At 38.7% G+C, this 52,080-nt stretch overlaps 5 protein-coding genes and 2 long non-coding RNA genes across 7 annotated transcripts; 3 read left to right on the top strand and 4 right to left on the bottom strand.

The window, feature by feature from the left end:
• Positions 1 to 3,610: 3,610 nt before the first annotated feature.
• On the bottom strand, positions 3,611 to 6,223 carry LOC110883624. The gene is made up of 2 exons (XM_022131344.1): positions 4,399 to 6,223; positions 3,611 to 4,131 (listed from the first exon to the last, which is right to left on the bottom strand). The coding sequence occupies exons 1-2, from the start codon at positions 6,221 to 6,223 to the stop codon at positions 3,611 to 3,613; spliced, it is 2,346 nt and encodes a 781-aa protein (XP_021987036.1).
• An 835-nt stretch (positions 6,224 to 7,058) lies between these two features.
• LOC110883741 lies at positions 7,059 to 7,895 on the bottom strand. Its single transcript, XR_002560604.2, has 2 exons — positions 7,763 to 7,895; positions 7,059 to 7,271 (listed from the first exon to the last, which is right to left on the bottom strand). It is a non-coding gene; the product is annotated as an uncharacterized LOC110883741 (long non-coding RNA).
• A 1,523-nt stretch (positions 7,896 to 9,418) lies between these two features.
• On the top strand, positions 9,419 to 10,248 carry LOC110887006. Its single transcript, XM_022134902.2, has one exon. The coding sequence runs from the start codon at positions 9,628 to 9,630 to the stop codon at positions 10,102 to 10,104; it is 477 nt and encodes a 158-aa protein (XP_021990594.1). The 5' UTR covers positions 9,419 to 9,627; the 3' UTR covers positions 10,105 to 10,248.
• Positions 10,249 to 14,216: 3,968 nt separating this feature from the next.
• On the top strand, positions 14,217 to 14,958 carry LOC110887005 (ethylene-responsive transcription factor ERF017). Its single transcript, XM_022134901.2, has one exon. The coding sequence runs from the start codon at positions 14,262 to 14,264 to the stop codon at positions 14,802 to 14,804; it is 543 nt and encodes a 180-aa protein (XP_021990593.1). The 5' UTR covers positions 14,217 to 14,261; the 3' UTR covers positions 14,805 to 14,958.
• Positions 14,959 to 17,938: 2,980 nt separating this feature from the next.
• LOC110883740 lies at positions 17,939 to 19,990 on the top strand. Its single transcript, XR_002560603.2, has 3 exons — positions 17,939 to 17,971; positions 18,454 to 18,519; positions 19,868 to 19,990. It is a non-coding gene; the product is annotated as an uncharacterized LOC110883740 (long non-coding RNA).
• An 8,933-nt stretch (positions 19,991 to 28,923) lies between these two features.
• Positions 28,924 to 30,744, bottom strand: LOC110883739. Its single transcript, XM_022131387.2, has 5 exons — positions 30,605 to 30,744; positions 30,462 to 30,528; positions 29,470 to 29,894; positions 29,223 to 29,373; positions 28,924 to 29,112 (listed from the first exon to the last, which is right to left on the bottom strand). The coding sequence occupies exons 1-5, from the start codon at positions 30,608 to 30,610 to the stop codon at positions 29,093 to 29,095; spliced, it is 669 nt and encodes a 222-aa protein (XP_021987079.1). The 5' UTR covers positions 30,611 to 30,744; the 3' UTR covers positions 28,924 to 29,092.
• Positions 30,745 to 50,457: 19,713 nt separating this feature from the next.
• Positions 50,458 to 51,409, bottom strand: LOC110887004 (protein LURP-one-related 6). Its single transcript, XM_022134900.2, has 2 exons — positions 50,878 to 51,409; positions 50,458 to 50,813 (listed from the first exon to the last, which is right to left on the bottom strand). Exons 1-2 carry the CDS (start codon positions 51,343 to 51,345, stop codon positions 50,679 to 50,681), a joined length of 603 nt encoding a protein of 200 aa, XP_021990592.1. The 5' UTR covers positions 51,346 to 51,409; the 3' UTR covers positions 50,458 to 50,678.
• Between the last annotated feature and the right edge of the window lie 671 nt (positions 51,410 to 52,080).

Raw genomic sequence — 52,080 nt, 5'->3', positions numbered from 1 at the left:
GACCGAAACGGGTCAAACGATATCATTTTTATTTCAAAATCCAGAATGTATTTAGTATACCCATATTATACAAGTATTCAAACTTGTCGGGTCTAAATCACATTCTATCCGGTCTTTCGTTTAATCGTGCGTAAACCGTATCATTCTTAAGACTAACCGGTCAAAGCTTAGGCTTAAATAAAAGACCCGTTAGGAATCTAATAGGTTAATTATAAACCTTTGTTCCAGATTAGGAGGCCCGGTAAAAGCTACCAACACTTATCAATTGTGACTTATACTTGCTCAGGTAAATACATTTTGACTTATTTTCCCTATACGGGCTTGGGGTACGGTATTTAAAATACCGCTTGATCGGGCGCACAAGTCCTGCGCCTTATAGGTGTACAGTCTTGAATAGCTTGTGCGACTTCGTTTAAACAGTTTTGTCTTACTTAAAGGCTTTGGGGGGTTATTGACCATGTCCCGGATATCCTTGGCATTATCTTACGAGATGGCCACGACCAGAGCACGGGGTGTAGGCGTACACTCGTCGTGTATAACTCTTTAATGTGGTGTGTCATTTAATTCTTAGCCCGGACAGCAGATCCCGGGCCACCAAAGATACGAGTGCATGTACATCGTTCACAAGTTTATATTATATAATTATCCCAAGTTAATAAAAATATTTATGCCTTGTGCATTTAAATCAATTTTCAATCATTTTCAAAATGAGTCAGTCGATTTGTATTTACCAGTGTAAACTGACGTATTTTCCAAAAGGTTAAGTGACAGGTACTATGCGTAATTGGCTGGGAGCTCGGGGCGTCACTAGGGAATCTTGCACGTCCTAGATGCCTAAAGTCTAATGAACAGCTTTCTATTATTGATCCGCCTGTGGATCCTTTACCTTCCGTTGTAATACTTTGACATTACTTATATTCGGAATGTAATATATTTATCTTTTGCTTCCGCTGTGCATTATTATATTGTGTTGTTTGTCTATGATGACGCCAACTACGTCACTATACTCCCCACCGGGCCCACCGGTGACACGTGGAAAATTTGGGGTGTGACAAATGTACAACATTTAAAGTATAATTCACTAATTCATCCTATGTGCCATCAATAATCACTCTAGTTCTAACAATTCCTTTAGCCTACATAAACTTAACTAGCATTCATGTATTGCAAACCAAATTTCATATCAAAACCACACATAATTATAATCTCCATAATCCTCCTACTCATAGCATAATTTCACAAGATGGGTTTTATAAGATTTCTTTCAATTAAACTAGAACCAAGCATGATTTCTGTTCTAGGGAGCAACCCTAACATCTAATTAACACAAATCATACCACGAAATTTTCATTGGGTTAAAACCCTTCTTTCTACAACTCACCAAAATCAGAAATTCGACTTACCGGTTTACTAGGGATGCTTATATGATCGAAACTTTATGACATGCAGTTAACTAACATTGATTTTTCCTTGTCAATTGGTGAGTTTTTACAAGAACAAAGGGGTAAACCCTTGTTCTCTGCTTCCTGCTCGATCCCAAACACGCACAGGGTGTGTGTTTTGTGGTTTGAACATAATTAAACCCTCCTTAATTATAATTTACACATTACCCCTTCAAGACTTATTACATTTTTAATTTGTAAACCTCCCATGATTTAATTTATCCATTTTTCATTTATTCTAGTATTAAAAATAAATTTTGGGGTGTTACAAGTCTACCCCCCTTAAGGAGGTTTCGTCCCCGAAACCTGGCACAAACATATTTTTAAGTGTGTACGTACCAAAAAGGAACGGGTAGTGCTTTTTCATCTCGTCTTCCGCTTCCCATGTAAGTTCCGACCCCTGTCGGTGCTGCCATTGCACCAACACTTGCCGAACTGCTTTATTGCGGAGCTTCTTCACCTTGACATCTTTAATGGCCATTGGTCTTTCGACATAATTCAACCCCTCGTCCAACTCGATGTCATCGAGTGGTACTAACGCGGTTTCATCCGCAAGACACTTTCTCAATTGCGACACGTGGAAGGTATTGTGAATCCCGTCTAGAGCAGGCGGTAATTCTAATCGATATGCAACCCTTCCAACACGAGCCAAGATTTTAAACGGCCCAATATAACGAGGACCCAACTTACCACGTTTGCGAAAGCGGATTATACCCTTCCATGGGGACACTTTCAGCAGAACCAAGTCTCCGACTTGAAATTCAATGGGACGTCTTCTTTTATCTGAATAAGCCTTTTGTCGATCCTGGGCTGCTTTCAGTCGAGCTCTAACCAACTTAATCTTTTCATTCGTTACTGCTATTATATCATTTGGCGCAAGCTCTCTTTGCCCTATTTCTCCCCAGCATACGGGAGTTCTACATTTCCTCCCGTACAGTAATTCATACGGAGCCATTTGGATACCACTATGGTAACTATTATTATAGGAAAATTCCACTAGTGGTAAATGGTCATCCCAACTTCCCCCAAAATCTAGGGCACACGCCCTCAGCATATCAACAAGTGTTTGAATGGTTCTTTCTGACTGGCCGTCAGTTTGAGGGTGGTAGGCGGTACTTATGTGTAATTTCGTACCCACACTCTCGTGAAACTTTTGCCAGTAACGAGAAGTAAATCTAGTGTCCCGATCCGAGACAATTGACACGGGCACGCCGTGTCGAGATATAATCTCGTTCATGTAAATCTCCGCCATTTTCTCGGAAGAGTAGGTTTCTTTAATAGGTAGAAAATGAGCGCTTTTCGTAAGTCGGTCCACGATTACCCATATCGCAGCATGCCCCTTTTTCGTTCTAGGAAGCTTGGTTACCAAATCCATCGTTAATTCCTCCCACTTCCATTGCGGTATCTCCAAGGGTTGTAATTCCCCGTATGGCTTTTGATGCTCGGTTTTCACTTGGGAACATGTTAAGCATTTCGCGACATATTTGACTATGTCGCGTTTCATGCCCGGCCACCAATAATTGGCCTTCAAGTCCCGATACATCTTTGTAGCCCCAGGGTGGACCGAATATCGTGACTTATGTGCCTCGTCGAGTAGAGCAGCCTTGACTTCACAGAATCGGGGTATCCAAATTCGGCCGAATCGCGTCTTGAGTCCGGTCGAATTTTCTTCTAATTTATCGATTACACCTTTTAGTCTTTCCTTCTTTAAGTCTTCCGCTCCAAGCGACTTTATTTGAGATTCACGTATCATTTCAAGTAATCGTGGCGTAACAATCATCTTCATGGACTTTACACGAAGAGGAGACGAATATTCTCTTCGGCTTAACGCATCGGCTACCACGTTTGCTTTTCCCGGGTGATAAAGGATATCACAATCATAATCTTTGATAAGTTCCAGCCATCTCCGTTGCCTCATATTTAAATCCTTCTGCTCGAAAAGATACTTGAGGCTTTTATGATCTGAGTAAATAGTGCATCTCGTGCCGTACAAATAATGTCTCCAAATCTTTAAGGCGAACACTACCGCTGCCAATTCTAGATCGTGAGTCGGGTAGTTTACTTCATGCAGCTTCAATTGTCTTGAAGCATAAGCGATGACTCTTCCCCTTTGCATCAAGACGCAGCCTAATCCCTGGTGTGAAGCGTCTGAATAGACCACCAGGTCTTCAGTTCCATCCGGTAATGTTAGAACCGAAGGACGGGATAGTTTTTTCCTTTAACATTTGAAAAGCCTCCTCCTGATCTTTACCCCACACAAACTTCTCGTTCTTTCTTGTCAGTTTTGTTAAGGGTAAGGCTATCTTCGAAAAATCCTGTATGAACCTTCTATAGTACCCGGCAAGGCCCAGAAAACTTCTTATCTCTGTTGGGTTCTTCGGAGAAACCCACTTCATTACAGCATCAATCTTTGAAGGATCAACTAAAACACCTTCCGCATTGATCACGTGACCCAGGAATTGCACCTCTCTGAGCCAAAAGGCACATTTTGAAAATTTTGCGTAAAGTTTCTCCTTGCGGAGAATTTCGAGTACTTCACGCAAGTGCCTTGCATGTTCAGCTTTGCTTCGCGAATAGACTAAGATATCATCTATGAACACGATTACCGATTTGTCTAACATGGGTCGGCACACCCGGTTCATAAGATCCATAAACGCAGCCGGCGCGTTCGTCAATCCAAAAGACATGACTAAAAATTCATAGTGCCCGTAACGGGTTCTAAACGCAGTCTTTGGAATATCTTCTTCCCGTACTCTAACTTGATGGTACCCCGAACGCAGGTCTATCTTGGAGAACCAACTCGCCCCTTGTAATTGATCAAAAAGGTCGTCAATTCTAGGTAAAGGGTAGCGGTTCTTTATGGTCAGCTTGTTTAATTCCCTATAGTCGATGCACATACGCATCGACCCGTCTTTCTTTTTAACAAATAGAACAGGTGCTCCCCAAGGCGACACACTTGGGCGTATGAAGCCCTTATCTAGAAGATCTTGTAATTGTGTCATTAACTCCCGCATCTCGGTGGGAGCAAGTCTATAGGGAGCCTTCGCAACTGGCTTTGCACCCGGGTTTAATTCGATGCGAAATTCTATTTCTCTTTCGGGAGGGAGTCCCGACAATTCTTCCGGGAACACATCCGGAAATTCATTCACGACTTCAACGTCTTCAAGCTTCGGGAGAATTTGCTGAGCGTCTACCACATAAGCCAGGTATGCTCTATTTCCATTGCGTATGTATTTAAAGGCTTGGATAAGGTTACACAATTTGGTTTCTACGTTTCTTTCCCCTTGAATACTCAATTGCCTTCCACTTGAGGCTTGAATAGACATTATCTTATTTTCACAATTAATTTCTACCCGGTGTCGTGCCAACCAATCCATTCCCACTATCATTTTAAATTCCCCTAGGACCATAGGTATAAGATCAATTTCGAATTCCTCATCTTCCATTATGAATTTACATTTCCTACAAATCTCATGTAGCATATAGATCTTACTATCAGCTATTTCTACTTCTAGAGGCATTGGCATTCGTTCGATCTTAAAGGACGGATGTTGTATAATTTCATTCGAAATAAATGACATGGTAGCTCCAGTATCGAATAGAACATAAACCGGTATGGAGTTTAGTAAAAAGATACCTGAAATCACATTCGGGTGAGACTTGGCTTCTTCGGATGTAATTTGGAACACCCTCCCTTTCGCTCTAGAACCCTCTTGCTTCTTATCTTCTTTCTTTGACTCTTGCTGAAGTTTTGGGCATTCCGATTTAACATGCCCTTTTTCAAAACAATGAAAGCAAGTCTTCGGGTTGTTTGGACACTGATAAGACGAATGCCCTTCCTTACCACATTTATAACACCCTTTCTTGCCTAACAAGCATTCCCCCGTATGAAGCTTTCCACAAGTCTTGCATGGCGTGATACCACTCTTCGACTTATCTTTTCTTCCTTGCTCTTGATACTTCCCCTTTTTGGCCGGGGTCGAACTTCCACCTTTTTCATTTGGTCTCTTTTCTCCACGTTCTTCTTGCCTCTTGATTTCGATTTCTCTATCCCGCGCTAGATTGATTAGCTCATCAAGAGTCTCACACTTCGAGGGAGTGATGAACTCCCTAAATTCTGCCTTTAACACCCCATAAAAGCGATTAATCTTCATCCTTTCAGTTTGCACAAACTCTCCACAAAACTTCATCTTATCCAAGAAAATGTTCGATATCTCATTTATCGTTTCGTTTTTCTGTCGGAGGCGTAAGAAATCCTCTTGAATCTTATCAATGGCTGACTGAGGGCAGTGATATTTCATAAAAGGATCCTTAAACTCTTGCCAGGTCATTGTTTGGAGCCTTTCTTCGCCTATCTCTTTACTGTGTGCATCCCACCAATCTTTTGCCTGAAAAGTGAGTTGGCCGGTAGCGAACATCACCTTATCTTCGTTATCACAACGACTTCGAATAAACACCGCTTCTATATTTGAAATCCATCTTTGGCATGCAATCGGGTCAATTTTACCATCATACGTTGCGGGTTGGCATGCCATGAAGTCTTTATACGTGCACCTTCGTTCCTTGCTTTTGTTTCTAGATCCCTCTAATAGTTCTTTCAGTTCTTCAATCTTGCTAGTCATCATGGCATCCACAACTCCCAACACCCGACTTTCCACCTCTTGAGCTAATCGCGGAAGATGGGCTTGCATAACCCCTTCCGCCACTTCCGTAACCCTACTGTTAAACGCTTCTTGCCGAGTTGCGTCATCATCCTCATTGACATTTCTTGCATCAGCCATCTACACAATATCATGCTTCTCGTTTAATACAAATTCAAACTTTCCGTATATCATTACTCATTAATCATCATTCACTTAATCCATTTCATGTCATTTGCTTCATTTCTTTTGATTCTTACGAATCCATTCTCGTTGTAATCGCTAATTGTGATTACATACACTTGTTAAACCTTATATGGACACTACGTAGCCATGAAATAAGCTTTCGGACAAACCGGTAACACAAAGCATGAAAAACAAAACAATTTCAGCGTTTTGGCATTATGTAAGCCGTCGGCGACGGCTATGTGCCCGTCGGCGACGGGCTCGTATAATGGCCGTCGGACGGTTTTTCCCGTCGGCAGTTAGTTTAGGCGTCGGACAAGAGGATGCCGTCGGCGACGGGGGTTAACCCGTCGGCGACGGGCTTCCGTTTTGCAGAAACGCTGCAGTTCCATTTTTAAGCATTCTCATTCGATTCTTTCCATTCCGTTTAGGTTCTACAGCTCCTGAACTTATCATTTGACCTTCTCATAAATCTTTTTAATTATTTCCATCAAACTCATAAAAAGAACACACTTGCAACTTATTTATAACTTTAAAGTTACCTCTTGGGCGATCTTGGAGCGAGCACTCTTTCGAACGAGCCATCGGTTTGAGTTCAAGCACCGCGTTTAACGCTCGAATCCCTCAAACCTTGGCTCTGATACCAACTTGTAAGACCCGCTTATTTGTTTCTTATAAAACCACTTACGATGATAATTTTAAGACTTGAAATAACAAGTTAAATTCATATTTTTGACAAAAATCGGGCATGACCCATTCGTACGATGAGCATACCCTTGTTTCATACAACTTTCATACAAAATATACCATGACCCTTACGACTAGACGCAAAGAAAGTCCAAGAAAGCATAAATTTTGACCAACACATCTACTAACAAGTTTAGACAAACTTTCACAATTATTTGACCCAAAACATTTAAGCAACTAGCGGAAGCGCTTGATATGTTAAGTGGTGATCACGTGCTCGCTTCAACTCGCCATATAGTCTAAGATGAGGATTTACCTACATAAACAAGAAATTTTAAAGGTTAGTTATCACGCTCGCTAAATCATAATTCCTTCATTTTAGTTCTATCCGTATATGGACTTTTAACCATTTTACGCATTCGACTACCCAATTGCTTGGGTATAGCATAAACACTCTCAATGAGAGTTAAGCATACACGTTCAACCCGTTTGATTGGGTTATTTGCTTTCAACATAAGTTCTTCTTTCCATCCGTATAACGGATTAAGCTTCTAGCATTCGTTATAGCATTCAAAACCACCGTTCAAGACGAATGGTATCATATCATTACTCGACCTAGTTACTTGAACTAGTCGATTTGCTTATCATGGCTTAACCTTCATTAGCTTAGCCAAATCCGCAAGGGATTTGCTATTTATTTACTAATCAACGTATCCATTATAACAAGAAATAATCATTATAACACAATTTGCTCGACACAATTACTAACAAAAATCTAAGTAAAGTTTTGTACGTCACGAAACATACCTTTGTCTTGTGAGCTTTCCGACTTCTTAGAACCTGAGCCCTCTTCCTTTACGCCTATATTAACACATCCGTTCATTTGTTTAGTACCCGGAATTTCATTCCATTACATTCAATATTTCACATAGTTGTTCATTCAAGCATTTCATCGAACACCTAGTGTGCGTCACATTAATAAGGCATAATGTACAACATTTAAAGCATAATTCACTAATTCATCCTATGTGCCATCAATAATCACTCTAGTTCTAACAATTCCTTTAGCCTACATAAACTTAACTAGCATTCATGTATTGCAAACCAAATTTCATATCAAAACCACACATAATTATAATCTCCATAATCCTCCTACTCATAGCATAATTTCACAAGATGGGTTTTATAAGATTTCTTTCAATTAAACTAGAACCAAGCATGATTTCTGTTCTAGGGAGCAACCCTAACATCTAATTAACACAAATCATACCACGAAATTTTCATTGGGTTAAAACCCTTCTTTCTACAACTCACCAAAATCAGAAATTCGACTTACCGGTTTACTAGGGATGCTTATATGATCGAAACTTTATGACATGCAGTTAACTAACATTGATTTTTCCTTATCAATTGGTGAGTTTTTACAAGAACAAAGGGGTAAACCCTTGTTCTCTGCTTCCTGCTCGATCCCAAACACGCACAGGGTGTGTGTTTTGTGGTTTGAACATAATTAAACCCTCCTTAATTATAATTTACACATTACCCCTTCAAGACTTATTACATTTTTAATTTGTAAACCTCCCATGATTTAATTTAACCATTTTTCATTTATTCTAGTATTAAAAATAAATTTTGGGGTGTTACAATGTTATACTTAGAATTTTGTAAAACAACTAGTGTTTGCCCCGCCCGCGTTGCGGGGCACTAAGCCAATTTTTTTCTCTCTCATAACGTATATGTCTGTGTTTTTATTATTTGCACATACTACTCATAGCACGATCTCAAAAAAATTACATCGAGTTAACCATTATCATATTTTTGCTAAAAAAAGATGGAAAAACTAAATTTGAAACTGGGGGAAAATTATAATTTTTCCGGACAAATGAGCGTGTGTCAGACAGCCGCGTGACACGAATAAAAATTACACCGAGTCAACCAATTAAAACAAAACACTATCACAGTTTAAAAAAAAACTAAAACAATGAGATGACATGACTGTAATTTTATACTGGGGGCAAAATTGTAATTTAACCAGGAAAACAAACAAATACGATGGAGAAAATGTAAATTTAAGTTTAGGGCAAAATCGTAACTTCGCTGCGAGAAAAAAACTAATGGCAAAACTGTAAATTTAAACGGGGCAAAATCGTAATTTTCAACCAAGGGCGAAAATGGAGTTTTTAGCTTGGAGCAAAAGCATAAATTTATTTTTAAGTAGGGGTAAATATATAAATTTGAACTGATGGCAAAATCTTAATTTTAAAACGAGATAAAATCGTAAATTTGTTAGGCCAATAAAGGAGTGACAGACAGACGTTGACACCATATCCTTTGCCACCCATGTAAGCCAGTAATTTAAAAAAACAAAAAAAAAGGGAAAAAGGCCAACCGTCTTTTTCCACCATTCTCATCCAACAACTATTGCCCTAATAGTTTTTGTAGTAGGTGAGGGACATCAAACGAAGGGTGTAATATTAAAAAAAAAAAAAAAAAAGAAAAAGAAAAACATAAAATGGAACAATGGCATCGGGGAGGGATCTACCAATGGCATCTAAATATGGATTCCTGGCATCTCGATCTAATCCCACGGCTCTCCTCCTCTATTTGTTGATAAATATATACATATATATGTATATCCCACCAATCAAATACTATAACCACCATTCACCCACATGAGTATGAGTATGAGTATGGCTTTGGAGGCGCTTGCAATCAATTACCTAACTCATACTGTCTGGGCCTGGATAGCCTTTCTAACCGCAGCTCTTAGCTTCTGGAAGATCAAGCCTTCGCCTTCGCCTTTGCCACCTCCTGCTCATCCCATCTCAACGTCAACCTCGCCACCACCGCCACTCTCCGATGATGAGCCTGACCCTGATGATCAACAGGAGGTACCTTCTTCCTCAACCACAATATTTTGTTCGTTGGAGAATAGAAGAAGCGGCAAATTCAGGGTTTACTACGATGGTATAGCCGTAGCAGCTAGGACTAGGAGACCAATCAAGGGTTCCGTGCATAATCCTCAAAGACTAGTACTGGGTGATCATGGATGGGAAGCCTTATTAAAGTTGAAGACAGCCGAGATGGGGTGGTACCGCTACCAGGATTTGACGATGTTAGACGGTAGTGTTGTTCAGTTGTGGAACTAATTCATCTACTTATAGAGAGAGTATTATTAGTTAATATCTAGTTGTGTGTGTATGTTTCATGTCCCTTAAATTGTACATACATGAAATTGAAATAATAACAATAATAATAATATGGAAATGCTTAATTAAGCAATTAATTTTGTACATAGTATGTTATTAACCACCTACCCTGGATTAATAATGTATCTGACTGAGAATGGCAGGACATCACCATCCCGTCGTTGGACCGATCGATGGGTTTACCCACACCACACCACACCTCTACCTTTGGGTGGTGTCCCTGCCAGTGCCACCGCTCCCTCTCCGGTCCTAACATAACCTTTATGGAAGGATAGACTTTAATTTCTATCAAATATTAATACAACACACCGTTATCATTTTTTAAATTTTCATTACATGCACCATATATTTCTAAAACTTGTTTACAAAGTTGCGATAATTGAAAGAAGAATTCACAATACACATCTATACCCTCTTTTGCCCAACAAGAAATTGGTGCCGAATTAACAAGAAGAAGCTAATATTAAAGAATTGTGTAATTGAGATACGTATAGCAAGTAGCAACCTCTCCTTAGATTTGGTGGAACATATTTACACAAAGCGACTACTTGACAATCTAGATATTTAAGTTTTTATTGTTCTTTTTTAGTTTTACACTTATTTTTTGAAGGACCAATAACATGCCAAACTACATATGAATCTATGTACATATTCATCCATTGTCTTTTCTTATTAATTTCTTATGTAATGTTTTGATTTTTTTTAATTAATATTAATCTTATCTTTGTATTTTATTTTCGTTTAGCAAGTAACTCATATAAAATTAACAACATTGTTTGTATAAAAATGTTCAAAGATAGAAAGATGAATATAACATACTTTGAAAGATGGGGTGAAAGATGAAGGATGGTGTGAAAGATGAATATAACATACTTTGAAAGATGAGGTGAAGGATGAAGGATGGTGATGATGTGACATTGAAATATCACGATATGGTAATTAATAATGATCATCATCACCATTGAAATATCACGATATGGTAATTAATAATGATCTTATGATATAGTTTCCAGGATTAATACTAGAAATATATGAACAAACACATGTTGCTCGAGGTGACCCAAGCATATGTGTCAAGTAGTGGAGGTGAGAGTCATTGGAAGGTGTGTTTGGTGGTGGTGGTGGGGGGGGGGGGGGGTGGCGTGCTTTGTGAGAGGGTAAAGACCACTAGTGCTATCGCGTTGTAAGTTTGTTGTTGTGGTTTTCATTACCTTAGAGAAAACTGCATGTGTCAAATTCAAGAGCTACCTTTGGGGAATTAGCTAGCAGAAGTTATATTTAGGGATGGCAAAAAAGCCCAAGCCCGACGGGTATACCCGAAACATATGGGCCGGGTATACCCGAAGCCCGATGGGTATGGGCCGGGTATGGGCTTAAAAATGGAAAAAAATCGGGTACGGGTACGGGTATGGGATTTTAGCGATACCCGGCCCATTTACCCGAATAATACCCGAAATAAATATATTATAAATTTCCATACATATAACTATATTAGTATCCAGAAAATTATATTTTTTCTTTTCATCTTACCCTATTCTACTCATAAAGCAAGAACACAAAAAGTCAAGTAGCAACAACACCATTATCCTTGTATATGTGTTGTATATGTTTTGAGTTATTGTTTTCAAGTGTTGGAATTGAAGATGATAAACATGTCTTTTATTGATCCTTGTAATGCTACACAAAGTATGTGAGAACAGAGAACAATACACCCAGTGGAATAAGTCCATATGTATTTGGCACCTGCTTAGTGACCAAATAACTTATTTTTGAGCATGTATATTCGAAATGGAAGTATTTAATCGTTTTGATTAATTTGGTATATGTGGTATGAATATGATATGGAAGTATTTAATCATATTTTCATTTCTTATAGTTATTAAAATTGTAAACTATATAAAAATCAAAGTAAAAAAATTGCACATTTGTCCCAACGGGTATTTTTAAGAAATTAGCGGGTATACCCGATACCCGCGGGTATGCCCGATACCCGACGGGTAATTACCCGACAAATACCCGACGGGTAACGGGCCGGGTAACGGACAAAAAATTACAACCGGGTACGGGCCTGGGATTACCAATACCCGGCCCAAAACCGGCCCATTGCCATTCCTAGTTATATTTTTGTTAAAGAACGAGTTGACACCAGCCCACGTGTTGTGGCAGGATTATATAATAGTGGGCTACACTTGCGCTTTGCGATGGAGGTGGGACGATTTTTAATATAATTTAGAGTTAATTACGTTTTTAGTTCCCGTGGTTTGTTGAAAATAACTATTATAGTCCATTAGTTTAAAAATTACGAAAACAATACTTTTGTAACAATTGGACCCACCTTACTTAACACCATCTAACACATTCGTTAGTCAGCCCACATGCTTGTCACGTTCAGGGGCCTTTTCATCCATTCCGTTAAAAAACCCTTGTAATATAAAAATACCAACCCTTTTCGTTTTCATCCTAAAATTCACAAAACCCATTTCTTCAGTTCAGTTCTTGTTGTTGGCTTTGGAATCTTTGCCAAATCGGCCCTCCTCGGACATGAGGCACTCCCAGTTGGCATAGATGAAGGCCACACCCGTCTCAATAAGGAAACCTACTGCGCCATGGGTGTGGAGGCTACTGCGTAGAAGTCCCCGAGGGCATCTCTACTTAGGAGGATATCGTGCTTGGAAGTGGAGGGTAGAACTAGGAAGTCTACCATCTCCGTTCTTGAGTGTTACTCGTCACTGCGGGTGATTGGGAAGGAAATTTTACCAAGCGACAACATGACTTCGTTGAAGAAGCCTGATAGGGGGTGCATCAACATGCTCTAGATGAGCTTTGTCGTCTTCATCGAGTTGGTTGAAGCATTGCTCGCATATGATATCTGAGGTGCTTTCATCATTGAGAAAAACATATTGTGACATGCTGTGCCAATTAGGGTTGTGATAACTAATGGCCGATTGTAAGATGGACCACCCCGCACAACTGGAAAAATGACCAGTTGCTCCAGCCAGTTTGCGGATTACGGGTGTTGTATGTTGTTATTGTTGCGGGTGGTTTTCCCCACCTTCCCTAAATCATGTGTGTATTTAGGTCTTGGACCTTTTTTCTTTGAAGGTTCGTCATCCTGATGTGTGTCCAGGTTGCGGGTGCCCGTTTGGACATTCTTGAGGAGGTGGGTGAGTTTACGAGAACTGTGACGTAGCTTTTCGTAAAGGTATCAATATTATCGAAACCAGTACTGGGTTTGTTATATATGCTTTAACACTATTTAATTTTTATTTAATCTACTTTTTCTAATAATTTGTGTTTGTTAATTTTATTACGAAAACTAAATACAAAATTTTGTTTATTTTTTTCATCGACACTCTGGTATAAAATTGTATTAAAAATATAGTATTTTTAATATCCTAGGCTATACGAGTGCCAACACTGTCAGGAACATATGCGGTTCTTACCGAACAATATCGATGCGGTACCTTTATTTATTTTAAGGTTTTCATGCAATGTAAAACACGTGTTAGTATCATTTGGGTATATCACAACCTTTTTTAGGTTTTCTCTCTGATCAAGTGACCCACGTAGTGCGGGTTCATTTCACTAGTTATTTCTATATATGATGGTAGCAAATGTTTGTTGACTACGTTAGAATGAATTATTGCCAACCTCTAACGAGTGGACTCATCAGTTTGACAATTAAACGCAATGAAACAAGATGGTTATAGTTATAATTAACATACAAACTTGCTCATGCAGATTTCTTATTTGCAATTAAGGTTTAGAAGCAAGTGGCCGGATAGTTTTGGTTCATGCCCTTGGAGGCTTGGACTATTTATTTATTAAAAAATAAGTAGTTTTGTATATAAAATTATACCGTAATAAATAAATAAGTAGTTTCTTTTGTATATAAAAAAAGTTATAAAGCACATGGGAGTAAAGATATAAAGCACGTGAAGCACTCTTGTCTGACTCAGGCACCGCGTAAGCAAGCACCCATTTGTAGATAACATAGTCAACGCGGCATGTTGACCTCCCGTATGGTATGGTATATATATGAGCCGCCAATTCCAATCACCCCACAAACTAATCTAATCCAATACAATAATCCAAGAATGGTTAAAGCCTCTACTACTACTAGTGCTTCTACTTGTGGTGCAGCAAAGTACACAGGTGTTAGAAAAAGGAAATGGGGGAAATGGGTGTCGGAAATCAGGCTACCGAAGAGCCGAGAGAGGATCTGGTTAGGGTCGTACGACACCCCTGAAAAGGCCGCTAGAGCCTTTGACGCCGCCCTCTTCTGCCTCCGTGGCAACACCGCCAACTTCAACTTCCCTCACCAACCTCCTCACATCCCCGGAGGCAGATCGCTCCCTCCCTCCCAGATACAGGCTGCTGCTGCCAACTATGCCAACCACCCTCACCAAGATTCATCCTCCTCCTCCTCCTGCTGCCATTCGCCTGTCGTCTCAACGGATCAGGGTGACACTTGTACTTCCCCTGACTTCACTGGCTATATGAATTTACTTGATTTCGGGATATATCCGGGATTTGATGATTACTTCTTCACAACAACACCGCCTACCACCGAGGAGGAGGACCAAGACATTAGTGATGGAATCTACTCTCAAGACCCATCCTTCCTCTGGAACTTTTAGTTCCATCATTCTTCTTTCTTGTAGCTAGCTCCGGAAAAGTTTTAGTTGCCGGAGTTGCTAATAGTTTTATTTTCGGGCTGGAGATGGACCAGTTTTTGTTCATGGGACTAATCTCAAGTTTTGGCCTTAATTCACCATCATCTTTTATGCATTACAAATTTAAATATTTATATATCTTGTGATTAATTAATCATCTGACGTACGGTTAACATTGGTTTTCTCAAACAAATGATACATAACCTCCCTTTGAACGTAGAGAGACAAGAACCACTGATTATGATGTGTTGAATGTTTCGGTGTAAGCTATTTTGGTTCAGCTTCTTATTTATTCTTAATAAAAACTTTCTCAAGCATGCATATTAGCGAGCCTAGTAGCCCAGATAGTTGATGTACGTGCTAGTTAGTGAACGAAATGACTCTTGTTCGAGTCCTGTCACTAGTATACAATTGATCAAAAGATGCTATGAGTATTTTCAAAAGATGCTATGAGTATTTTCAAAAGATGCGGGTCTAGAACCGCATTTCATAGGCAATTTAACCGCATCATTTGATCATTTCTGTACTAGTGTGTTAGCAAGCAACCTTTTGTTGTTTATACTTTTAGCCACTTAGGAATGACCTAGTGTTGTTAGTGAATTAGATAAGATTTGAGATTCTAGGAGGAGGTTATTGTTTCAATCATTCTAAAAAAAAAAAAAAAAAACGGTAAACGTTGGTTTTTGTTTTTCCTGAACTAATTATTAGATAGAATAAATTTGCATAGTATAGGGTACCTAGATGTAACATCTTGTATAAGACCATGCGTAGTTGTTGGATTGAATAATGCCCCACCCTTGGGCGTTGTGCGTCATGTGGCAACCCAGTCAGCAATAGGACGTTTTTCTAAAATGGGTGTAGTGAGGATGTGGGGCATTGTGGTATAATAGAATTAAATAAAAGAAAAACCATAAAAAATTGTTATTGGACAAATAAAGCTTGGAAATTGGTGATTGGTCAAAGAATGCCCCATCAGGCGTTGTGTATTCCATGCCAAACACAAAAAAAAAAAAAAAAATCAAAACAAACGCCCATGGGGGTTGTTTCCGAGCGTGGTTGGGCATCAAAACGCCCAAATCTGAACGACTACACATGGCCTAATAAATAGCTCGTTTATATCAATGAAAAGATGACGATTGGAGCCATTCTATTAAGGTATCTGAGCATAATCCCTGATTATTTCGAAACCCTAGTCGGTGATGGCCCATAACTTAAATAAAAAACAACACAAAATAGAATGTGGTGGTAATCGAAAAGTTTGTAGAGAATGATTGTGGATTCATCAATAATTATGAATAATCTTGGTAGTTTGGTATTGTAACCGAAACACCTATATACACATGTCTTGACCGTTATCTAAACGGTTAAGTATGGCGGCGAACATTGACTCCAAAACATAGCTAATAACATGCAACGACGAACCCTATATCCGGCCAAACTTAAAATAATAATTTACATCATCATGAGTTCTAGATCTTAATATAATAAAACATATATAAATGATAATGATAAGTTTAGTTTATAATCTAATATCTTCCCCTAAACCAAACTTCATCTCTACTTGTTTTCGGTTGCGTACTGTTTGCTTCTTCCAGTGCCTTCACCCGTGTGAAGTCATATCTTCGTTTCTTGAATAATCTCTTTGTTGCATTCTAGTCTCCCTCCATGTATAAGGCATAGTCAGTTTTCGTTGGGTTCATTGTAACAACCGACTATTTTAATTTTCGTCCATACTAATTTAACACATGTTTAAATGATAAAATCGTTATTTGGATTGATTTGGTGTTAATAAATGTCCTTTGAAGATCTAGCAAGTCTAAATTTAATATATAGTTATGTTTGGTAAATCTTGTAAAAATACATATCGCGTAGCAATTAAAACTGCGAAACGAACGTTGGTGACTCTTTTGGTCGAAAATCTGATCAAGGATAATGTAACCAATTCTGTAAAGTGAGGTACAGTGCTTAGGTGATTAACGATGATGAAATGAATGTAAGACGAGTAATATAATCGAACACAAAGATTTATACGAGGAAAGACCCTTGATCACTAGTAGATCAACGGCACAAAAACCTCGGGTAGTGAAAACTATCACTACCAACTATATTGCACAATCAAAAGAGATTACAACTTCGGATGTTGATTAAGTGTGTTACAACTGATTGCTAAGAGTGTTTGTGAGTTTTCTGGTTCGTAGTGTGTGTATGCGAAATGTGTATTGTGTCTATTAACACTTGATCAACCCATTTTGAATAACAATAACAACAAAATCCGAAAATCATGCAAGAGCACATTCACTCTCCACGACCGTTGTGGAAATAGCACGTGCAACATCTAAAACAAAGTATCCCCAGATTCCAGCTAAGACTTAGTCCACTTCGTTGATATCCTACACATGAATATTAGAAAATATCGAGAACAATTGTTAGAAACTATAAGTAATAATAAAGATCCTTGATCCTCTGAGTCCCTGCACTACCCGCTAAGGATAACTGATCCAGGCAACACCTCAGAATATTGGATCCATAATAACAAAAATCTAGCCCCTAACTTTGACGATCCTATTAACGTTAAAATCCTAAATTCTTTCCAGCATGCTTAAAATAGCATTATATATGTGTGTGTGTGTGTGTGTATGTGTGTGGGTGGGATAGATTATGAGAAAACTAGTTTAAATGACAAAACAAAAAATTACCTAAAAAACACACCAATTTTTTATAAAAAAATGTTGTGTGTGTGTGTGTGTGGGATTTGTTGTAACACCCCGAAAATATTAATGTTATATTTTAAACTAAATACCAGTAGTAAGTTAAGATAAAAGACTAGGAAAGATAACCTAGTTAGTAAGAATCTTAACATAATATGACAAAGTATAATTAAATGCCCTTTTTCTATAGCTCATGTATAATTGAGGGACCAAACTTGTCAAATCTGGAACTTCAATTATTACTAGTAAAATAACACACCAAACACACACCTAAGTGTGTGTTTGATCGACCAGAACGCAGGCAACAAGGGTATTTCCCCTCAAACCCTAACATTCACAAAATTCATTAATTGAAGGTTCGAATCAAGTCCAAATCGAAATCTGAACAAAGATTTGTGATCACCTTGACTAAGGGATCGTAAGGTATGCAAAATTTCATGATTCGGTTCTACCTTAAATTTTAGAAAAATTCATGAGATCCAAATCTGAGCATGTATGATAGTTGTTTTGATTGAAATAGTGTATAGGGATGAACCCTAGTCGAGTGCTTGTTGAAATTTGGCCTAATTCTTGTAAAGTTCATAATCACCATTAGAGGTGATATGGGGGTTTTTGTAGAAAAGTATGAGACATTAGGATTATGATGTATCCTAGAGTAATTCAAGTTCTATGAACAAGGTTCAGAAATTATTAATGTGAAAATTATGTGAAATTTGCCTAAATTGATGTTTAACATGGCTAAATGATAAATGTTAAACTTAGTTATGAATTGTAAGAAATCATGCACATAAGATGCTTGATAAAATGCCTAAAAGACATTGATCGACACAAATGTGGTGTTGGTAAAGTAACAAGCTTAGTCATGAGCCGAATGGTTCTAATGGTAATTGGCTTGTATGTTTTAGGCAACACGAGTGAGGCGTCGGGAAGTCAAGCCGGTGCGGACGCTCGTTTAAAGGGAAAGCTTTGAGGTACGTGGTTAACGCTACTATAATATTGATGATTTAGTTTTCATTTTAATTGTTTACTAGTTATGAACAATATAGAGTCGTGTTGGTTTGGTTGCTTAAATGAGGGACTTCACAATGGCAAACCAAAACGAGTTAACAATGGTGGGTACAAACCGGGTAACGGAAGTACCTCATCCGTAGACCATAAACCCGTGTGTCGAGTAATGGGAAGAATATTATTAACACGCAAACCGGTAATGGGAGCGTGTGTGTTGAAGCAAGGGATCCAAAACGGGTCATACTTGTTGCAAAGAAATGTCCCGTACTGCGCTTTGATGACTTAAAAGTAGGGATGGCAAAAAAGCCCAAGCCCGACGGGTATACCCGAAACCCGAAACATACGGGCCGGGTATACCCGAAGCCCAATGGGTATGGGCCGGGTACGGGCTTAAAAATAGAAAAAATTCGGGTATGGGTACGGGTATGGGATTTAGTGATACCCGCCCGATACCCGGCCTATTTACCCGAATAATACCCGAATTATAGATTTCCATACATATAAACTTAGTAAATGTACTTATTACCTTCTCTATAGTCATATGTGGCTATATATTTGGCAAGTGTTTAGTTAACATATAACTTATTTTTAAGCATGTATATTGGATATGGAAGCTATCACCCTTTATTATGTGGATGTTTTATGCAAATAGGTGGTCCTGATACAATTATTTAATTAAGTAATCGTTTTAATTTAGTTTAATATATGTGGTCTGATTATGATATGTAAGCTATTAGTCATATTTTCATTTATTATAGTCATTAAAATAGTAAATTATATAAACATCAAAGTAAAAATTGCATATTTGTCCTAACATGTATTTTTAAGAAATTAACGGGTATACCCGATACCCGCGGGTATGCCCGATACCCGACGGGTAATTACCCGAAAAATACCCGACGGGTAACGGGCCGGGTATGGGCCAAAGAATTACAACCGGGTATGGGCCTGGGATTACCAATACCCGGCCCAAGCCCGGCCCATTGCCATTCCTACTTAAAAGTGCAAAAATTGGAATAAACGGGTCAAAACAGCAAAACAGGAAAATATGCAGAAGCTACCGTAAATTACGGTAGCCACCGTAATTTACGGTAGAGAGTGAATCGTTACGGTGGTTCTTTACTGATTTACGGCAGAACCATAAATGTCCAGCGCCCACCGTAAATTACGGTGACCACCGTAATTTACGGTGGAGCCCAGCCAAAATTGTTAAGCTTTGTATAATTTCACAGTTCGAATCCGTTTTAGGCGTACTTTTAATTATGTGAAATTTGAAGGATTCTAACATTATTATTTTGTTAAATTTTCCAGCTTTCAAGTAAGTCAACCAAGCGGATGGTGATCAACGCAAGGCTTATGAACCGAACACATTCAAGAAGTAGTTCCGAAAATTTTGTCTTAGATGATCATTAGTAATAATTTTGTAATAGAAGGAATACTTACATATCCTTTTAATGTTGTGGTGGTTTTAAAACACTTATGTGCTAAACTAGGATTAATATTAATGTTTGTGCTTTTAATGATTATGAACTTTCTTATTTAGTCGGTAAAAAATATTGTGTATTTTAAATGAGAGTGTTACAAGTTGGTATCAGAGCTAAGGTTAAAGAGAATTGTGTTCGGTTCAAGGCTTGATCATCATCCGGTAAGAATTTAATTAAAGCAAATTAAATTTAAAAGGATTAAAAAGGATAACGATTTATTGTGTATGGGAGGAGTATAGTGATATACTCGAACCCGGGAAGTACACTTAGTATGAATGATAAGGCAAAGTTATATATACTTGGCCGAATAATGAGTACGAAGTCTCATGTAAAGGCATGAGAGCGATTGAACAAGATTATTTATCGAATCATTTTAATATTTCAGTAAGAAGATGTCGGGAGGTGCTAGTGACAATGTTCTATCCCTCACTACCGACGAGTTGAAAGAGAAGATTGCCGAGGAAGTTGGAAGGGCCATCGAAGTTAGCCTACCAAGATTTGTGGAAAGAATGCAAAACACCTTACTTTCGACTATGGAGGAAAGAATTGGTGAATTAAGAGAAGACCTTACCAGTGATAGAGGCAAGACTAAGGAAAAGAAAGGTTGTTCTTACAATAAGTTTATGGCGTGTAAGCCCCCAATTTTCAATGGAGAGGTAGATCCAATTGCTTGTCAAAGGTGGATAAGCGATATTGAGGGTGTTTTCGAACGAACGCATTGTGATGAAAGTGACTTCGTGGCTTATGGAACTGGCCAACTTAGAGGCCAAGCCAAGGATTGGTGGGACAACCTCAGAAACGAAAGGGGTGTTGAAGCAATAAGGGCAATGACTTGGGAAGATTTCAAAGCACCATTCCTCAAACATCATAGCCCCAAGGCAGTGATAAATAAGATAAAGGAGGAATTTATGCAATTGAGACAAAAGGGTGAAACCGTTGATAAAATTACGGGGATGTTCATGGATAAGCTCAAGTTTTGTGATGACTTGGTCAAAACTGAAGAACATAAAATTTATTATTATCACACCATGCTTAGGGCTGAATATAGGGAGTTCATGACCCCCTCATATTATGAAAGCCTCACCGATATAATCAATGCGGCGCGGGAACGCGAGATTGAACTAAAAAGGCAAGTTGAAAGAGGTGAGAGGAGGGCCTTGGATGAAAACCCGAGTCCCGCAAAGAAGCCAAAGGTAGCTGAATCTTCGAAGAAGGGAAGTGCAAAAGGAGGTTCTCCGAGTTGCAAAACATGTGGACGCACTCATAAGGGTGAATGCTACTTCAAGAACAAACCTTGTGTGGCATGTGGCAAGATAGGGCATGGGGTTGCAAATTGCCCAGACAAAGTAACGGTGTGCTATAAATGTTACCAACCGGGTCATAAAAAGTCAGAATGTCCGGAATTGGTGGGAAAGAAAGAGAGTGCCGACTCTAGGGATGAAACCCCAAAAGCTAAGGCAAGGTCGTTCCAAATCACTGCTGCTGAAGCAAAAATGGAACCCGACGTGGTTACAGGTATATTTACTGTAAATTCGATCCTTGCACGTGTTTTATTTGATACCGGTGCGAATAAGTCTTTTGTTTCACATAGATTTATTCAAAACCCCATGTTTACATTAACGAAATTACCTATGCCAATGGAAGTAGAAGTAGGTAATAACAAAAGTTTTCTTGTCTGTGATGTATGTCGAGAATGCAAATTGAATATCGATGGCGAGGAATACTCCATTGATTTAATACCCATGTCCATGGGTGAATTTCAAGTGGTCGTCGGAATGGATTGGCTATCCCGCTACCATGCTAAGGTGATATGCTTACGTAAGGAGATACACCTAACGTCTCCGAGCGGAAGGCGTGTCATCATCTATGGGGAGAAGGCTTGTAATCCCATGATATGCTCGATGATAGAAGCCCGCAAGTTTATACTACACGGGTGTAAGGCATATTTAACTTACGTACGTGACGTCGAAAAAGAAACGCCAAGGATTAAAGACGTACATGTGGTGCGTGAATTTGAAGATGTCTTTCCCGAGGATCTTCTGGGAATGCCACCAGAGCGCGAGATAGAGTTCGGGATTGAACTGACCCCGGGTGCTAAACCAGTTGCTAAGACACCTTATAGATTGGCACCATCAGAACTGCAAGAATTAATGTCTCAGTTACAAGATTTACTTGAAAAGGGATTCATTCGGCCTAGCGTGTCTCCTTGGGGAGCTCCCGTGCTATTTGTAAAGAAGAAGGACGGGAGCATGCGGATGTGTATTGATTACCGGGAGTTAAACAAACTCACGGTAAAGAATCGATACCCGCTTCCGAGAATCGATGACTTATTCGATCAATTACAAGGCGCAAGCTGGTTTTCAAAAATCGATTTGAGATCGGGTTACCACCAATTAAGGGTAAAGGAAAATGATGTACCAAAAACGGCATTCCGAACACGATACGGACATTTCGAATTTCTCGTGATGTCTTTCGGATTAACGAATGCGCCCGCGGCTTTCATGGACCTCATGAACCGGGTTTGCAAACTGATGCTCGATAGATCGGTGATTGTTTTTATAGACGACATCCTCGTTTATTCAAGAAACGAGGCGGAGCACACTAACCATTTACGAGAAGTATTGGAGGTGTTAAGGCGGGAGAGATTATATGCTAAATTCTCAAAATGCGCCTTCTGGTTACGAGAGGTGCAATTCCTAGGGCACGTCATAAGTGCCGAGGGAATATTGGTGGATCCGTCAAAAGTGGAAGCGGTGTCAAAGTGGAGCCCTCCAAAGAATCCATCCGAAATTAGAAGTTTCTTGGGGTTGGCAGGTTACTATCGGAGATTCATTCAGGATTTCTCCAAAATCGCAGCACCGTTGACCAAATTGACCCGCAAGAATGAGAAGTTCGCCTGGGAAGCGATCAAGAAAAGGCATTTTAGACATTAAAAGAAAAGTTAACCTGTGCACCGGTGTTGACTTTACCGGATGGTACGGAGGATATGGTAGTGTATTCGGACGCGTCACACCTAGGCCTTGGGTGCGTGCTAATGCAAAGGGGAAGGGTGATCGCATATGCCTCTAGGCAACTTAAGCCGCATGAAACAAAGTACCCGACTCATGATCTTGAGTTGGCGGCCGTGGTCTTTGCCTTGAAAATCTGGAGGCATTATTTGTATGGTGTGAAAAGTACTATTTTCACTGACCATAAGAGTTTGAAGTACTTCTTCGATCAGAAGGAGTTAAACATGAGGCAGAGACGTTGGTTAGAAGTGGTGAAAGACTACGACTGCGAGATCCATTACCACCCCGGAAAGGCTAATGTGGTGGCGGATGCCCTTAGCCGAAAGGACGAATGCGCCCCAATACGAGTACGGTCTATGCAGTTGGTAGTAACTTCAGGTTTGCTTGAGCGTATCCGAGAAGCCCAAACCGAAGCGTTAAAGAAAGAAAATTGGAAGAAAGAGCGTATAAAAGGGATGGTAAAAGACCTTACGGAAGGAAGTAATGGGATGAAATGCCGGAATGATAGGATTTGGGTCCCAAACACATGTGGTGTTAAGAGTCTTCTGCTTGACGAGGCTCATAAGTCTCGCTATTCGATCCATCCCGGAACGACTAAGATGTATAGAGATTTGAAGCAAAACTATTGGTGGCCGGGGATGAAAGGGATGTGGCTAAATACGTGGAGAAGTGTTTGACTTGTTTACAAGTCAAAGCGGAGCATCAAAAACCATATGGCAAGTTGCAACCATTAGATATTCCAGTTTGGAAGTGGGAACAAATTACAATGGACCTGCTAACCAAACTGCCCAGAACTAGCCGTGGTTTTGATGCCATTTGGGTAATTGTGGATAGACTAACCAAAAGTGCCCATTTCATCCCTATCCGAGAAACTTATACGTCAGAGAAGATGTCGGAAGTGTAGACTAATGAGATAATAGCACGCCACGGAGTGCCGGTATCCATCGTGTCCGATAGGGATACCCGGTTCACTTCAAATTTTTGGTGCGATTTCCAAAAGAAAATGGGAACTAAATTGTTCATTAGCACTGCGTACCATCCTCAAACGGATGGTCAAAGTGAAAGAACAATACAAACATTGGGAGATATGTTACGGGCGTGCATAATTGACTTCGGGGGTAGTTGGGATGTTCACCTACCGTTGGTTGAATTTTCATATAATAACAGTTACCACGCAAGCATCGATATGGCCCCGTATGAAATGCTATACGGTAGGAAGTGTCGAACTCCGGTATGTTGGGGTGAGGTTGGTCCGCGTGAACTTGCACATAAGGATATAGTCGGACTCACGAATCAAAAGATCGATATAGTCCGAGCTCACCTGAGGGCGGCTCAAAATCGACAGAAGGCGTATGCAGACAAACGAAGAAGACCAATTGAGTTTCAAGTTGGTGATAAGGTGATGTTGAAGGTATCACCATGGAAAGGAATAATCCGGTTTAGAAAAAGGGGAAAATTAAGCCCAAGGTTTATCGGGCCCTTCAGAATTATCGAGCGGGTCGGTAGGGTGGCATACCGTCTCGAACTGCCCGCAGAGTTGAGTGGGATACATAGCACGTTCCATGTATCACATCTCCGGAAATGTCTAGCTGACGAAACCGCGTATATTCACTATGACGACATCGAGGTGGATAATAGTCTCAACTACGCGGTGAGACCAATTGCAATTCTAGACCGTAAGGTGAAAAGCTTAAGGAACAAGATGATCTATCAAGTAAAGGTCAAATGGGAACACCGAAAGGGATCAGACACCACTTGGGAGTCTGAAGAGGAAATGAAACGACTACACCCTACACTTTTCGATACGTGTATGAAATTTTTGTCATATACATAAACAGGTTTCGGGGACGAAACCCTCTTTAAGGAGGGTGGACTTGTAACACCCCGAAAATATTAATGTTACATTTTAAACTAAATACCAGTAGTAAGTTAAGATAAAAGACTAGGAAAGATAACCTAGTTAGTAAGAATCTTAACATAATATGACAAAGTATAATTAAATGCCCTTTTTCTATAGCTCATGTATAATTGAGGGACCAAACTTGTCAAATCTGGAACTTCAATTATTACTAGTAAAATAACACACCAAACACACACCTAAGTGTGTGTTTGATCGACCAGAACGCAGGCAACAAGGGGATTTCCCCTCAAACCCTAACATTCACAAAATTCATTAATTGAAGGTTCGAATCAAGTCCAAATCGAAATCTGAACATAGATTTGTGATCACCTTGACTAAGGGATCGTAAGGTATGCAAAATTTCATGATTCGGTTCTACCATAAATTTTAGAAAAATTCATGAGATCCAAATCTGAGCATGCATGATAGTTGTTTTGATTGAAATAGTGTATAGGGATGAACCCTAGTCGAGTGCTTGTTGAAATTTGGCCTAATTCTTGTAAAGTTCATAATCACCATTAGAGGTGATATGGGGGTTTTTGTAGAAAAGTATGAGACATTAGGATTATGATGTATCCTAGAGTAATTCAAGTTCTATGAACAAGGTTCAGAAATTATTAATGTGAAAATTATGTGAAATTTGCCTAAATTGATGTTTAACATGACTAAATGATAAATGTTAAACTTAGTTATGAATTGTAAGAAATCATGCACATAAGATGCTTGATAAAATGCCTAAAAGACATTGATCGACACAAATGTGGTGTTGGTAAAGTAACAAGCTTAGTCATGAGCCGAATGGTTCTAATGGTAATTGGCTTGTATGTTTTAGGCAACACGAGTGAGGCATCGGGAAGTCAAGCCGGTGCGGACGCTCGTTTAAAGGGAAAGCTTTGAGGTACGTGGTTAACGCTACTATAATATTGATGATTTAGTTTTCATTTTAATTGTTTACTAGTTATGAACAATATAGAGTCGTGTTGGTTTGGTTGCTTAAATGAGGGACTTCATAATGGCAAACCAAAACGAGTTAACAATGGTGGGTACAAACCGGGTAACGGAAGTACCTCATCCGTAGACCATAAACCCGTGTGTCGGGTAATGGGAAGAATATTATTAACACGCAAACCGGTAATGGGAGCGTGTGTGTTGAAGCAAGGGATCCAAAACGGGTCATACTTGTTGCAAAGAAATGTCCCGTACTGCGCTTTGATGACTTAAAAGTGCAAAAATTGGAATAAACGGGTCAAAACAGCAAAACAGGAAAATATGCAGAAGCTACCGTAAATTACGGTAGCCACCGTAATTTACGGTAGAGAGTGAATCGTTACGGTGGTTCTTTACTGATTTACGGCAGAACCATAAATGTCCAGCGCCCACCGTATATTACGGTGACCACCGTAATTTACGGTGGAGCCCAGCCAAAATTGTTAAGCTTTGTATAATTTCATTGTATAATTTCACAGTTCGAATCTGTTTTAAGCGTACTTTTAATTATGTGAAATTTGAAGGATTCTAACATTATTATTTTGTTAAATTTTCCAGCTTTCTAGTAAGTCAACCAAGCGGATGGTGATCAACGCAAGGCTTATGAACCGAACACATTCAAGAAGTAGTTCCGAAAATTTTGTCTTAGATGATCATTAGTAATAATTTTATAATAGAAGGAATACTTACGTATCCTTTTAATGTTGTGGTGGTTTTAAAACACTTATGTGCTAAACTAGGATTAATATTAATGTTTGTGCTTTTAATGATTATGAACTTTCTTATTTAGTCGGTAAAAAATATTGTGTATTTTAAATGAGAGTGTTACATTTGTGCGCTAAATTGAATGCTGCCAACAATCATGTATGTCGGCTGGAAGGGAGTATTTATAACCATTCCATACATGTCGCACACATGAGAATGTGCGTCTTATTTCAAGTGTGCGGGTGCCCTAGGTCGGCTGATGGGCTCATCAGAGTTGGGCCTGGGTTAAAAAGAATGTGTGCTAGCCCAAAGGGGGGTGAGCGTACGGGATGACTAGGAAGTATGCAGTTAGTCTTACAAAATAACCACAATAAAAATTCACACTTTAATCATATAATTACCAACGAAATGTCATTTCTTAAATCCAGATAATCATAAAACAAAACTGTGCAGGAAAAACACGAAATGTCACATATGATGTTCAATCAAATGGTGCACAACAACCGACAGTGAACAACTGTCGATTAAGTTTAATATGTTTTATCTGATGTTGGAGACTGTCGATTTCCTTGATCAAACAACAATGAACTATCGTTTCATGTTAGAGACTGTCGATTGGATCTTATTGACTGTCGATTGAAGACCTGCAGGTATATGGTATAAATACATGTAGTGTCATTCTTAAAAAGTAGTGAACACAGTTCAGAGGGTGGAGAGCATTTCATGTTTGTCATTATACCGAAACTTTGTTGAAATCTATACAAGTGAACTTTAAAGTGATATTATCTTTGTTATTGATTGTGTTCTTGCTTAGTTTGGTGCGTAAACTTGGATTCCGCACTTGTTTATGCATTTACAACAAGAAATATTGTGTTAAAGATCATTATAAGGACCTACACATCGACAATTGCTAAACATACCTCTCTGATTTTGATTCGAACCAATTCGCACTTACGAAGAAGAACAAACTCCAATCATGTGGTACATTAAATATATCATGGTTCCAACAGGTAGGGAGGGGTTTTAAATCTCTTTGGTTACTAAGAAATGAAATTACATTACCCTATCTATCTATTCACTTGCGTTGTGTTCTCGAGTTTCATTTAAGGAAAAAAGTAGGGGTGAACATTAAACGGATCGGAACCGTGAAACCCACGAAACCGTTTAGAACCGACCCATATAACCCAACCGGTATATGTATATTATGGTTCAGGTCCCGGGTCAGGTACATGCCATTTTTATGGTTCCGGGTAAACACGTCAAAGACCCAATTGAGAACCCTTGGAACCTATTTAAACAAATCCAATCAAAACTTAACTTTTTTTAAGTTGATAAGGATCATTTATTAAAAAACTGATAAAGATCCTTTATTAAAAGGAAGCGGATGTCGACAAAGGAAATCAAATCCTTATCAAATTACAATGCTACACAATCCCAGATTCCCAACCCTTATTTATACAAACAAACGTACGTCAACCAAGTCGTTCAATCTTGGTCAAGAATCAAAGACGACTTCTCATCTTCGTCCAAGTTCTTCTTCAAGAGGTTATATATTATAGGCGCATGTATATGAAGCTAATGTATGAATCTCCATTAAATAGTCAAGTAAATTCAAATCAATGTTCTTATAGGAACGTTGCATTGTGGAAGATGATTGATTCGAGCCCTGGTTTGTCTTATAATATGGCCCAAGCCAAAAAAATAAGTTTCAGAAACAGTTCTATGGATCTTATGTGAGAATTGACCCTTTCGGAACCTTTTGGAACTGAACCGACCCTTTTGAAACCTTTTGGAACCGAACCGACCCTGTACTAAAAGGGTCAGTTCCGGTTCTTAAGATATGCTCTAGACGGTTCCTGTGTCGGGTCTGGTCCGACACGGTTCCGATGGGTCCGACCCTTTTGCACACATCTAGAGAGAAGACAAAGAAGTCCCTCCCTTTCTCTTCCTTCCTTTCTCTCCAATTTTTTTTTTTTTTTTTTTTTTCAATTTGGAAGGACGGATTTGAGCATAAAAACTCACCCCTTTCTCTTCTATTCCCTACCTTTCTCTCCAATGAAGAAAAAACCTTCTTGAACACAATTTTCCCTTACTTCCTTCCAAATCCTTTCTCTTTGTTTCTACTATAAGCTTATCTTTTTCGCTTTCTTTTATATCCTTGTGCAGTAACCAAAGGGGATTTTCTGTTCTTGTTTTGGAATTTGACATCATTAAAAAATTATGTGTCCGTATTATATATGTAGATTTATTCATACCAACGTCAACAAATATCTTATCTTGTACATAACATGCTCTTCTTCAAGGATAAAAATTTCATCTTGTTACAAAAAAAACCAACTATTAATTGTTGGTGCAAGTAACATTACAAACGACATCCTTGAACTTGTTTTTTCTTTCTTCAAATCTTAAACCAATTCAATCTGAGATCCACTTTGTGCAATATTAATGCCAATCAAATCTCTAGAACAATATCTGCACCCACGACATTCAATATAGTAATTAAAGTACAACTAATGAATCCCATTGGATTGGATTGGATAGGAATGAATTTAAGGAGCAAGAAGTAGGAAAAAGATACTTACATTCAGAATCAGTCTTAACCCATGTGCTTCCTTCATTCTCATCATCATCCTCGTCCATGGATATATCTTTGGTCAACAAATACTTGTTTGGCGTTGGCTTTGCGGTACAAGTTTGGGGATGTATCTTCTTGTTCAGAATAGCCCTTAACATCTGTAAACAAACACATGTAAAAAAACAACTGATCTTGTAAAGAAGATGGTGCAGGTGCATATAAGAAAGAGTGATATATATACACACACAACATACCTTTTCCATTCTTGACTTGTCAAAGGTCGGGTCGGGTAATGAATCTCTTACGACACGATTTAACCTATTTCTGGATGTGAAGATTTTCCTAAGTAGAAAAGTAAGTGATTTCTTTTTGACGACGCTGTTTTTATTATCCACCAAGATGTCCTTCCCTCTAGAGAGCATGCTACATTGTAGATGCGCTTGTCTGTCTTCGAAAGCTGGATCTGATTCTTCTTCTTCTTCTTCTTCTTCTTCTTCTTCTTCTGTGTCCAAATAAGAGATGAATTCTTCTTGGACTTGTTCAGGTGTTGGTGTCTGTGGATGGCTTTCTTCTGGATCTGTTCTCAAAGTAGTGATTCCAAATGTTCCAATTGATAGCAGTGATTGAGGCCAATCACTAAATTCTTCTTTTGAAGTAGCTGCTTGTCCCCCAATAGAATCTGTTAGATTATCAAAAGTGAATATGAAAAATCCTAAACCTTATTTGATCCATTATAGCTCAAGCTAAATAACAAGTTAGGTACTGACAAATAGTATTGCGTTTGAAGTGTTTTTTTTTTTTTATATGGCAAGCATCTTCCGGATGCAACAGCAATAGAAATAGAATGTGTAAAACAAGTGAATGGTTGGTTTATCAGGTAAATGACAGCGATATTGGATTCTGCTTATTAGATTCACCCAAGGGAGGGAGTGGTCCATGGTCTGTCTACCACAAATTGACCCATTTAAACTATAGGTAGTTTTCGTCTCATAGTTTATTTTTTATACGCCTATGCAGGGTACGTATGATCATGACTTGATTTATACATGAACCACATTAAAAGCGATTAAGGATAAGATCCATTCTTTTATTATTATTGATCTGCCACGCGCATGGCTCTTATGTAGTTGGGCAAGCATAAACAAAGGCTGCGGGTTTCTCACGTGTATCATTTAAAAAACACAAGTTCACTAAATCTGCATCCAGTAGCAGCTAGCAATTAAATGAGGGAGGGATTAGTGCTTACTGTTAGCTGTATTCCCCTTTTTCATCACTTGCTTTGCATTCAGCTTGCTTTGCATCCAGCTAAATATCTGAAAACAACAAACACATGATCAAACTCATACTTGAGACTAACTAGACAAAATTTTAAGTAAATAGTTCCCTTACCTTCATTCTTAAAAACCTCTTTGAAGCTAGCTAGTCAAGCTGGAGGTAGATCCAATTGAACCACCACAACTAAACCATCAATCTTGAGGGTGTTATATACTGGTGGGGCTGGGCTGCTACAAGTCTCGTTGCTGGTAACTTCCACTAGTTCAAGTTCCCATAAAATACCTTTTTCCCGCCCTTTTTCTTTTATATAAATGTGTACATATCTCAATTATTTGCACTCACATTTTCAACTAGTCTTTTAGCATGGTTCTGATAGGGTCATGCATGTAACACAAGAAAGAAAGGACGAGGATTGTTTATATTTAACTCAAATAAATAGATCTATTCAACTGTCTATCCCTAAGGACCCGAAAATGAATATATTTAATTCAAAAGATCGGCATGGCCTACCAAGACAAAAAGCTATATTCCAAAATAAAACGATAATACTTGTATGGGACTGGTAAATATGTTCCTTACTCACCTAACCATCCTTATACATTAACACCTTTTTTTTGTATTATAAAACTAAAGAATTACTAAACATGAATTGTCAAATTACAAAAAGCAAGAAGATTTATTTATTTATTATTAATTGAAGTAAAGTGATAAGTCCAATAAGAGGCACGTGATGCTGTCCAATGACATGATCTCAACATTCCTATTTGTGCACCCTGCAAGTTGGATGATGAGCTCTCTTTTGCCATCATGCCCACCTGACAACATTGTGATTAATGTTCATCGTAACAATGTCAGACCAACACCTGTGTCAATCCAATTTTATTATAAAATCATCTCCTCTTTTATGGTTTCCAATAATCCCAATCCCGTCAAAAGTATAAACAATCACACATCTCAACTCTAATTTTATTGACCGGCCACTAATTAACCAGAATATTATATATTTAAACTAATCAATCTACAGCCCAATCATAAACTGGCATATGTCTTAATCTTTGTATCGGTCTTTTTAGTCTCTTGCCATCTAGAGCCTGTGGTCCATCAACTATTTCTCTTTTTAGAGTCAACATTAATAATGATCTTAGACCTCTAAATGTTTTTATTTTTATTTTTGTTAAACACATAGTCCTAGTGCATCTGTGAGGAGGACCCTTTGATCATCAGTATTTATAACAAAGTTAGGAACCTTTTGCTCATACGGAATAGTAGAATAATAATTTCAAGCTACTTTGACTCAGGGCATGAAGATGGATGTAATGATAACAGCAATAACAATTTATATTAAATAGGCGTAATAGATACATCCAAAATCATGCATATGCCAAAAGATTTTCCAGCAAAAATACCTCGAGATTTAGACCAAAGGGCTTTGGAAATACAAATACACGTCTCCATGAAAATGCCTATAAGACGATGTGTAGTGGTAGTGGGTTATAATGCCCCCACCATGGGGCATTATCCGACACGTGGCGTCCTAGTCAGCGATGAGCATTATAGCAAAAGTGGCGTAGTAGGGCATTATGCCAATAACCCCATATTATTTTTAATGAAAAAAAAAAAAAACAAAGGAAAAGTGGGTAGCTCAAAAAGTTGTCAGGTGCATGAGCGTGTCTCAAATATTATTGGCTATACAAAAGTGATTGTCAGGGACTTTTGGGTGGACCACATGTTGGAGACTTTTGATTGGCTCAAGCAAATGTAGCAAAGCGTTTTAATTAAAACGCCAATTCGATTTTCTTTCCAAAATAACGCCTAATAACGCCCCGTGTAATGGGGGTGGGGGCGTTTTTGGGCGTTTTTTTTCAATTTTTTTAAAAATCACGCCCCACTACGGACAGTCTAATAAGAAAATTTACACAAACTTACAAATTCAACGACTTATGCATTCATTTATAAAATCTCAACTTCTTATCATTTTGTAATTAACACTTGTGGCTAATTTTGTCTTTTTGTCTTTTTTTATACTAGTCGTCTTGCAATCAAGGGCGGACCTAAAGTCAATCCAAGGTGGGCGGGCGCACCCCCGGGGAAAAAAAATTTAGTGCTAAATTCCGTCGAAAATCCCGTCCGCACCCCTTGGAATTTTTCGTCCGCACCCCTTGGAATTTTTCGACCGCAACCTTGAAATTTTTCGTCCGCACCCCTTAGGTAAAAAGTGTTATCAATTTATATTTTAAACCCAAATACCCATACCTTTACCCACTTATAATTCCTAACTAGCTAGCCCACTAAGTCTTAGCCCATTAACCAAACCCAACAATGTTTCAAACTATAATAAAATAATTAAAGCCCAAGACCTTTAGAAATTCTCTCCCGCTCTCTCTCTCTCTCTCTCTCTTGCGTCCCTGCACTGCCAACGAACAACATCACCCAGCGACAACAGTCCAGTAGCCAGCAACCACCGTAATCAGCCACCATACCACCGTCGTTTGACACCAAATCTAACCGGAATCCGAACATGGGTAAGTTTCTTTGTTTTGATGATTTTGGTTGATATTATAGGAGAAAAAAGGGTAATAAAGTTGTTAAATAGGTTTGAAATTTTATGTGTTTTGACGTTTATGGTTGTTTAGATGATTTTTAGGGTGATTATGTTGTTTATATATTTTTAGGGTGATTATGTTGTTTATATATTTTTAGGGTGATTATAACTCACGTTATGATTTCTAGGGCTTGAATAGTTGAAAGCTAAAATTGAAACATTATGTTATGGAGCGATGAACTTATGTTATATAAAGAAAGAATTGCTTAAGAAATTAGTTTTAGATGATATTTTGGATAAATTTCAAAAAATGAAAACCCGTAGGGCGTCGACGTTTTAATTATGTTTGTAAAAAGGTTTGACATATTTTTGATGATTATATAAATTTAGTTTGATGTTCGTTTATTTTACATGACCCGACCCGACCCGACCCGACCCGATACGAACCGATTTTTTTACTTATATACCTAGGGGCCTAAAATTTTTAAAAATGTTCCGCATCCCCATGGAAAAATTCCTGGGTCCGCCACTGCTTGCAATACTTTTGTAAAAAAAAAAAGTAAAAATATTTAGGTACGAAAGTAAAAGCTGAGAAATGAAGATTACATATGTGATTGGTTGTTTTGTTTATGCAAAATGATAATTACGAACAAACCATGTGTTGAAAAGAACCTTTTTTTTATCAAATATATAAATTGGCAAAATTAACGTTGACCCGCATTTGTGTAGAAAACCGCACCCCGTAGCTTTCCCAAAGCGGAAAGTCCACAAATTTCAACTAAACATTTTGGAAGCACCCAGTTAAATATGTAATATGTTACACATGCATGTATGGATACTGTTACTTCATTCTTATCCATATTAATTGAATAATAATATCTCTAAATGCCTTTGAGAAAGTATTCATGTGGTCGATCATATATGTATATCAAGGGACATAGTGTAAGCGCAGCCCGGAGAACCTCAGATTGTGATGAATGTTGATGTATTGAGAATAAAGCATTGATAGATCCATATATATTTTTTTTGTCATGAGCAGTGGCGGATCTTGCCCGTTGAACCTGTCAGGGCCAAAAGACACGGACACTAAATTTAGCACTACGGCCGAAAAACTTGCCAGGGCCGAACATAGTATATATACAAAATTTCGATCGAAATGCGGAAAATTAGCACTACGGCCGAAAAACTTGCCAGGGCCGTGGCCCTGCCACGGCTCCACTAAGATCCGCCCATGGTCATGAGACAATAAATAGATCATATTAAATATAGATCGATCAAAATAAGTGAAATGCAACTTGCTTGTACATAGATCATGTGTAATGGGGCGCGACCTCACGTCAAATCCAACCATGGCGCCCCCATAGCGCCGCCAACACCACTACGGCGGCCGCTATGGGGTGGGCAAATCCTTCTCCCGTGATGATCTTCGCGGCGTCATCTTCTCCAGGATGTTTCCCCCCACTCACACACATATATATACATACATATGTATGTATAATTGAAGGGGTTATATACCCCCCTTACTACTACACCCTCTTGTGATATAAAGCTCCATAACACCCCTCTCTTACGCATTTTACCACTTGTCGCATAACGCCCACAAAGGGGCTTTTATGACTACACATGGCCTTATATATTAGCTTTTAGATCATTTATGTTAGGGTAAATCAGTTTAGATGATTCATAACAATGGCAAGAAAGATTCATTAACAAAGGAATCGCAAACCAGCTGGTGTTGTAAGTCAAGCTTATGTGGAATTACATTCAGACACTTCACACTCATTTCTTTTATATTTTTTCTTTTATTTGACTTTCATGTAAAAAGTGGAACCACTCTGGCAATGACATAACACCACTTTTAGTGAACCATTGCATATAGTTTTAAGGTCATGTGGTGCATCATTGAAACTATACCTATTGAGATGCAAGTGTTGTTAATTCCAGAGTCGAACCCAAGGCCTTGTGCGCGAAGCGGGCAACTGGAAGTTTAACTTGGTTTACAAGTTATTAATTAAACATTATTAATTAATTAATGGGTATTTTCTAAGGTTCGTATACGTGTTAGATTATTATTATTACACACGTTTTTGGTTGGTCTACATTTTGGCATAAATTTATATTCTAGAAATCAAGCTAGTTCGTGTTTCTTTTATGTTATCTTATTTGCTCTTTTACATCTTTACATCACGAATTCAACCCAAGATTTAACAAAAAATCACTTATGAATTAGTTGGGTGTTTAAAGTGTGTAAAAGAACAAATATCACTCAAATAAAAAACCAGAAGATTAGGGTTGTTAAAGCATTCACAATTGAGTCTTTTTCTCCGTCTTTATAATTACACTAAAAACATTATATTTTCTCTCTCATTTTTAATTAAATAATATTTTTTATATTTTTATCATCATATTTTATCTCTCCTCCACTCACAATAACTTTCAAAAAATATTAAAGAAATATAAAGGTGAATAGTATCTCCTCCAAATTTACTGATAAACAATAATTCTTTTTTTCTCTCTCCTTCACTCACAACCATTTACATCCAATCTAAAAAATATATAGAAGTTACACTCACATCGATATGGAGGATCCATTGTGAACTACAAGTATGATGAATTATTGATGCGGGTCCAAGTGTGGAGAAACGGACCATCTTGTATTTGGAGGCCCAAGATCGTGTGACAAAAGGGTTACACTAAAATGGCTCTAACTTGGGCTACGGGGGTCCGTTTTGGGCGTGCGACCAGGCGAAACGATCGTGAGAACGAGCTCCATCTTGCTGCAAAAGCCTAAGGCGGTTTGGTCATCGTCCAGGCCAAAAATAGCTTATTTCTATTAGTTATTTACGTTTTTATTTTTTTTCGGTGTTTTGGGCATTTTGTTTTTGGGTTTGTGTTTGGCACATGGCCTTTTTGTGACCCATTTCGAATTTCTGTCATTATTTATATGTTTCTCTTGTAAGTTGAAAGATCAGACTTGAATTTCGAAATTACCCAATTTTCACTTCAAATTTTGTGCCCTTTGGGTTGAATTTTGGGGGTTTGGGGAAGATCAACACGGGTATTCGCAGAATCAACGTGTTTTGCTCTTCGTTATCGTAACACATGCTACATCAGTTGGTATCAGAGCTGATTTCCTGGCTCAAAATGCCTCCAAGGAGAAACAGGTCGCTCAATGAAGTGTATGAACGAGAGTTGGAGCAGCCACTTATGGCGAGAGTGGATCAACGGTTGGATCAAGTGGTCGTTCAGTTGACTGACCGGATGGCGTTGGGATTATGGGATAAGAGTTGATATTAAAGAATTTGATGGGACTAGTTTGAATCTAGAGGGGTTCATCGATTGGTTGGCTACGGTGGAGGAGGTGTTTGAGTACAAGGAGGTGCCTAAAAATAAGCGGGTGGCTTTGATCGCTACCAAGTACGTTGTAGGGCATCTGCATGGTGGCAACAATTGAAGTTAACACGAAATAGGCTTGGGAAGTCAAGGATCGTGACATGGGCTATAACAACCATAAACCGACACCCTCGAAATATTTTCGATACCCCAAAATATTGTAAAATATCCCAGTATATCTTAAAATACACCCCATACGTGAAAACGGACCCCGAATACCTTTAATATTATTAAAATTAAATAAAAATCAAATTTTTGGGGCTCTCGTGGGGCGCGTAAGCCACCCCTTGACCCTACGCGGGCCGCGAGCGATCGGAAACGACAGCACCCGGTACTGACACGTGTCAGCAACGTCTTGAACCTATGTTGTGACCCGGATCACCTACGCCTAGACCCCCCTATTACGCGGGCCGCGTAAGCCGAAGCTTACCTCTTACGCGGGCCGCAAGAAACTCAAGATGCAGCTCTATAAGTAGCAGGCATCGGCAGTTCAGTCGAATCGTTCAAATCTCTTTCTCTCTCACGAATTTCTTAATAATAGAGGCTATACTCGGGTCTAATACCCCCTAAATAACGAGATTCTGCTCCGTTGTAAGTATTATAACCCCTGGATACGTATCTAGAGGCTATACTCGGGTCTAATACCCCCTAAATAACGAGATTCTGCTCCGTTGTAAGTATTATAACCCCTGGATACGTATCAGACACTCTGCCCGATTGATCTAGGGTTCCATAACGGCTGTCGTGGTTCTGCCCGACGTAGTCGTTGGAATGCCGTCTCGGGGAGAGTATTACTAATGTTAAAATGGGTTATTATACTAACATGTGTGCATTTGTGTAAATTATAGATAATTCCCAGGGAACCCTTACAGAAAATCTAAGACAGCAATGTGAGTAATCTCCTTTTTGCAAATTGTTTTTACAAAACCTCACACAATTAATTATATATTAAGCAGTTATTGAGTATTTGTAAGGATACAATTATCGTCGGTATGTTGGGGTTTTGTATACAAAATTTGTTACTGCCTTGCGAGGGGTAACATTTCCACAAGTCGGGTCTGACAGTACCGTGGGTGGTAATTGATATGACTTGGAAACAAATGTAATTGTGAAACCGCCCTCAATACTGTACAATGGTTTTTATTTAAACTTGATTGAACTGGGATTCACTCACCAGTATTTCCCACTGACAAAATTTTTGTAAACGCGTTTCAGGTAACAAAATGTGAAAGCCAATTAGAAGCCAGCTGGACAGCACTGAAAGCTTGGAAAAGTGGCAATAAAGTTACCTAAAATAAAATAGATGTTTTATTAAATAAACATAGGATTTATTCCTCTGAAAAAGTATGTACTGAAAACTTGGGTTTTATCTCATGTGTTTAATATTATAAAACTGTGGTATTTTACTCTGATTAAATATTTCCTAACTACGGTCCTGATGAAAATTCCGCTGCCAAATTAGACAAACACCAGATACCACCAAAACTGGTCGCGGCCGCCCGTTCCCAGGGTTTGTTTAGGGGACGGTGGTTGCGACAGAAGGTGGTATCAGAGCTCAGCCACTGATTCAGCCACAGAAGTGTTCTGCTGACACCAAAATTCAATCTGTTAGGAAATAAATTACGGGAATACGTGCATAATTGTATTTTCTTGTTATGTGTTATTTGACTATTTGTTAGTTTACAGTATGAGCGACCAAGGACCATCTGACGCGTACCGTCAATTGTCTGGTTCGCCTAGAAGCGAAGGTGCCTCTTCTCAGCCTGCCCTCTCGGGGTACTCTGCTGATACGGAAGAAGGAATATTCGTATTTAAGGCTCAATCTGAAGAGCCATTTCCTCAGAAAAAAAGAGGGGATGGTTCAGTAGGGGAGCTCACGAGCGTAGGAAACGCATGAAAAAGTTACAAGAACAGAGAGTACTAGTAGCAGCAAAAAGAGAAACCGATGCCTATACCCAGGATATGATTAATAGGGGTTTAGCTAATTTTCATATCTTAGCAACCACTGCAACCGACCCTAACCTGGAACAAATGTTAGCACCCCAACCACAACCACCAATTCCTGACCAACCAATGGAAATAGAAAACCCTGAAAATCAAGTAGAAATGCATGATTTCAACCCGGAGGAGATACCTAGGGTACCCGCACCAAATCCCTTAGATCCAAATTACGACCCATGGTGGGACGATAATAGCGTTATCCGATACACGAAGACATGCCCATGCCGAACCTAGTAGCCTACCCAGGGTTAGACCCTCTAGATCCCTATTATGATAATGATGTATTTATTAGGGAGATTCTAGAAAATCCTTACCCATACCAGACCCATACACCTCTATACCAGGAACCCGCACCCCAGATTCCGAACCCAGTCCTAGAACCTACACCCCAATGAGTGCAGAAAACGTACAAGAACTTAGGACATTTGGTGAGGAAATTTTAGAGAATAGTGAAAGGATGAGACAGGTGGGAGAGCGACTCGTCTGGAAGTACGACGAGCGCAATATGGATTTCTGGATGAATCCATATCCGTAGAAGTGATGGTGGAGAAGGTTATAATAATAATAATAATATAATATAGTAATAAAATATGTGTGTATGTGTATAAAAAAAACTACGGATGCCTATTACTAGTAGTGTAACTTTAAATTTTAGTCGGTATTGTAATTTTAATTTCAATACTGGTGTGTAATATATGCATATTATATGAATAGAATAAAGTCGCAATGATCGACGCTTTTGACCAAAGTGCGTGAGATGTGAGTGGCTATATTCAAATATTGTTTCGTGATATTAATGCGTTGTAAATGTTTAAAATTCAGATGGACAACGAAGTGAACCAGGAAAACCAGAGTGATAACCACCCGAATAACGATAATCTGAATAATGAGAATCCGAACAACAATAACAATGGAAACCAAGTGGATAATAGTGCCATCCAACACATAGTGGCACAAGGAATCATAGATGCAATGCCATTTATTATCCAAACTGTTAAAGAAGCTGATAATAAAAGTAAGCATAGCAGTAAGCGACCAACTGAACCTGAACACAGCGTGAACAATGGACCTGTACTTCAAGTGCCCATTCCCAAAAGAAGAAGAACCATGCCTTATGGTTGTTCTTATAAAGAATTCTGGTCCTGCAAACCAATAGAATTCTCTGGCAATGAAGGACCCATTGCAGCTCTACGCTGGATAGAAAAGACTGAGGTTGTTTTAAAATTAAGCAAGTGTGCTGAAGAAGATAATATAATGTTTGTCTCAAATCTGTTTAAGAACTCAGCTTTAGAATGGTGGAACACTATCCTCCAGTCAAGAGGAAGTGATAGGGTATATAACATGGAATGGGAGGAATTCAAAAATATGGTAGAACGGAAATTCTGCCCTCCCGATGAAAAGGAACAGATAGCAAATAAGTTTCTGAATCTTAGGATTACTGGGGTAGATAGTAAGGGTTATACTACTACATTCTTTGAATATGCTAGAATAGTACTAACCCTTGCATCACCAGAACCAGTGCTGATCTCCTGTTAAATCTGGGGACTAATCGGGGAGATTAGGCATGTAGTCAAGGCAGCTAGACCCCAAACCATAGAAGAAGCTGTAGAACTAGTAAATACCTTGACAGATGAATTAATCCATACTACAGAAGAAGACCAGAGGAGAAACCTAGCTCAAAGACTTACCCAAGAATTCCGTTCTGGGAATTCCAACCGTAGGAATATAGGTTCTACCTCTGCACCATACTGCAAGGCCTGCAAGAAGAAGCATTCGGGAAAATGATCCACTCACTGCAATTTCTGCAAGGCACCAGGACACAAGGAAGAAGATTGCAGGAGAAAATCTAGTAACGGACTGTGCTTTAACTGTGGAGAAAAAGGTCACATCAAGCCAAATTGTCCGAAATTAGCCCCACCTGCGAACAACAAGAACACTAAAAATGCTAGAGCATTTGTTCTAACTGCAGATGAAGCCAAGAAGATTCCAGACGTGATAGCCAGTACGTTTTTAGTTAATGATGTTTTTGCTAAAGTATTATTTGACTCTGGTGCAAACCAAAGTTTTATTAATACTTCGTTTTGCAAACTTCTAAATCAATCATTAACTAAACTCCCACAAGAATGTCTAGTAGAGACAGCAAATGGAGAAACCGTTAGGATTTCTAAAATCTTGCAGGGGGCAAGAATAGAAATTTTAAATCAAAAGGTTATTGCAAACCTTTACCCAATGAATCTAACAGGATTTGATATTGTATTAGGAATGGATTGGTTAATAGCCAATAAAGCCAGTATTTTATGTGATCAAAAGTCAATCCAAGTAAATGCACCAAAGGGTGAAAAGATCACAATTAAAGGAGATAAACCATCTAGATCCACTAAATTCGTCTTTGTGATGAAAACTGCAAGTTATATAAGAAAGGGATCTATAGTGTATTTGATTTCTATAATCACTAACACTAAAGGAAAAGAACTAAAAGACATTCCAGTAGTGTCTCAGTTTTCAGATATATTTCCAGAAGAATTGCCAGGGCTACCGCCAGACAGAGAAGTTGAATTCAGAATCCATCTACTACCATGGACAGCACCGATTGCCAAAGCACCTTACCGTTTGGCACCAGCAGAAATGCAGGAACTGAAGAAACAATTAGACGAATTATTAGAGAAAGGATTCATACAGCCAAGCTCATCGCCGTGGGGAGCGCCGATACTGTTTGTCAAAAAGAAGGACGGATCAATGTGTATGTGCATTGACTACCGTGAATTGAACAAGGTCACGATTAAGAATCGGTACCCATTACCAAGGAATGATGATCTGTTCGATCAACTTCAAGGAGCTCGATTTTTCTCTAAAATCGATTTAAGATCAGGATATAATCAATTAAAGGTACAGGAAGAGGACATTCCTAAAACCGCATTCAGAACAAGGTATGGCCATTATGAATTTACTGTCATGCCATTTGGTTTAACCAATGCCTCAGCTGCATTAATGGACATGATGAACCGAATATGTAAGCCATATTTGGATAAATTCATAATTGTTTTTATTGATCATATTCTCATCTATTCTAAAAGTAAAGAGGATCATGCAAAGCATTTGCACGCACTTTTAAGTCTATTAAGAATAGGAAAAGCTCTATGCTAAATTTTCAAAGTGCGAATTTTGGTTAGAACAGGTACAGTTTCTTGGACACTTAGTCAACCATGAAGGAATTCATGTAGATCCAACCAAAATCGAGGCGATTACCAAATGGAAAACCCCTGAATCACCAACCGAGGTTAGAAGTTTCTTAGGATTGGCCGGTTATTATAGAAGATTTATTCGAGATTTTTCTAGAATAGTCATTCCCTTAACCAAGCTAACTTGTAAATCTGTTAAGTTTGAATGGGGACCAAAACAAGAAGAAGCCTTTAGAATCCTTAAGCAAAGACTAACCCATGCACCCATATTAGCGTTACCAGAAGGAACTGAAGACTTTGTAGTCTATTGTGACGCTTCTAAGTTAGGTTATGGAAGTGTGTTGATGCAACGTCAAAAGGTTATAGCTTACGCATCTAGACAACTTAAGAATCATGAAGAAAATTATTCAACCCACGATTTGGAATTAGGAGCCATAATTTTTTCCCTTAAAATTTGGAGACATTACCTTTATGGTAGTAAGTTTACCATATTCACAGATCATAAGAGTTTAAGGTATGTTTTTGGGAAAAAAGAGCTAAATATGAGACAAAGACGTTGGATGGAGATATTAAGTGATTATGATTGTAATATCCAGTATCATGCAGGGAAAGCCAATGTAGTGGTTGATGCTTTAAGCCGAAAGTATCACGAAAAGCCAAAAAGGGTGCGTTCTCTTAAATTAAATCTACAAATAGATTTAAATGAACAGATTAGAAAAGCACAAGAATCAGTAATCAAGGGTGATACTGAAAAATTAAAAGGAATGATTAAGGAATTAGAACAAACAGATGGAATTTGGAGATTCCATAAGAAAAGAATATGGATACCTAAATTAGGAAACCTACGCCACCGTATATTAGAAGAAGCCCATAAGTCTAAGTATACAATGCATCCTGGAAATGATAAAATGTATCAGGATTTAAGAAAGAATTTCTGGTGGATTGGAATGAAAAAGGATATAGCAGGTTACGTTTCTAAGTGTTTAACTTGTTCACAAGTCAAAGCTGAACATCAGAAACCCCCAGGTTTGTTACAACAGTTAGAAATGCCAGTGTGGAAATGGGAATTGATAACAATGGATTTTGTTACCAAATTACCCAAAACAAGAAAAGGTAATGATACAATCTGGGTGATTGTAGACAAGCTAACTAAATCAGCTCATTTCCTACCAATGAAGGAAACTTTCAGTATGGAAAAATTAGCCAAGTTATATGTATAGTTTCATTACATGGAATTCCTTTATCTATTGTTTCTGACAGAGATAGTCGTTTTACCTCTCATTTTTGGTCAAGTTTTTAAAAGCAATGGGAACCAAGCTAAATCTAAACACAGTCTGTCATCCTCAAACAGACGGACAAAGCAAAAGGACAATTCAGACGATGTAGGACATGCTTAGAGCTTGTATAATTGATTTCGGAGGTAATTGGGACGATCACTTACCTTTAATAGAATTTTCTTACAATAACAGTTATCACACGAGTATCAATGTTGCACCATTCGAAGCACTTTATGGACGAAAGTGCCGAACCCCAGTCTGTTGGGCAGAAATTGGGAAAAAGCAATTATCTGGACCTGAAATAGTGCAGGAAACAACCGACAAGATCATTCAAGTCAAGGAACGACTGAAAGCAGCACGTGATCGACAGAAGAGCTATGCTGATAACCGACGCAAACCATTGGAATTTCAAATAAGAGATAAAGTATTGTTAAAAGTCTCTCCTTGAAAGGAGTGGTAAGATTCATCAAACGGGGAAAGCTAAGTCCCAGGTATGTTGGACCTTTTGAGATTATTAGAAGAATAGGACCTGTAGCCTATCAGCTACAACTGCCAGAGAAAATGGCAGGAATACATGATGTATTTCATGTATCAAATCTCATGAAATGCTTAGCTGATGAATCACTAGTAGTGCCTCTTAAGGACATAGAGGTAAATGAACAACTCAAATTTGTAGAAAGGCCTCTACAGATTGAAGACAGGAAAGTCAAGAACCTCAAGCACAAGAGATTAGTTCTGGTCAAAGTAAAGTGGGACTCCAAAAGAGGAACAGAATACACATGGGAACTCGAATTAGAAATGCAAAGGTAATATCCACAACTGTTTCAGTAGACCTCGAGGCGGGCTCTAAAACAAGGTGGGGAGGATATAACAACCCTAAACCGACACCCTCGTAATATTTTCTATACCCTAAAATATTTTAAAATATCCCAATATATCTTAAAATACACCCCATACGTGAAAACGGACTCCGAAGACCTTTAATATTATTAAAATTAAATAAAAATCAAATTTTTGGGGGTCTTGCGGGGCGCGTAAGCCACCCCTTGAGCCTACGCGGGCCGCGAGCGATCGGAAACGAGGCAGCACCCGATGCTGACACGTGTCAGCAACGTGTTGAACCTATGTTATGACCCGGGTCACCTACGCCTAGACCCCCCTATTACGCGAACCGAAGCTTACCTCTTACGTGGGCCGCGAGAAACTCGAGATGCAGCCCTATAAGTAGCAGGCATCGGCAGTTCAGTCGAATCGTTCAAATCTCTTTCTCTCTCATGAATTTCTTAATAGTAGAGGCTATACTCGGGTCTAATACCCCCTAAATAACGAGATTCTGCTCCGTTGTAAGTATTATAACCCCTGGATACGTATTAGATACTCTGCCCGATTGATCTAGGGTTCCGTAACGGCTGTCGTGGTTCTGCCCGACGTAGTCGTTGGAATGCCATCTCGGGGAGGGTATTACTAATGTTAAAATGGGTTTATACTAACATGTGTGCATTTGTGTAAATTATAGATAATTCCCGGGGAACCCTTACAGAAAATCTAAGACAGCAATGTGAGTAATCTCCTTTTTGCAAATTGTTTTTACAAAACCTCACACAATTAATTATATATTAAGCAGTTATTGAGTATTTGTAAGGATACAATTATCGTCGATATGTTGGGGTTTTGTATACAAAATTGTTACTCCCTTGCGAGGGGTAACATTTCCACAAGTCGGGTCTGACAGTACCGTGGGTGGTAATTGATATGACTTGGAAACAAATGTAATTGCGAGACCGCCCTCAATACTGTACAATGGTTTTTATTTAAACTTGATTGAACTGGGATTCACTCACCAGTATTTTCCACTGACAAAATGTTTTTAAACGCGTTTCAGTAACAAAATGTGAAAGCCAATTAGAAGCCAGCTGGACAGCACTGAAGGTTTGGAAAAGTGGCAATAAAGTTACCTAAAATAAAATAGATGTTTTATTAAATAAACATAGGATTTATTCCTATGAAAAAGTATGTACTGAAAACTTGGGTTTTATCCATGTGTTTAATATTATAAAAGTGTGGTATTTTACTCTGATTAAATATTTCCTAACTACGGTCCTGATGAAAATTCCGCTGCCAAATTAGACAAACACCAGATACCACCGAAACTGGCCACGACCGCCCGTTCCCAGGGTTTGTTTAGGGGACGGGGGGTTGGGACATGGGCCAAGATGAGAAAGTGTTTGCAGTCCAACTTTTTGCCTCATAACTTTCAAAAGTTGACGTACCAACGCCTGCGAAATTTAAAATAGGGGGCTAAATCGGTTGATGATTATACCACAGAGTTTTACCAGTTAGATTGCTTGGAACGATATTCAAGAACCGGAAGAACAACTTGTTTCTCGATATATTGGGGGTCTAAGAGTTCAAATCATGGGGTCTGTGAATCTTTTTGACCCGTTAACCATTCCAGAGGCGCACCAACGGGCGTTGGCCTTTGAGAAACAAAACCGTCGGGTGAACAATTTATTTACCCCTGCACGAGGAAATGTTGGGTCGGGCAGTGGGGCACCTCGTGGCGGGCCTAGTCAGCAAAGGCCCGGGGTTAACAATACCGGGCCTACTTCAAAGGGGGCTAGTAGTAGTGGCCCGAGATGTTTCAATTGTGGTGAAACGGGCCATCGTCAAGCTGAGTGTAAAAGGGCTGGCAAAAAGCACTTGTTTGCTAAGTCTGAGGATGATCAATATGAAGAGTACGAAAACAACCCAGTGTACGATGAAGAAACTGAATACGAAGAAGAGGTTGTGAATGTTGGAGTGAACTTGGTAGTCAGACGCTCTTGCTATATACCAAAGGCAGATGGGGATGACTGGTTTAAGCATAACATCTTCCACTCAACATGTACCGTTCAAATAAAACTTTTATCGATTCTTGGATAAAATTGAGCACATTGTAATGTATATTCAAAATTCATAAAAATTATATTCTATTAATAAAAAAGCAAAAAGGGTAAACACGTCACTTAAAAAAACTAAACTGCAACGTAACTTTGATAACATATACGCTTGTGCTTTGATTACTTAATACATTATTATTCACAAGTGGTTTTAAGTAAAGTTTATATCTATGCATATATAAAAATAAACATGTGACAATGACATACATAAAAATTATGAAAAACATTGTATCTTAATAGTTATAAACGGAAACACAATATATTTAAAAGTAATTATGATATAAAAATATTAAAGAATAGTAAAAAAAAAAGCCAAACTTACATAGGTTATTGATGTTCATTTATATAATGTCGGTTTAAGGTTATTGATGTTCATTTATATAGTGTCAGTTTAGTTGTTATTAGTCGTTAATGTCAATTTAGTAAAGAGTAATAGTTTAGTTCATTAACACACCATTTGTGTAATTTATATATTGGGTAGGGTTTTTTTATAATATTAATCTATACGAGCAAGCAATTCATATTATACTATAGCTTTGATCTTTTGTAGTTGGGTTATTGGATTTTATCACCCCTAACTATCGGCCTTTGGCCGTTGCCACCCCCAACTAACACTTTGGCGCCCGTCACCTCCAACTTGACTTTTAGTTTGTGCTGGTACCACTCTATTAACTCTTTACTAACTGAGTTTGTTTCTGATCCTACGTAGCACCACCTTGCTTACATGGATATGATTACATGGCGATTACGTGGCACATATAATAAAAACTTTATTATCTCTCTAAAACACATTATCTCTTTCAACCTGGAACAAGCAATGTCCTTCAACCTTCACCATCAGCCACCACCTACCTACCATCACCACCACAACCTTCCACCGCACCATCCACCCCAAACTACCTGAAATCACTAAAAAATTCTTTTACCACCTGACGTATTACCAGCGGCATAGAGTTAGGGTTCGGAGTCATAACGAATCCGATCAAATTAGGGTTCCGGTGTGGTTAAACGAAGAAGACAATGGCGGATATAGCATCTTCACCCTTGTCGTCGGTGGGATAAAGCGAAAAAGGCAAGCCACCACATAGCAACTTCACCCTCGCCAGACCCTCTGTTAAGTAACATTTTTTTAGATTTCGTTCACTTTTGTGGATCTGATAACAATTCTCTGAATGAAATTTGGGAAACTTGATTGTTCAAATGTAGGAGCCGATAAAAATTCTAATATGTTGAAGAAAGGAGCTAAAAATAGACAATTATTGTTCACGAGTGTCACACCCCAACCGATGGCGGAAACATCGGGGTGAGGCACTGAGTGAAACATATTGTCCAGGAGAAATCCATAACAACTAAATTACCAGAAAATTAACATTGCGTCACATACCATAACTTATCAAATAAAGCAGTTATTACAGACATGGATATCTCAAAGACAAATCATAGTTCCGACAACTCAAAATATTAATTGTTTGTTTCTAGACTCTTCCTAACTTGATTCCACAAAAGCTAGCGAAGCAAAACATCCTAAACACCTGTCACATATGTTAAAATACAGTCAATACACATAGTGTAAAGGTGAGCATACAAGTTTAATAGTATAATAGATAGCAAAATCGGTTTACGCATAACCAGCATGTAACATGTTGAAAACTGAAGCTAGCAGGTTATCAACAATGAAATATGCACAGACATGACTGCGAGTTGTAGAATGCGCAACACATATCACCACTGTGACAGTGAAGTAAAACCCTTAACAACCCCTGTCCACGACAGGTGCTGAGTCCAAACTATAATACTATCGTTGCTAAGGTGTCAGGCAACAATCACTGTGTAAACATAACATACAAGCATTCATCAAGTAACACGCATAACATGCAGTAATGGTTAGCGTATAAAAGTGTTTGCGTTGTGTGTCGGTTGTGATTGAAATAGTTAACGTATGTAACACCCAAAAGTGCGTAAAGCAAAAAGGGTTCGAGTATACTCACAGTAGATGGTAGCTACTAAACACGATCTGTGATTGGATTGAAGGGAGCGCTAGAGTAAGCCTGATTACAGAACGATAGCATAAGCGAGGAACAGTGCGTTAAACGGTGTCGGATGAACTAAGTGACGAAGGGTCATCCGATCAGATGACAATCCGGACGGATGGTCATCCGGTCGGATGGCCATTCGGTCGGCCTGTCATTCGTTTGGGATGGATGTGTTTGTGTATGATGTGACTTTGAAGTTTTCGTTGTAGCATTTTCAAAATAAAGAAGTGTTTCTACAATTTAGGTCATCCGGCCGGATGGTCATCCGGACGGATGGCCGTCCGATCAGATGGCGATTCGCTTGAAACTAATCTTCTTTGAGTTTTTGTGAAAATGTTCTAAGTAAAACGGTCACAAGTCATCCGGTCGGATTGTCGTTCGATCGGATGGCAATCCAATCGGACGGCAGTCCGTTTGGTGACCTGTTCGTTGAGTACTTTGTAAAAATTGTTAAGTTTGAAAAAGTTTTGCGATTGAACCGAGACGGTATGACCACGTGTTAAACAACGGGACCCCATCAAGTCCCAGTCATCCGATCAGATGGGAATCACCCCGTTCGATCAATTAACTATTCTTGACAGTTGTTCATGTTCAACCCGTTAAGCCGGTCATCTCGTTGATAGAAATCAGTTCTCAAACTGGCACTTCACTAGAGAATGAGTAGAAGGCCTGAATAAGCTCCGATTCTATCGGTTTTATGTGAAAAGTTGAGAATGATGAAGAAAAGTGGAAATCAGTTGGAAAATGTTTAGATTAAGACGAAATCAGTGTTTAAACATGTTGAAATCTCTTATATCTGAGTTGTTCTTGGTGGAATGAGGTCACACTTTGAAGATCATGAGAACCCATGATGACATCATCCTAGAACAGCCCAAATCGGGTGGATTTAATGGTGGAAAGTGAAGATTTGATGGTGAAAATGATGAGAAAGTGTGTGTAGATCATAGAAGTACAAGATTTGGGGAGAAAACTTACAAGAATCGCGAGGAATCGATAGAAAATAGGTCAAGAACTTGTTGGTCAAACGAGAGCTGTCACATCACTGTTCATGTGATGTGACAGGTGCTATTTATAGGTGAGAGGGGAGGAAAGGCAGTGTAGTGGTGCGATCGGAGGGCAGTCCGGTCGGATGGCCATCCGATCGGATGGTCATCCGGACGGATGACCATTCGATCGAATGGTCATTACATCGAAGGGCTCCAGCGAGTTGGTTTCCGACTTTTCATTTCGTGTGTTGAGCGTTGCGATGCGTTGCGAGTAAGCGATGCGATAGTATTAGATAATAATTACACAAATAACACAAAGTACTAATAAACACAAAAGTAAACCTTATAGTTCGAGTTTGCGACGAGATTGCGTTGCGATAGAGTTGCGATTTGCGTTTTCGAATAATCACCACAACATTAAGTAACATGCACAAGTAACACATAATCAGCACACACAAGTAAAACAATATCCATAACCTGCTATTCGAGTTGCGACGCGATAGCGATGAGGTAGTGTTAAGTCGATTAGCGATAAACTGCGATTATTGCATTTACTCCACATAATACAACTAAGGTACACAAATTAAAGTATCGATTAACAAGTCAAAGAGTACAATCAATAATTAAGCAAGGAGTGACATATCGCATTTAGCAATCTTTTCTTCATTTGACTTTGACTTTGACTTGTAGTTTGACTTCAAAGACGCGGGTTGTTACAACGAGGAAAACCCGAGCCCGATTGGGTTTAACCCGAATTCCTCTCTTCTTGTTCACGAATCGAAACCTTTTAAGAATCTGAACAAGATTGGTTCCTTGAAACCTGTCGACAAGACTGATGAGGAGATAGAGATTGAGAAACTCGTCTGAGAATAGGGTTTTACAACAAAACATGCCCAGATGCAGAATCCATTATTGGTGGCTTTGTTAGGGATGCAGCTGAGTTTAACCCACAAGTTCCTGCTTTTTGCTCAGGCTTCACTTTCATGACTGCTTTGTTCAGGTTCTTTAGTTTCTCAACTCTGAAAGCACATGAATTTACGGGTTTTGTATGGATTTTTGTGACGATTCAGTTGAGTTTCAGGGTTGTGATGGATCGATTTTGATAGATAATGGCCCGATTTCGGAGAAACTAGCACCTGCTCATCAAGGATTGCAAGGTTTTGATGTGATAGAGGATGCAAAAGCTCAGTTTGAGTTTGTGTGCCCTGGTGTAGTTTCTTGTGTTGACATTGTGGCCATTGCTGACATTGTGTGCCATGTCATCCTATCCACGTAATCAAGTATGTGCCACGTAGGATTAGAAACAAACTCAGTTAGTAAATAGTTAACAGAGTGGTGTCAGCACAAACTAAAAGTCAAGTTGAAGGTGTCGGGCATTAAAGTGTTAATTGGGGGTCACACCAGCCAAAGGCTGATAGTTGGAGTTGATAAAATTCAATAACCCTTTGTATTTTACTGATGTACATGTCTTTGCAAAGTGTATGACTATATAATGATCAGATTGTTTACATACATTTTTTAGAAAGAAAAGAAAATATCACTTTTGTTTTTATTCGCCCTCTATTTGACTATTTATTTGTTCTTTAGAGTTTTATGGGTTTGACATTACAGCAATTGTATAAATAAATCTTAAATGGACATGTGTCCTTAATTGATGAGGAAGACAAGTATTTACATTGATCACGTGGATATACACAAATTAGTTAATGTTCAAACTTTCTATACATTGATTCCAAATAAATTCTTCCGGAAAATTCTTTTCTTCAGCCTTACGTAACCAAAATACATGGGAAATTCTTGCAAGCAATCAAATCTTCATTCTTCTACTTTATTATTAATCAACATCTGGTAGATCCATTATGAATGTAATCAAGAATCGCAATTACACCCACCACAAACGCTTGATCAATCCCTGGTTTCACCACCACATGATATAAATCCTTGGTCTCCGTCATCTCCTTACTCACCCCAACCTGTAATTCAACTCAATTATATATGACACAACTATCAAATATGCTTGCATATATACGTACGTACCTGGGCTATGACATTGCCTCCAGAGTCGAGGATACTGCATTCTTTATCTTGGAAATAACCCTTTATCTGAAAGTTCTTGCAGTAGATGTTTTGTTCGATTGAACCCCTTACGGGTTGGTTGTTTGCAAAGCATGTTTTTGGATCTTTCAATGTAAAGACCAACTTTTGAGATTCTACAGTATAACCTCCCCATTGTTTATAGAGGCTTAAAGCTTCAACTATACCTCCCTTCCGACGGATGAGAAGCAAAGGGGTTTGGTAAGCATCTGTGAGAGTCATCTGGTCCTTTTTGCCAAGAACACCACAACCATCCACCCTGAAGACGATCGCTTGGCTTTGCAAATTGGTTACCACAAAACCACCACCACCGACAGCGTGAGGCCGTGTTCTAACCCCTAGAACCACCTGGGTTGACGAACAAAACATTTTGCTCACCACCGGCATCTCCTTAATTACGTTTGTACCCATTTTGTCTTTTGGTAAAAGTGTGATAGGAAAAAAGATGAAGAAGATATATATGTGTGTATGTGTGTGTATATAGAAATCAGATACATCTATTATATAATCTCTATATCTAGACTAGGTACATGCATCATGCGTGGCAAAATTCTTATTTGAGTGTGGGATAGACAAAAGGAATACTACGTACTAGTTTGACTCAAAACTCGAATAAAGTAATATTAAATGGGAAAATTACTTCCTACGTCCTTGGAAGGTCCTCCCAGCCTCGGAGGCGTCCGCCTTTCACGTTGAAGCGTCCGCCTTTTACTTGAACCGTCTGTTTCCATTCAAGAGACACGTGTCCGATGTTGAAGCGTCCGCCTTTCGCGTTGAAGCGTCCGCCTTTTACTTGAAGCGTCCGTTTTCCTTTCAGGCGACACGTGTCCGATGCAATGCGTCGGCCAACGACGCAGGTTCTTAAGCGTCGGCCAACGACGAAGCTTCTTAAGCGTCGGCCAACGACGCAGGTTCAATTTTTATATATATATATATATATATATAACTTATAACCATTTTTCTAACATGGGATCATGTGTATTCTCTTTATAAAAATTAACTATATGTATGTTAACGGAGCAAATTTTAAACGATATAAAACATGTTATTTTTTAGTTAAAATTTTTTATATTAAACATTAAAAACATAACATAATAAAAAACAAAAAAAAACAAACAACACATAAAAATATATATTTATCTAAAA

This window comes from Helianthus annuus, chromosome 10 (genome assembly GCF_002127325.2).
Source record: "Helianthus annuus cultivar XRQ/B chromosome 10, HanXRQr2.0-SUNRISE, whole genome shotgun sequence".
Lineage (NCBI taxonomy): Eukaryota > Viridiplantae > Streptophyta > Magnoliopsida > Asterales > Asteraceae > Helianthus > Helianthus annuus.
This window is presented reverse-complemented; position numbering and strand designations above follow the sequence as displayed.

Coding starts and splice junctions, on each gene's coding strand:
- LOC110883739 (XM_022131387.2), bottom strand. Junction 29,895..30,461: donor AAAGGGGAATACAGCTAACA/GTAAGCACTAAT, acceptor ATAATCTAACAG/ATTCTATTGGGGGACAAGCA. Junction 29,113..29,222: donor GGTTAAGACTGATTCTGAAT/GTAAGTATCTTT, acceptor TCGTGGGTGCAG/ATATTGTTCTAGAGATTTGA.
- LOC110887005 (XM_022134901.2), top strand. CDS start 14,262: ATGGTTAAAGCCTCTACTACTACTAGTGCTTCTACTTGTGGTGCAGCA.
- LOC110887004 (XM_022134900.2), bottom strand. CDS start 51,345: ATGGGTACAAACGTAATTAAGGAGATGCCGGTGGTGAGCAAAATGTTT. Junction 50,814..50,877: donor GAGGCAATGTCATAGCCCAG/GTACGTACGTAT, acceptor GTTGAATTACAG/GTTGGGGTGAGTAAGGAGAT.
- LOC110887006 (XM_022134902.2), top strand. CDS start 9,628: ATGAGTATGAGTATGAGTATGGCTTTGGAGGCGCTTGCAATCAATTAC.
- LOC110883624 (XM_022131344.1), bottom strand. CDS start 6,223: ATGGCTGATGCAAGAAATGTCAATGAGGATGATGACGCAACTCGGCAA. Junction 4,132..4,398: donor TAAGGGCTTCATACGCCCAA/GTGTGTCGCCTT, acceptor ATGAATTTTTAG/TCATGTCTTTTGGATTGACG.